Here is a 72089-nt window from a genome sequence, read left to right on the forward strand (position 1 = left end):
TGAGTAAGAGTCAACCCAGCTGAAGACCGTGAAACCTCCAGACCAAGGAAAAATGCAGAGCACCTAAATCCTTGACAGCAAAGTCACCACTGAGTGTAGTCACAAGACGATCAGGAGCAGCATCGGAGGAACTGGTAAGAATGATGTCATCAACATAAACCAGGAGATACATCGTAACGTCAGGACGCTGTAGAAGAAATAGTGGCGTGTCAGCAGTGGAGGGAGTAAACCCAAGAGCCCGAAGGACAGATCCAAGGCGAGCATGCCACGCACGAGGAGCCTATTTGAGTCCATACAACGCCTTAATCAGACGACAGAGATGATGAGGATGGGCAGGATCAACAAAACCAGGCGGCTGACGCATATAAACCTCCTTCTCCAGAATTCCATGTAGGAAGGCGTTCTGCACATCGAGCTAACGAAGAAACCATCCGCGAGTAACAGCAAGCGACAGCAGCAAACGAATGGTAGCAGGCTTGATGACTGGACTGAACGTGTCTTCATAATCAAGACCATACCTCCGTTTGAAACCCTTGGCGACTAGCTTGCCTTGTAGCGTTCGATAGAACCATCAGCATGTCTCTTGACTTTAAAACCCACTTGAAATCAGTGACATTGACGCCAGACACTGAAGGAACAAGTTGCCAAGTGTCATTCTTTTGTAGAGCCTGAAACTCCTGTTTCATTGCAGCACGCCAGTGAGGAATACTCAGTGCAGCCTGAAAGTGACGAGGCTCTACAGTGGGATCGGCAGCAGTATGAACCATACACGCAGCAAGCCAGGCAACAGTCCCATCCTTGCGTTCCTTCGGACGAAAAATACGGGATTGGCTCTGTGTGCAAGGACGAAGGTTGACAGCAGGCTGCACTGGCAACACCGATGCAGCATCTGACGGTGACGAGGCCGACGCCAGAGAAACTGGCGACATTGAGCCAGGCGAGTCCAGCCTATGGGAGGCCGAGACAGGGCTGACTGGCTCACTGGAGGCCGAGACGGGGTTGGCCAACGCAGGCAACTGCGCCCCTGGGCCAGTCGAGGCAACAGCCGGCCCAGGCGACAGGACCGGCAGGTCGGGCAATGCCGGCACCAGACCGGGCGAGCGTCGAGCTGGGCAAGGCCGGCGTCGGGCCGGGTGAGGCCGGCTCCCGCGGGCCAGCTTCCATGGGCGAGGCGGTGGCGGGTTGGCAGGTGCCACCCGACATGCATGGCGCATGCACATCCCGATCGGCCTGTTCATCAAGGAGCTCAAGGCGAGCGTCACGTCCAATACCTGCAGCATGATTAGGAAGCAACGTAGGGGCATATGCAACATCCACAAATTGATCAGGCGAAGGTATAGACACGGGCACTGGTGGTGTGGGAATGGTAGAGTTAGTCGGAAGTGTACGAAAAGGGAACACATTTCATCAAACACAACGTCACGAGAGATGTAGACGCGATATGTTGGAACATGTAGGCATTTGTACCCTTTGTGAAAGAAACTATACCCGAGAAAAACACACTTCTTAGACCGAAACTCTAGCTTACGCTTGTTATACGGACATAGGTGAGACCAACACGCACACCCGAACACTTTGAAGAATGTGTAGTCTGGAGTTTAATTGAGTAAGAGTTCAAGCGGGATTTGCATTTTCAGAAGTCGTGAGGGAAGCCTATTTATCAGAAAACAGACTGTGGAGAAAGCATCACTTCAAAACCGAAAAGGAACGGATGCATGAGCTAGCAAGATTAGGCCAGTTTCAACAAGATGACGATGCTTACGTTCGGCAGTTACATTCTGCTGATGTGTATGAGGACATGATACACGATGTGAAATCCCAAGTTTGTTAAAAAAAACAAGTTGAGGTTGTGGTATTCATCCCCCCTCCCCCAGTCGGATTGAACATGGATGATTTTTTGCTTAAGGAGACGCTCAACGTGTGCTTGAAACTGAATGAAAATATCGAACACATCAAACTTGCGCTTAATAAGATATAGCCAAGTAAACCAACTATAAGCATCAATAAAACTGACATAATAGTTGTGACCACTAACGGACGTCTGGGCATGACCCCATACATCAGAAAACACAAGCTCAAGAGGATGTTTCACAACATGACTAGACTCTAAAAACGGGAGTTGATGACTCTTGCCCTGCTGACATGCATCACAGATAGTTTCAGCAGTTTTATTGGACACAACTGGTAGTTCATGACGATGCAACACATGATGAACTATAGGAGCCGCAGGATGACCAAGGCGCGCATGCCAGTGTGTAGGCGACACACGAACACCGCTGAACGCCTGAGGATAAGACTGCATGGAAGGTGTGCGTGGCACATCAAGTGCATATAGGCCATGGCAAAGACGACCGCTAAGCAGAACGGCTCTCGTGTCCCGATCCTTGATAAAGAAACGAAAAGGGTGAAACTCGGCAAGGATATTATTATCACGAGTAAGTTGAGGAATGGACAACAAACTACGCGTAGCAGAGGGAACACGAAGGACATTGGAAAGATGCAGTTTGCGAAAACTGTGTGTAAGGAGAGAGGCCTGACCAACATGGGAGATGCGCATACCTGCTCCACTGGCGGTGTGCACCTGATCATGACCACGATATGGCTCCTGAGTAGAGAGATTGCCCATCTCGTCGGTGAGGTGATTGGTAGCTCCGGTGTCCATATACCACGTAGGATCGATGGAGTAGGACGGAGTGCGGCCATGGTCATGACTCATCACCGTGGCGGCGACCTGCTTATCATTCCCTTTGCCATTGTTGTCCAGGCCCAAAAAGTCTTGCTTGTAGCGACGATGACAGCGAGAGGCAATGTGGCACTCAAGGCCACACAGCTGGCAGGCCTGCTGAGCACCGCAACAAGGACAACAAGCAACGGGCCGGCTACCACCCGTGATGGTCGGCGCATTTCCCCGCGAGGCCGGCTGTGAGGAGGGCGCCGGTTTGCCACCCGATGGTGACGACTTTGGAGGTTTGCCGCGAGTCGCGGATTGGCAGAGGCGAAACCCAGGGAGACACGGCGCACCTTGATGCGTTGTTCACGACCAAGGAGTCATGCATAAAGCTCACGAGGTGGGAGCGGATCATCGTGGCCATGGATGTTCTCAATGAGATTGTCATAGTCATCATCAAGCCCGTTAAGCACGTAGGTGGTGAACTCCTCATCCTGCAGCGGCTGGCCAACGGAGGCCAACGTGTCGGCGAGACCGGTCATCTTGTTGAAGTAGTCCGTGATGCTGAGGTCACCAAGCTTAGTCTCACCAAGCTCGGTGCGTATAGAATGAGCACGCGCTTGAGACTGGGAGGCGAAGCTGGTGTGAAGCGCGGCCCACGCCTCCCGGGACGTAGCGGCGAAGATGACCATCGAGGAGACGCTCAGAGTGAGCGAAGACTGGATGGCGGGGAGGATGGCCTGATCCTGGGCCACCCATGTGTGATATGCCGGATGATTAGGGGGCGGACACGGGATGGATCCGTCAACATAGCCCTCCAAGTAGCGGCTCCACAGAAGAGGCAGCACCTGAGCACGCCAGGACAAGTAGTTGTCCGGCGCGAGCTTCACGGGTAGCAGGTGCGAGAAGTAAAACGGGTCCGTCTCGGGATGAGCAGCAACCGCCGAGTACGGCGAGTAGAAGCCGGGAGGACCCGCGGCTGGGGTGCCGTAGGCCGCAGCCCCGTAGGGTTGCTGCGGCGAAGGGGCCGCGGACCCGGTCGGTGCGGGGTAGGGTTGGCGCGGCAGCGCCTCATAGGGTTGCAGTGGCGGCGCCGAGTAGGACTGCTGCTGGGGCAGCGCCGAGTAGGGCTACGCCGGCGGCGGCCCGTAGGGATGCCGCGAGGGCGCCGCGTAGGGTTGATGAGGGGGCGGCGCTCCGTAGGACGCTACCGGCCATGAAGACGACGGCGGCGGCAGTGAGCCATGGGCCACCAAAGAGGCGCCGTACGAGGTAGGGGCGACGCCGTAAGGCGGCAATGCCATAGGATGGCGGCGCAGCAACACCGTAGGGCGGCAACGCCATAGGACGGCGGCGCACCAACGCCGTAGGGCGGTGGCGCGGCGATCTCGGTCGAGGCAGGATCCCCCGAGGCGCCCGATCCAATCGGGGACCCTGGCGGCGGCAGGGCTCCATAGGCCGCCGCGAGGGGTCGGGAGGCGAGGAACGGCGACGTAGGGCCGAGGACTGGCACAACAGCGGCGACGAAGGTCGGCGCGACGGCGCCGGCGGCGGGAGCAGCGAAAGACATCGTAACCTAAACTGATACCATGTAAAAACATATGATTTGGGAAGCATCCACACTGAATCATTGCCCGCCGGCCATGCATGCACTACTGGCTTTGCAACCTGTAGATTCTTCAAACCATCGAGCTCTGAAATGCAATGGGAGACGAAGTCGTGAGTAGATTTTTTTTCTTTTTTTTTTTGCAGGGTAGCCGTGAGTAGATATTGGGCTTTGAAAGATACGGCCCTCATGAGTAGCTTTTCGGCGGCTTTCCCGTACCGAACGAACCAGGACGGACGGACCGTCATAGTGTCCGTTTTTGTATTTGGGTCGACACATGCAGGTAATGCTGGGCCGACATAAATTTTTTACGTGGATTTAATAAAAACACATCCAAACTTAATATAATTATTAAACATTAAAACCGGTCAACCGCCGGCCAAAGTCCACATAAACATTACAAAACATAATTAAAAAATAGTGCGGCGGGTTGACATCGGCATACGGCAGCGGCTGCCGGTACTGCCAGTGCCACCGCGCCTGGTGCATCGATATGTTCAGTCGCTCCCTCACGGGGCGTGCGGGGCGGCGGCGGAGGAGCCGGTGCCAAGGGTGACCTTTCCTTTGCCCTTGCCGCTAAAGAAGCCCATGGCACTAGGGTTTGACTGTCGCCGGCACGCGGTGCCAGATTTGGATACATAATGTATATACGGACATACCACCCATCCAGATCCTTGTAAAGTAGCACCCTCTGCATTTATCTTCTTTATAAGTTTCTCAATAGAACCGAAATCCTCATCAATGGCCCAACCAAGTTTGCCATGAGGTGGCTCACCACCACCCTCCTCTAAAGTATCAAACATTTTAACTGTTTCAAATGGTGGAAGTCTTAACACACACACACACACACACACACAGAGAGAGACCAGGGCCGTGGTTGAGCAAAAGGGTATCGGTTAGATACTTACGCTAATAGGCTTGAGGTTCTTCCAGAAGATTGAATGGTTAACATGACCTGCAACATGGTAAATCGCCTACAGGGGCGGAGCCAGGATTTGGACATGAGGGAGCGGAAAACCAAAGCCATGTCTTTTTAAAAAAAATCACCTTGTGCTTCGTCTATCATTATGCGTAACTTTATTAGTATAATTGTTCTTCTCTAATTTGTGTCTGGACTCCTTGAGAATGTAACTTACAAATTTCTTGTTGCATGATATGGTAGGTATACTTTGCATTTTTGGTGCATTTCGAAGACAACATCATTTATTTGCTTTAATGGAGTAGCAACTCCAGCGCTTCAAGAGTATTAACAAGGCAACAACTTCAGCGATTCTAGAAAAATACCTTTGTTTGTAGATCGTGTACATTCGTATATGGATATTCTCTCATGTATTGTTGATAAGCACCCACCAGAATATAAAATCTTTGTGCTTCTTTTTCGTATCACGAGGGAGTTCCAAATTTGTTGGCGCTTACAGTGTCCCTTTCATCAGTATTGTTATCTACAATAGACTGTTCTATGACTTCTACCGATGCCACAACCCCCTAATCATCAGTATTGTTATTTGAAATAGGTTGCTTCTCAGGTGGATTTACATTTTCGACACCAGTAATGTTGGAGGTACCCTTTGACCATGGGCGTGTTCGGATCTTCTCCCTCTCCACCGATTGAAAAAGCTGGAGTTCACCATATTTACAACATACTGCCACCGCTAAAGATATTGGTTCACTGGTCACACTCGAAAAGTAGAACCTATCGCTACAGGAGCGACCCCCCTTGCCTTGTTGTGCACTTATTGGCCCTAATTGGGTTGCTTCTAGCTGGCCCATTCTGCACCGAACAAGGCCACAACCCTCCTAGTAAGGCTGTAGCGCTGGAGAAGCTGCCGAATGCATCTGAGATATGTGAAGTTTTGTCACGCTGGAGGACATCCGAACACGCCCTATGGTTCTCATTTATTATATGTCCACAACATTAGAACAAAGGATGCAATAAAATTGTTTTGCAAGGCAAACACGATGATACCATCTGTACACCTTCAATCCATGTACATCAAAGATCATGCAAAGTCAAGTGTGCCCTACATTTTTTGAAGGTGGGAGTGACTAACATTCATATAGTTATCAATTCATCTTGGTTTGGCCGCGCTTCCTTATAAAGCACAAAAAGAAAAAGTTCCACACAGTGGCATCGAAAGCAATTTCTTCTTAGTTTGTCTAGCATTGCTGCCTACAATAGGAAGTCCTTATATTGTTAGCTACCATGACTACCAAGTTAACTAGATTCACCATCAAGTTGCCTACCATAACTAGCAATAGTAGATAAGAGAGGATCAACTGTAGAAGACTTCATAGTATTATAGGCAATTTAGAAACAACGACATTCAAACAAGAATAGTAGGCAACTTAAAAACACCGGCGAGCAAGTTAGAAGAATGTCGAGCAAATTTTACTAGAACAAAAAAATTTAGTGAAGTTGGCTATTTTTAACACTAAAGTTGCCTCCAGTAGAACGAAAAATACTTATGAAGGTGATGTGATATCATCTACCTCTCGAAGTTGTTCACTATAATACCGTGAGTTGCTTATTGTTGCCGATCATACCTAGCAAGACAACAGAGCATCGACGGCAGGCGACTTCATTGTATTATAGGCAATTTAGAAACAATGACATACGAGCATGAATGGTAGGCAACTTAGAAGTAGTGGTGAGAAAATTAGGAGGATGTTACACAAAAATAGTTAGGACCTGAAATGTAGTGAAGTTGCCTCTAGTAAAAGAAAAGTTGCTTATGAAGGTGATGTGATGTGAGTTACCTACCTCTTTTTCGAAATGTGTTCACTATTATAGTATTACTAATATATGCAACTTAGCAACCATGGTGACCACTTATAACACTACGGCACACAACTAATTAGAAGGCTACTAGGCGAATTCACTAATATACATGGTGGAATGAAGTTGCTTATTTGTAGTGCCAAAGTTGCTCTAAAAAAGTTTGTCGAAACATACACATATGAGGTCTAGCTTTGAAGAACTCGGCGCGAGAAACCCAACAGTGAAAACGAATCTGAATGCCGATACTCGAATAAAAAAGTTATAGCTTTTTAAATTTTATGAAACACAAATAAATGCACGCACTTTTCTTTTCTTGACTGATTAGTGCAAAATAGGGAGCATTTGATGAGATGAGGACCAAATACTTTCCTTTTCCGTAGTGTAATGATGACACGGGGTGCCAATTACCATTTATGGCTTGCACTCAGAATGCCCAATTAATACAGCTGCACTAATAAGTATTTGGGTTGTTTGTTTGGTTTGCAGAGTTGACCTACCTACCATACTGAACTGTCATCTCTCACAATTCTTTTTTTGCATGGTAATACGTGTCTCATTCACATCATAATGAACAAAGTACAAGTCACGTAAGAACAGACATAACAAAGCTGAAAAGGTAGCAGAGTTGACCTACCTACCATACTGAAGTGTCACCTCTCACAACTTGTTTTGTTTCGGAAACACACTGGATACATCGGCGAGTAGTTGTGTCTTTGTACAATACGTACGAGGTACTTCCTCCATTTTTTTAGTCTGCATATACGATTTGGTCAAAGTCAAATTTTGTAAAATTTGACTAGCTTTATAGAAAAAGATATCAACATTCACACTATGAAATCAAAGTTATTGAATGCATTATGGAATTAATTTTTATTACATATAACTTTTGTATTATAGATGTTGATATTTTTTCTATAAAGTTGGTCAAATTTTATAAAATTTGATTTTGACTAAACCTTATATGCAAACTAAAAAAACGAAGGGAGTACAGCACGCGCGACTCTCTGGTTTATTAACACATCTCGACCTGACACGAACTCAGCCGGGAAACGAGCTAGCAGGATTTGCATGTCTGGATCTGTCCTAGCTAGGGGAATAAAATGGTGGATCCATCTTTCTTCGTGACTTCGACTACAGGAACAAGTCAGCAAAAAGCTCCATGTTTTTTTCCGTTTGAAGAGCCATACGTGTAGACACAGACTTATTCCACTCCGTGACAGCATTACGTGGTGCTGCTCCCGTTCCGACTTTGAGTCGGATTAGAGATCTCGGTTATCCACTTCTGCACTTCATGCCATGCATGAGATCGAGGTCCAAGTACGTACGTACAGTAGTATTATCCTGTAGGAACATTTTACGTACTCCTGTTCCAACTTTTGAGGATTAATTATACTCTCTCACACGTCATGGGCCACTCCTCCTCTCTCGTCCCGTCACGCCGTACTAGCCAGTAGCACAGTACACCTACACCTACAAGCTCGGGACCTCACCTCGCCCATGCCCACGCGCCGGCCTACCCTTCTCCATCCGTGTATATATACGCGATTGCTCATCGCTCTCCTCCATTCCATCCCATCCTGACCAAACCTCGCCTCTGAAATCAATGCGTCAAAGAATGCGGTGCAGAGGAGCAACTACCCTCCTCCTCGTCTTCTTCCTCTTCGCCGCCGGCGTCTTGTTGGCCGTCGACGGGTCGAGATCAGGCATCGTCGACTTCGCCGGCAACAGGTGGCCGTCGATGGGCTCTGGAGGCTACGGGCTGCCGCGCGCGAGGCTCATCCCGCCCTCCGCCCCGTCCGAGGGGCACAACTCCGTCGGCCCGGACGAGCAGCAGCTGGCGGTCGAGAAGCCCTGAGACTATGAGAGGGTGGTCAGCTGCATGCTGCTGGCTGTCTAGCTCTGCCGTCAAGGTTACTCACTTGTACGCTCACGTGCCTGATGGTCATTAGAGGTTGTCGCGAAATGCATATGCTTGTTCCTTTTGCTCGACATTTTCCTCTTCTCTTTGTGTACATTCCACGGTTTACCACTGTCAGATCTTACATACATACGCCGCCTCGGTTTGGCATGACAGTTAAGCTAGGAATCGTCAACTAACTAATGAAAAGAGCTTTCATTCGCGTTGCGTGTCCTTGGTTAAATAATTTGCATATTTATCCATCATTAACTTGAGTAAACTCAGTCTCATTTGGAAATTGAAAGTGATGGACTGTGCCCGTCAAAAAGAAATGCTGGACTGTCAGCTCTCAGTGTGTGCGCGCGCGCGCGCGCGCGCGCGCGCCAGTGTGCATGCGTGCAGCAAATAAAGTTTGGCAGAGCGAGCGAATCTTCGGCCGCCTGTCATTTACCGCATTATTGCTGCACATATATGTAGCTACAGTGCCCTGACTTCCGCCGTCTTCTTTACCTACTCCAAACACAAGTGTAGTCACGTACTCTCAGAAAAGCTCATGTACATTTTTTTTTTCACATAAAATTGTACGTAGTCCTACGCTACGTGAAAGAACAAGCCGATTAAGCACGTACGTACTGAAGGTTTGCCTGCAAGGAGGTGGTGATGCTAATAATTGGCGAGCAAAAAAAGCAGGTGGCGACCGATGATGGATGCGATGGCACAGTGAAACAGTAGTATCGATCTAACTACTGATGATGCTGCTACATATAGAGCACTGTAGCATGCATCAGTCGGGCAGGTCATGGGCGCCGGCCGTTTGCATGCTTGCTTCACCAGGGAACTCAAGTCGTACTACGTGCTATACAAACATTACTATGGGAAAGAATGGAGAGATCGTCGACGAACACGATGCGCGTGTCGTGATGTACTGTAGAGTACAACTCACTGACGAGAGAGATCGGGGATGGATGGATGCGTGGTCGATGAGTGTGAGTGGTCCGCACGTACGTACGTACGTGTGGGAAAAGAAAAGACTTGTCACACGGTACGCACGTACATGTGGGAAAAGAGAAGCGCACGTTCGGGTGTGATCCAATTGTAGCGCGCCCAAGATTTGACTTCATTTCCTCTCAAAACAAAGATTTGACTTCATTTTCGTACCAAGCCCGACTTTTGCAGCAAAGTTCTTTCTCAACTCGCAGCAATCTCTCTCAACAAAAAAAACTCGCAGCAATCTGGAACCCCACGGTGTAATGTTCCGGACAACGAATATTTCAGTTTTCGAAAACCATGGGTTTTCTCGTTCTGGTTCAGAAAACAAAAAAAGTCCAAACCTCTTCCGCAAAACACCATCTGTTTCTAAATGTATGACGTTTTGGCAATTGAAATTTTGCTGCTAAAACATCTTACATTTACAAACAGAAGTACTAATAAAAAGATCCACTGTACTCCCTTCGTACCGGTGCATTAGACACATTACGAAAACCAAGTAATTTTGAAACACTTAGATGCGATGCATTAACTTCCACCTTGTTTTTTGTTTCTTGACATGAATAAAAGAATCAACCAATAAAAGATGTGAAGCGTGTATACTTTCAATGACTTGAGACTACCTAGCACGGCATGCAGTGGTCAGTTCATTGCATGTATTGGTATTAATTAGCAAATAAACATTAAGTTCTCTCGTTTTCCATGCACCTTGGTCGCTGTGAACAACCTAAGATGACTTTATGCACCGGTACGGAAGGAATATTAGAGATACATACTATAGTTTTATGAAACTACTTATAATTTATTGATATCAACCACATCAGATTGTTTAGAATAGTGGCTTCTAAATAAAACCACAATATTTCTCTAATATCCTATTTAGAAAAACCAAGTTGTCCTAAATGACTTATATACACAAATCTAGTAGGCGCGACGCTTTTTTTACCTTCTAGTAAGGCGACCAGGTCAAAAGCCTTCTTTATCTCAATCTCTGTTGGCGAGCTTGGGGATTTGTCTCTCCTCCATTCGTCACTCTGGTGATGGAGGGGACAATCCAAGTGCCGGTCCATCGGCTGGCTCGGTGGGTAAATAAACCTCGGAGTGTCGCGTTCGGGCGTGAGTAGTACCACACTGAACATTTGAGTTTATTTTTCTCACACCGGCCTAGGTTTGTTCGACGCAGGAAAAAGCCCTATGGCGCAATGCCAAGGTGGTCAGGTTTATTTTAAATTTATGGTTTTTCGATTAAGGCATTTTTTTCTTCTAAAGAGACATCTAAAGGCATCTTATATCCTAATTCTTTTCATTGATTAACGGCACGCAGCCAAAATCAGTCTCAAACCGGTCCTCCAAGTTTGTTTCTTGTCCGGTTTTAAAAGTTCAAGGTTTTTTATATTTCAGTGTTGTATATTATATTCTGATGGCAGTTCAAGGTTGTAATATGAACCTCCCTCTTTCTAGGTGGACTTAAGGAAAGGAAAAAGATCGAGCTGACGTGAACCGACGCGCCTCCGGATCATTGCAACCTTTTCCAAATGGATCATCACAAAAAAATGAGGGTGACATCACAATATTTATTGAACAGTGTGTTGGAAATATGCCCTAGAGGCAATAATAAATTAGTTATTACTATATTTCCTAGTTCATGATAATCGTTTATTATCCATGCTAGAATTATATTGATAGGAAACTCAGATACATGTGTGGATACATAGACAACACCATGTCCCTAGTAAGCCTCTAGTTGACTAGCTCGTTGATCAATAGATGATTACGGTTTCCTGACCATGGACATTGGATGTCGTTGATAACGGGATCACATCATTGAGAGAATGATGTGATGGACAAGACCCAATCCTAAGCCTAGCACAAAGATCGTGTAGTTCGTATGCTAAAGCTTTTCTAATGTCAAGTATCATTTCCTTAGACCATGAGATTGTGCAACTCCCGGATACCGTAGGAATACTTTGGGTGTGCCAAACGTCACAACGTAATTGGGTGGCTATAAAGGTACACTACAGGTATATCCGAAAGTGTCTGTTGGGTTGGCACGAATCGAGACTGGGATTTGTCACTCCGTGTGACGGAGAGGTATCTCTGGCCCCACTCAGTAGGACATCATCATAATGTGCACAATGTGATCAAGGAGTTGATCACGGGATGATGTGTTACGGAACGAGTAAAGAGACTTGCCGGTAACGAGATTGAACAAGGTATCGGGATACCGACAATCGAATCTCGGGCAAGTACAATACCGCTAGACAAAGGGAATTGAATACGGGATTGATCGAATCCTCGACATCGTGGTTCATCCGATGAGATCATCGTGGAACATGTGGGAACCAACATGGGTATCCAGATCCCGCTGTTGGTTATTGACCGGAGATCGTCTCGGTCATGTCTGCATGGTTCCCGAACCCGTAGGGTCTACACACTTAAGGTTCGATGACGCTAGGGTTATAAAGGAAGTTTGTATGTGGTTACCGAATATTGTTTGGAGTCCCGGATGAGATCCCGGACGTCACGAGGAGTTCCGGAATGGTCCGAAGGTAAAGATTTATATATGAGAAGTCCTGTTTTGGTTACCGGAAAAGTTTCGGGTTTTATCGGTAACGTACCGGGACCACCGGAAGGGTCCCGGGGGTCCATCAAGTGGGGCCACCAGCCCCGGAGGCTTGCATGGGCCAAGAGTGGGAAGGGACCAGCCCCTGAGTGGGCTGGTGCGCCTCCCACAAGGCCCAAGGTGCAGCTAGGAGGAGAAGGGGGAAACCCTAGGCGCAGATGGGCCTAAGGCCCACCCTAGGGCGCGCCCCCTTCTCCCCCTCTTGGCCGCCCCCCTCCATCCCATCTAGGGCTGCCGCCCCCCTAGGGGTAGGAACCCTAGAGGGGGCGCACCCTCCTCCCCTTCTCCTATAAATAGTGGGGGTTTTGGGCTGCCCAAGACACACGATTTGATCTCTCCCTGGCGCAGCCCTACCTCTCTCCTCCTCGTCTCTTGCGGTGCTTGGCGAAGCTCTGCTGGAGTACCACGCTCCTCCACCACCACCACGCCGTTGTGCTGCTGCTAGATGGAGTCTTCCTCAACCTCTCCCTCTCTCCTTGCTGGATCAAGGCATGGGAGACGTCACCGGGCTGTACGTGTGTTGAACGCGGAGGTGCCGTCCGTTCGGCACTAGGATCTCCGGTGATTTGGATCACGACGAGTACGACTCCTTCAACCCCGTTCTCTTGAACGCTTTCGCATAGCGATCTACAAGGGTATGTAGATGCACTCTCCTTCCCCTCGTTGCTGGTTTCTCCATAGATAGATCTTGGTGGCACGTAGGAAAATTTTGAATTTCTGCTATGTTCCCCAACACAGTGATGTCCGTGGACAGTGCATCGGCCCGGTAATACCTTAGCACTTTATTTCCTTTTCCATACTTACTTATAACCTGAAATCTAAAAAGTGCTTACGCACTATTTAGGCGAATCGAGCGGCCGGCTCTTGTCCGCATATTACGCTGGCTCCGTCACTTATTGAATGCATGCATGGGCATATTTTGTCTCTTAGTGCATGTGATTGATGGCATTAACTGCGATCAGACTTATACTATATGTGAATGGAAAAAACAGATCAACGTGTATTTATTTCAGATTTTCAATTTTTTAAAAACCCATATCTTTTAAACTACGCATCGAAATTCAGATCTGTCTTCACCATTGGATTCCTCGTGACGAGATCTTTGAAACTAGATCCCGCATGGGCATGTTTCGACGAATTTTTTTCGATGCCAACTTTCATGTTATATTGTGCAACTTTAGTATTGTATTGTGCAACTTTAGTATTACATCGTGCAACTTTTTTCAAAACCAATTTTTGGATTTCATGAGGTTGCAATGTAGCAACCATGACAACTTTAATGTGCAACTAGTCTATTATCCCGACCAACTATCAAGTAGTCGTTGTGCAACCCTCCTCCCTACTCGTGGATGCGTCGTTTTCACTGTCGGTGCACCCTACTCCCACCTCCCCTGCAAGCGATTTGTGCAACTTAGTCTATTGTTCAAGCCAACTGCCTATTAGTCAATGTGCAACTCCTTCCCCTTCCTATTTGTGGACACGTATTTTCAATTGGCGGGGATAACAAACAGAGTTGCACATACTCTGCTAGGTAGTTGGCCAGAGCAACATACAAAGTTGCACATCTCACAAGCAAGGACAGTTGAATGGCAAACAATTGACATTCATGAGGATTGTGAAAAGTTACATATACATAGAGTGCGAGTTGTGAATCTCACTAGTAGGGGTGGTTTGGACCGTGTGCTAGAAGGGAAACTACACATCCATGGGGTATAGGATAAAGTTACAAATCACTGTTAGACAGTTGGCCGTGGCAGTATCCGAAGTTGCACAACCACTAATAGAAAGTTGGCGGAGGCAGTAAATAGTGAAAGCACATCCACGGGCAAGCGGAAAGTTGCACGTCAATTACTAGGCAGTTGGCCCGAGCAACGGACGAAATTGCTCATCTCACTGGAAGGGGTAGTTTGAGAGGGTGGAGGTGACATTAGTGAAAACTGCACATCCACGGGGTAGGCGGGAAGTTGCACATCCACGGTCTGCTAGTTGCACATTGACTACTAGGCAGTTGCACAAAACGAGGTACTAAATTGCACAAAAAAATTTCATCAAAACATACCCATGCGGGATCTAGTTTCGAAGAGCACGTCGTAAGGGTTCCAACGGTGAAAGCGGATCTTAATTTCGATGTTTGGTTCTAAAGTTATGGCTTTTAAAATGAAAAGAAACTCTAAATTATTGTGTTCACACCTAGTTGCTTTTCAATCTGTAATTAAAAACATGCTGCATGCCCTTTCTACCTTATTTACAATAGGAAATAATCTTTCCTTTTTTGTTTGATGAGGATATAAACTTGCTAAAAGTGGCAGCCGCTGCAGAGCGCTAGCGAGCGCCCTGCCGCTCGCTAGACGCGTCCTACTTATAAACGCCTGCTAATTGATCTCAAAAAAAAATATAAACGCCTGCTAATGACAGCGCGCGAGAAAGCTAGGCCGACAGAGTTCGTTTGAAAATTATCACCCAAATCAGGACAGTAGCAAGATTAGATTAATACTGGCATACTGCACACCCAAATCAGTAGAAGTATGCTTGGTGTGCTTAATCCATGCATGATAACTTCACCACAAGATCAAAAGTTCGGCAGATTATTTCATAAAGCTCATCCATCCATACCAATACGTGCACACAAGGACAGCAACAGCACTAGCGAATGAGTTTATTAGCCACAGCAGGCACAGTAACAAGTACCAAAATGGACAGGCACTGTAGTGCGCATTAGACAGTAGTCCACCTCTATGCAATGTACAGACGATCCCGGCAGTGGAATAGTGCCCACTTTTATTACTGCATATACAAACTCAAGAGCGAGCAAAGTACCGTCTGTCTACTCATCAGACAAATCACGCAAGCACTTTTTCATACTCTTCTCCGGCATATTTCCAGTTCACCACCTTCCAGATGTTGGTCAGGTAGTCCGGCCTCACGTTCTTGTACTGCAATCACAAATAACAATATACGCTTAGCACTGGCAAAGAGATCTTTCAATTTCCATTCATCTCAATAAAAATATAAAAATAAAATCAAAACAGTTCAATTTATTAGACCGGCAGAATAATACTATAGTGGCTGCTACGCCCCCCGTGCATTAAACATTTTTGGCACATACTCCCTCCGTCCGGAGATACTTGTCATCAAAATGGATAAAAGGGGATGTATCTAGACATATTTTAGTTCTAGATACATCTCTTTTTAGTCATTTTGATGACAAGTATTTTCGGACGGAGGGAGTATGTTCAACACAATGGTTGATATGCTGAGTTGATGATTATGCTTTGATTCTTTCCCGTTCAGGCTGCATACATCTAAATCTACCACAACAGGACCATTGCAAAGTTAACCTTCATATACAACCATATTTCTTGCAACCTTTTTGACATATAACCATGGAGCACACTGATATCACTCCTGTTATACTCGTGTTTTCTTTTAACAAGAGGGACATGAGCTCTACTAGTCTTGCTTTCAGCAAGGACCTTGTAAAAATGCAGGTATACCATAGGGAATACTGTGACTCCTACGGTACTGGGAATTAGCATGTCCAAAATGGCTGGATAGTTTTCAGGCAATAGCTTTGTCACAGAAACACTACTAATGCGGGACAATGGAAAATAATAAGAGAAAAGACCAAGTGGGCCAAGTGAAATCTTATCAACTATGGTTATATGAGGCAGATTCTGAAAAAAGAAGGATGGCAACATCACCAACATTACAGCTCAATAGAGCAAATAGAATAGCCTTCGGTTAGAAAATGAGATTACCTGCAGGTAGTACGCATGCTCCCAGACATCAATTCCCAACAAAGGATACAGGTTTGACCCTTTGGTCACAAGAGGGTCCTGCAAGGTCCAATAAGTAAGTTGTATGCACATGAAAATTACCTCAAAAGTTGAAGCATGAAAAGGAAAAAAAAAACTACTGGCAACCCCAGGCACCACACGGGGGGATTATTCGCAGTGCCATAACTCCATACACAAAGTTTCGACATGGTAATAAAAACTTCTTAAGTTGATCAAAGTAGGATGCAAAACAAACTATAAATGCCTTCGTGGAGATTGTGAGGGTTGCAATTTCACATAGCTCAGCTAAAAATAAATTGGTCTCTTCAAGACACTACGTGCAGAATTAAAGGAAAAAACAAAACGACAGGCATGTAAATGTTTATAAGTCAATGTATAAGATTTGCTTTAATGTCAACTATTAATCAAACTGAAGCTTGATATCCTTTTTATCTCATAAAGAACTCTACGGCCTTGCAGCAGGTGACTACTGAATTCCAGAACACAACCCCTGTTTGTCATATCTGTTTTTTTCTACCCTGTTTGTCACATCAACAGCCCCAGAAATTAGTTCCCATGGCATGTGTACTGCTTTTACTGAATATCCTACTACTTATGATATTTCACTAGTGACCATTTCTCCATCAATTAAAAACCAACAAAAGTGAGGATGACATATGAGGCCTGGGGTTACATCGCAGTGACAACTCGGTGATCTTCACAACGGTACAGAGCACTGAGAAATATCGCCCTTTCAGAAATATGGTTATCTTTAACTGCATGCTTAGTTGCTTAAGAATGGATTAATTACTGATTCTTCCAACAAGCATTGGCACTTTGGCAGCATAACGGGGAAATGGTAGAAATGAATTGAATTGTAAATTAGTGTGAAGACTGTATAAACTGTCCTTTAGGAACACTACGAATCTATGATCCAAGTAAGGATGAGAACTTTCACCTGATTAGGAGTAGTTTCAACTGAAAGCTTTTTGGCCTCTTTATCCAAAGCTAGCCACTGCATAACAAACATGTGAATATTAACAAAGCACCTTCACCAGATAAAATACTGTGTAATGCGGACGAGACAGTGCATAAATTACATACCACCCATCCAGATCCTTGTAAAGCAGCACCCTCTGCATTCATCTTCTTTATAAGTTTCTCAATAGAACCAAAATCCTCATCAATGGCCCAGCCAAGTTTGCCATGAGGTGGCTCACCACCACCCTCCTGTAAAGCACCAAACATTTTAACTGTTTGAAATGGTGGAGGTCTTAACAGAAAAAAAAAAGAGAACGAGGGCAGGGCTGTGGTTGAGCAAAAGGGTATCGGTTAGATACTTACGCTAATAGGCTTGAGGTTCTTCCAGAAGATTGAATGGTTAACATGACCTGCAACATGGTAAAAAATCGCCTACATTAATAAATGATAGGCTTAGACGAATGTCATATTTACAATATCAAGCCAATGAATTTATTCCAGGTCGTCATTTTTGTAGAGGTTCAGCATCACATCCTTACGAATTCTCTAGTCGCACAGTTTCTTGGTATTGTTAACAATTTTAATAGTTAGGACATAATAAAATGAAGTGAGAAGCCAGGTCGAATGCATACGAGTATCGATGGAATTATTAGCAGAAGCATAAAATTATGCATCTCATTTGTCACATGGTAGTATCCTTAATTCCTACCCCCTCCGTTCCATATTACTTGTCGCTGATTTAGTACAAAGTTGTAATACTAAATCAGCGACAAGTAATATGGAACGGAGGGAGTACTTTAATGTGCAGATATGAGCAGGGAATAGAATCCAATAACACTCTATTTTTGTGTCTCAGTAGCTAACGATGCACGCACAAAAACTATAGTTTGGCATGGTTCCATCAGAAGTAAAAAAAGGTATCGTCAAAGGTATCAATCAAACCACGAAGCGCCACAAGCACCTAATCCCCAAATATAGAAGTTCAACTAGTTTCAAATCCCTAGATTTTTTTTAATAAAATTGAAAGGAAACCTCCAGGGCAATACTCAAGGTTGAATAGGTTGTGACATGGTCGATTTTGCGAAAGAAGCAATGAAGCAATGGGCATGTCAAGCAATTCTTTCAAACTACAAAACCAAGTGGAGCAAAACACAAAATATCAGCAGACCTTGGATTCATACTTTTATAACATTGACACTTATACTGTTTGTCCGCATCAAGCACCAGTATCAGTAATTCAAAAAAAAAATTGAAGCTCAGCATGTCCTAAAATTCAGCACAGTTCACAACATCAGTGCTAGGAATATCTCAATGAACCAACCAATATACACATGAACATCCACTACAATGACCCCTTCAACAGCTGCAACTTGCAACCAAGTCACAATTATGATTATGGATGAAACACAAAAAAATGTATTACCAGACATCCCCACCTCAATTATGCATATAGCTAATGATACTAACAAGTACTTGCAATTAAGGATCCATATGGCAACGAATCCATAAAAGCAGTTGTGCCAAAAAAATCAATAAAAGCACAACCAAGTTAACACCAATAAACCAAATAATAACCCAAAACTCCTAATACGCACAGAATGCACAAGTCATGAAATTTTGCACTCAGGAGCAACCACTTCAGATATCACGAAGCAGCACTATCTATATCTAATCAAAGAAAGGCGTAAACAATGTTTCCAAATTAGTGGTTTTTTGACCAGCCAAACACGAATTAACATAAAACCAAGACTTATAAGAAAAAACCCACCATCTAAAACCCTAGAAATGATAGGATCCTAAAAGCACCAACCAATACTACACTCGGGAGCATAACACTCTTCATCATAGATCAGTATTAATAAACAAACGCAATAACTCCACATCAACTCATAAAAAAAAAATCCGACATCGGCGTCACCACCATACTAGCGATCAGAGCATCTAGACGAACCACAGGAGAAGCGCAGCAGGGGGTCTTACTGCCACCATAACTGGCGTGATGCTTCTTGGGGTGCAGGTGCATGATCTCCCAGGAGATGGACAGCTCCAGCGTGCCCTACCTTAGTCTCGGTTTCAAAATAATAATGACAGCTCGAATGACAAAACCATTTTTTGTCCAAATTTGATAGATTTCGTTCTTAGTTAACTGCCCGGAAAGGCACATGAAACCATGTGACAAGGATAACTGCTACTAAGAACTGTAGTATTCTGCTTGGTTATCGCCCAACAGAACTACAGACCACCACAAGGTTCAGATATGCTGCTGGGGAGCAGCTAGAGGAAAATCCCACAGAATCGCTGAGATAGGATGAGTTGAGCGAGGTTTCAGAAAGACAGAAATTAATTGCGAAAATAAATGACGGTACGTCACTGTTGCGGCCGAGGCCGCCACGATGTTGCCCTTATCTCTTTGATTTTTTTCGCTTTTCACTCTGCAGATACTCGTCTGGTACTCGATACCGCACTAATCCCCGCATCAATTCCTCCGGCCCTGTACTAGCAATCGATCAAAGGAGCATCCGAACGAATCTCAGGGAGCATCCAGATGAGAAGCACTGGGAAAGGGCCTTACCGCCGCCGTTGAATTTGATGGCGCTCTGGAGGTGGACGACGGCGGACGCGTCCCCCTTGCTGACGGCGGCGTCGAGCTGCTCGAGCGCCTTGTTGTAGTTGGCGACGTAGGTGGCGTGGTGCTTCTGGTGGTGCAGGCGCATGATCTCGCCGGAGACGGCCGGCTCCAGCGCACCGAAGTCGTAGGGGAGGTCGGGGAGCGTGAACGTCGCCACGCCCCTGGCGGCGGCCAGCGGCCGCGCGCCGCCGAGCGCCAGGCCTAGGGTTTTCTTCGCGGCCAATGTGCGGAGCGCCATGGCTGGTAGTGTGTTTGGTCTTTGGTGTGTGTGGAGGATTTGGGGGATGGGAAGGGCGGATCTAGATGCCGCGGCGATATGCGGTGCGGTGCGGTAGGTGCTGGCCAGACCTGGCCATATGGGCCGGCCCGGCCCGGCATGGCGCGGGCCAGCTATAAAAAAGGGTCCGGCAAGACAAGGCTTTTGAGAACAAACACGGCCTGGCACAGCTGTGGAAATCTAATTAGGCTCCTCTGATTTTTCTCAAAAAAAAAAATTATAGGCTCCTCTGATTCAAAAGAATTCTATAAGGATTGAAATTCTTATGAGTTTTTCTTATCTTGGTCCTTTATTCATAAGATTGGATCCCATGGAACTTTTTTCGTACTGAATCTTTTGTACTACATTTCATAGGAAATCTAACATCCACTCCAACCACAATTTCTTTGTTTTACCTGTGGCATCAAACACTCCTTACTGATCATACATGATTCAAGTGGGCCTGCCACTTCAATTTTATACTTTTCTTATTGTCGCGTTTTCAGAATCCCGCGAATCAAAGAGGCCATTAAAATGTACCTCTTGCAAAGGACACTCTCATATACTGTAACAAGTGGTGTACTGCATGTGCCTTACTTGTCGCTATCTGGAAGTTTTGCTCTTTTTTTCGCAGGTTCAGTTTTTTTTCTTTCAAAACATCGTCTCTCTTGAACCGTGCATATAAATCATGAACTGTTTTTTATCATTGAACTTATCGCGTTGAGATCTGGAACTACGAACCATGTTAATAGGTTTTGACAAACATTTTTTTTCTCAAAACGGAAAAAAAGGAAATTCCAAAAAAAAGGAAAAAATTGGAAAACGATGAAAACCAAGGCTGTGTTTGGTTGCAAAGTATTTTTGAAGTATTTCAAGAATACTACAGTATTTTAAAATACTATGGTTTTAAATACTTTGAGGTGTTTGGCTCTAGTTAAAATTGTAGTATTATAAACTGCAGTATCCACAAAACTGTAGTATTTTTGCAGTATTAAAAAAAAGGTTGGGACCTCTTTTTAAAAAACTGAGAAACACAACAATGGCCTCGTCTTTGTGGTGGCCTATGACAACGATGTATACTTTGATTGCCAAACATGCCATTGTTTCCACAATACTTTAAAAAAATGTTGTTTTCATAAACTAAAGTATTCATTGTCGTTGGTATAAAAAACTGCAGTATCAAAATACTAAGGTTTTACAAAAACATTGCTTCCAAACAGAGCCCAAAAGGATAAATGGAACCTAGAAGCACAATTGTGCTTTTTACTTTTGGGGGTAAGGGAGGACACTTCTTGCGGAAGTATAGGTTGTGCTTTTCCATTTTTGGAAAGCACGGTTGTGGTTTTTCCTTTTTTCAGGAAGCACATCAATGCTTCCCTTCTCTTTTCACAGAATTACAACTATACCTTTTTTTCTTTTTAGGGAAGCACAGTTATTCTTCTCGCATAAGCACATGTTGTGTTTCTCATGAAAAAAAACACTGCTTCCCGAAGAAAGGGGAAAAATCTGGCAAAACCAAGAGAAAACAGAAGCAAAAGCCTCAATATAAAAAAATCAAATAAAACCCAAAAACATGTGCAAAAATGAAATCCCGAGGGTGCACCCGTCGTGCGACACATGGTGGTGGCTCGACGCACCACTGACACGCTATGAGGCCCAAGAAAGTGACCGATGCACGAGCCCTCGAAGGGGTAACAATTCATGTTGTTTTGGTCTTTTGGTGTGTGTGCGTGTGCGTGTGCGTGTGCGTGTGAAGGATTTCGGGAATGGGAAGGGCGAATCTGAGATGCCGTGGCGATGCGGATTAGGGTAGGTAGACGATGCTTCCAGACCTGGCCATATGGACCAGAGGCCGACCCAGCTATAAAAGGATCTGGCATGGGACGGAACCTACACTTGTCTAAAATTTCTCAAAAGAAAACGACACGACATGCCACAGCTGTAGGAGATTTTTTTTGTGAGGCCTAGAATAAAACATCCCCTTTCCCCGGCAAAAATTATCTAGCAGTTATTTTTCATGTTTGTGGTGCTTTCTATATTTGTTTCATCTGTTTTTTGTGTTTCTTCATCAGTTCTCTTAGTTTTTCTTTCACCATGTTTCTGCTTTCTTTAATACACATTCTATATTTTTTGTATAGATGCGAAACATTTTTTGATACACGTTGAACATTTCTCAAATACATGATGCACATTTTTTACAAATACATCTTTGTATAGGTGGCCAAACGGGCCGGGATAGCTGGGCCGGCCCGGTAGCACCGTCGGCACGGCACAGGCCAGGCACGGCACGGCCCGATTATCTTTTTCTATTTTTTATGTATCATAATGTGGCCCAACAGGTAAAAATAGGCTAAAAAAACGTCCAGTGCGCAAACTAGGTGGCAGATTAGCGGGCCTAGCGTGCCTGTGGGCCGGCCCGATTAGCATGTGGGCCGTGCCTGGGCTGCAGGCTGCAGCACGCGGGCTGGCACGGCACGGCCCGTATAATAATCATGCCTCGGCGGGCCGGGCCAGGCCAGGCACGATTAAGATGGGCCGTGCCGTGCCAGGCCGGGCCGGCCCCTTTGGCCAGCTATACATCTTTGTGAGCATTTTTTGAATGTGTGTTAGCCATTTTTCAAATAAATGTTGATTTTTTTAACACTGTATAAACTTAAAAAAACACGGACATATTTTCTGAAACACTAGATTTTTTAAAATACGACGTACATTTCTTTTGAACTACACAAACATTTTTTCAAAACTGGTGATTTTTTTAATTCCACTAATATATTTTAAAAGTTGGCGAACATTCTTTTAACACTGCATAAACAATTTTTTTTAAACTGTCACAAACATGTTTTTGGAAACACGTGAACATTTTTAAAAAGTTGCGGAAAGAATTTTTAACAGTGCCTAGAAATTTTAAATATAAGTATACATATTTCAGGAAATTTCAATATGTAAGTAATAAATATATAAAGGAACAATATAAAAAATCTAAAGGATGCGACCCGGCCGAGCTACCCCGACGGAGACGGAGCTCCACCTGATGGTAACTCATTTCCTACCTGTCGCTGTACTTGTGAACGACGGCGATGCTGCTGCTGCATGCTGAAATCCCGAATATTTATGCCAGTCTTGTGTTAATTTCTCTGCATGCCGTGCAGGTCAAAGTTTCTGGATTGGCATGGCACATATTTCTTCATGAGAGACTGCGACGGTCTCCGGGCGGTGGCTGCAAGCAAATCGGCACAGCCCAGTTTGGTCGTGCTTGACGCAATCAGGCAACACAGCCACGACTTTGTCCTGTGATATTCATTTGACCATTTCTTGGCATTCAATTCCCCACGGAGACCAGCAGCAAGCAATGCTGAATAATCATCTCCCACACCTCTTGGTTTTGTGTCACTTACCTTTCCTATTATTTTATGTCCGGCGAACTGGATATAGAACGCGTGCGTGCTTATGTGACAAGCCACACATCAGGAATACCAAAACTTGGGCCCTGTTTTGGCTTTCTACCTCACATGCCAAAACTTAGTGGATCTATAATTATCAGGAATACCAAAACTTAGTAGATCTATAATTATCTTGGGCAAGCCACACATGCAGAAAACATGCAGAATTGCAAACCCAGCCAAATAGAAGGCACCAAAAAGTCCAACCAATGTTCCTACTTTCTAGTAGTTTTTACCTCTTGGGGAAAACAATCCAAACCATCTTCGTACATACTACCCCCTTCCTTTGGTCATCGCAAGCAAAGAAGGCCTAATGGGCATGATATACGTCCCAGTTTTTATCCTCATGTTCTTGATTTGCTTCTGCAACTCCGAAGATAGCCTAACACCCACAAAACCACTCTCCCCTGGCGACAGGCTCATCTCAGACGGTGGCATCTTTGCTCTTGGCTTCTTCTCCCCGAAAAACTCAAGTGCAAACTCATACATAGGCATATGGTACAACAACATCCCGGAGCGAACATACGTGTGGGTGGCAAACCGCGACAGCCCAATCTCTAGCAGTTCCTCTGGTAAGTTTGTTTTGACCAAAAGCTCTGATCTTGTCTTGTTAGACTCCAAAGGAAGCACTCTTTGGACAACCACAAACAAAATCACCACTGAAGCCGCCGGAAGTGCTGCTATACTGCTGGACTCTGGGAACTTAGTCATCAGGTTGCCAAATGGCACTGATATATGGCAGAGTTTCCATCACCCAACCGACACCATTCTCCCGAATATGAGTTTACCGCTTGGTAACAACAACCTCTTCATGCACCTCGTCGCCTGGAGAGCCTTTGATGACCCATCTACGAGTGACTACTCTTTGGGTGGTGACTCGAGCCTCCAGATCCTCGTTTGGAATAGGACGAGGCCATACTGGCGCAGAGCTGCATTAGATGGTGTATTGGTCTCCGCCATGCATGTATCAGAGGAATTCAGGTCCCATCATGTTGCAAACAACTTTCAACAGAGGGGGCGAGTTCTACTTTACGTACACTGTCTCTGACGGCTCGCCAAGGACGCGCATGATCCTGCACTACACGGGTATGGTAAAATTCCTGGCGTGGAACAGCAACTCATTATCTTGGGAGGTTTTCTTTGAGCGGCCCGGTTCTAGCTGTGATCGCTATGCCTCATGCCGCCCGTTCGGTTATTGCGATGCCACACAGACGGTTGCAACATGCAAGTGCCTCGATGGATATGAACCTGGTGGTCTTAACTTTTCCCTAGGATGTCAGAGAAAGAAGGAGATGCATTGTGGTCAAGGAGATAGGTTCATTACCTTGCTTAACATGAAGACACCCGACAAGTTCTTGTTCATCAGGAATAGAAGCTTTGACCAATGCGCAGAAGAATGCAGCCGCAACTGCTCATGCACCGCATATGCTTACGCTAACCTGAGTAGTCTCAGTATGACTGTAGATCAGTCGAGGTGCTTAGTTTGGATGGGGGAGCTTGTTGACACGGAGAAGCGTGGTGATGGTCGTGGGGAGAATCTGTACCTCCGGATTCCCAGCTCATCTGGTATTTGCTCATTTCCCATCTTATTGCTTATACTGTGTGATAGATTGCCTATTAACTTAAGATTGTGTGTGGCTAATAAAATCATACCAATAAAGCCCAGTACAATTAAAGACGTGGCAGTTACAGTTATGTTCAGTTGAAACATTCTTCCTAATAAAATTATACCACTAAGACACATGACGAGATTCACTGTTGGATGATCATAGGACTTGGACTAACATATTTTGTTCTCACATGCGTATGTTCACTACTACCAGCTGTGCTCGTCCTACCTTGCATGAAAATCAGTCATCTTTTCAGATTCTACTTCTCTATAATCCTGTCATTTGGCAGTCTTCATCTTGTTTTTCAATTTTACCATTTTCTTTCTCTTTTGCACCCCTCACCTTTCCACCTAAACCAATAGTTGGCCTGGATATACACAGTGCTTCAATCTACTTTTTGTACAGTAAGTATTTTATCTATTGTCTTTTGCAGTCAGTAAGAAGACTGGTGCGCTGAAGATTGCACTCCCAGTCATGGCAAGTCTACTGATACTTGTGTGCGTTTGTCTTGTCTGGATACGCAAGTCAAGAGGTTGAACAAGATTCGATTATGTATCCAAGTGCATGTCATGTTAATGCATTAGTGCTTATCATAACTCGTATTAACTACTGACAGGCAAGCACCAAACCAAGGGACCCATGAATTTTGCAATGATAGAACAACTGGACAACTCTGATGGACTATACGATGAGAATTCAAAAATTTTGTGGATCAGCTTCAAAGATATTGTCCCTGCTACAGATGGTTTCTCTGACTCCAATGTGCTTGGCAGAGGAGGCTTTGGCGTAGTATACAAGGTAATATAAATGTCACCTTAACGATTACAGTAGTGAAAGGCATTCTTTCATTGTTAATATGAATTATGTAACCACGTAGGGCACACTGGAAGGTGGCAAGGAAGTTGCTGTTAAAAGGCTTACCAAGTGTTCTGATCATGGAATGGGGCATTTTAGAAATGAAGTAGTTCTTATTGCAAAACTGCAGCACAGAAACTTAGTTAGACTTCTTGGTTACTGCATCCATGGAGCTGAGAAGCTTCTTAGTTACGAATACTTGCCCAACAAAAGCTTAGACTACTTCCTATTTGGTATGTCCTAATCATGTATAATGATTCTTACGGTGAGCAAATGAGCATGCCTGATTTTAAGACTTAACATATTGTCGGCATACAGATGATGCTAAAAGATTTATGCTTGATTGGCCAACAAGGTTTAGCATAATCAAAGGGGTAGCTAGAGGACTTGTGTACCTCCACCATGATTCTAGAATGACGATAATTCACAGAGATCTCAAAGCAAGCAATATCTTGTTGGATGCGGAGATGAGACCCAAAATATCAGATTTTGGCATGGCAAGGATCTTTGGTGACAACCAGCAACAAGCAAATACTAGGCATTTTGTTGGGACATAGTGAGTATTAATTCCTGCACTGGACTAAACATGCTTAAAAACTCTTTATGTGCTTCAACTAATTAATTCTTGTACACTTACTTGTGGAACTATTCAAACAACGGCTACATGTCACCCGAATATGCGATGGAAGGCATTTTTTCGGTCAAGTCCGACACATATAGCTATGGGGTCTTGCTACTGGAGATCGTAAGTGGGTTGAAGATGAGCTCACCTCAACATTTCCCAAACCTTATAGATTATGTAAGTACTACCAAATGCTTTGAATTTAGCCTGCTCATGTACTCTTATATTTTGATATAGAGGGAGTACAACATAGCGAGTGTAGGTACTAACTTATTATCGACCATGTTTCAGGCATGGAACTTACTGAAAGAAGGAAACTCGAAGGATTTCCTAGATATTGTGCTGCTGAACAGCTACTCGCTGCATCAAGTGTCGTTGTGCATCCATATCGCATTATCGTGCGTTCAGGGCAGCCCGAGTGGCAGGCCGCTCATGTCGCTAGTAGTCTCTATGCCGGAAAACGAGGCCATGCCACTCACGATGCCAAGGCAGCCTTCGTATTTCGTTGGAAGGAGACATGAAGCGGAAGAAGCGAGGGAGGGCTCTGTTAACAGCGCGGGCCTGACGACGCTAGTAGGACGCTAGATGCTCTGCCTAGCATCAGCTATGCTTCTCTGCAATGTGGTGACCTGAGTGCCCTGGAACATCAAAGGAAGCAGATTACCGTTGACTGCCAAGTGGGTTTTAGTAACCAGCTGCAGGTGGTGCTCCAACGGTCGGTTTAAAATTAGGGTCAATTCCATTTTTCCCCCTAATCTTTCCCCAGTCTCAGCTTTACCCCTAAAAAAAGCATGTGCTCAACTTTGCCCCTCTTTCGTCTGGTGCCACTTCAGAAATACCCCTCCGCGCCGTTTCCGTCCAGTCAAAGTGGTTTGACCGTTTTAGGGACAATTTTGGGACAAGTTTGCCCCTACTTACATGTGGGGGGCTGACTGAACAGTTATCTCTCTCGGTTTTCTTCTTCCTCTCGACGCTAAGAACAAAGTGTAGGAGGAGGCGGCTGCTTAGGCGATTTCGACAGCTCGGTGCTGGAGAGCTAGGAAAGGATGATGGCGTCCATGTTCTCGACGGCTCAGTGCTTGGCGACTTTAGCCGCGGAGGACGAGGTTAGTAAAGTCTGCATATTTGGGGATTTCAGATCTAGGGTTTGTGCGGATTTGGGATTTTTAGCCATGTGCATCCGATTTTGTTTGTAGGTGGATGGTTGCGGCATTGTGCAGTTTAGTTCAGAGCATTTCATTCCCAATCCCATCTTCTGTGGCCTTGAGGAGCGCTCGAAGCGTAGATGCCCAGGGCATGGGCTAGTTTCGGCTCGCCGTGTAGCTTGGGGAGGAGCAAGCACTGGTAGACGTTTTTTGGGTTGTCCAGTTGATGTAAGTGCTATATTTCCCTCAATTTGATATATTTTTTGTCGAATTGATGCTAAGGTTTCAGTTTGACATTATTTTTGAACTATGCTTTTGCAGCTTCCCGATGAATGTGATTGGGTTGTATGGATTGACCCCCCTCCTACTGACTATGTTGGGCTTGCTTTTGAGGATTTACATGCTACCCTTGAACACAGTTGGATCAAAGCAAGCAATATGGAGAGGAGGGTTGTGGATCTTACCACTAAAAACAAGAAGTTGAAGCAAAAGTTGAAGAAAAAGAATGAGCTGATGGAAACAATGTGCTTTGTCATTGTTCTTGGCATAAGCATTGTGGCTAGTCTTGTTTCTGTGTGGTCAAATTAGGCTATTGAAGTGTTTGTTGATGTAGGTTATGTTGTTATGTTCTGGAGCCTTTATGTAATGGAGCCTTTATATAATGGTGTGAACTATGAAATTGTAGTAGATGTTCTGGAGCCTTTATGTTATGTTCTGGAGCCTTTATGTTCTGGAGCCTTTATGAAATGTCCCTTTATATAATGGTTATGTTGTTAATGTGGTTTAAATCCTGTATGAATGCACATTGGGGTACTTTTGGCTAGTGATGTTTCCATGTGGTAAATATGAGCACAAATATATATCAATCCAGGGGCAAATATGAGCACACAAATATAGCACAAGGGCAAATATGAGCACACGAGTGTAGCACATGGACAAATAGGAGCACAGAAGTGTAGCACAGTGACAAATATGAGCATAGAAGTGTAGCATAGGGCAAATATGAGCACATTACACAGGAGTTCACAACAGTTTGACAACATGCAAAGCAACACACATCAGTTAACACATTACATCTAACATAGCAGTTCATCACTCTAGTTGAACAGAACCAACATTAAGCTGATCACACTAGTTTGGCCCTCTTGCTCCTAGTGTTGGCAGCAGGATTTGCAGCTTTGCTCCTTGTGCTGACAGCAGAGTTGCCGCCTTTCGCCTTCTTCTGTGGTGATCCCCACCTAGTTCCTCTCTCAGCAGCTCTTTTAGTACATTTCTTTGGACTGAGAAGCATTAAACAATCAAGATGAGTACGAAATAATGAAGTTACACAAAGAATGCATGAACATGTAGTAGAAAACATACCTGACAAGTGCTATTGGAGAGCTTGGAGCTGGTGCAGAGCTTGGAGCAGTTGGTGGAGAGCTTGGAGCTGGTGGAGAGCTTGGAGTAGTTGGTAGAGAGGTTGTAGCAGATGGTGGAGAGCTTGGAGCAATTGCAAGAGCATTTTCTGGAGCATTTTCTGCACCCCAATGCTTATCTTCTCCAAATGCAAGATCAATTGACTCTTTGCAATGGGTGCCTCTGTGACCAAGTCTGCCACATCTACTGCATTTCTTTTGCCTTCCTCCAAGACCTTTTCCTTCTGCCTGTTCCCTTATCCTAGTTTTCCTTGGTCTTCCAGGTGGTCTATTTTGCACTCGTGCACACAGTTTAAACCCAGTATCAACAATGTCCCACTGCTGCTTCCCCTCCTTTGTAGGCAAATTCTCTGCATAAGTAAGATTGAATCTATGCACAGAGTAAAATTCATGCACATACTGATCAATCTCACTTGCTGGACCTCTGAGTGAAGTAATGAAGTATAATGCATGAATGCAAGGTTGTCTAGTGATTTGCCATTTTCTGCAGCTACAAGTTTGTGCTTGCAGATCAACAGGATACCTCCACTGCCTCTTCTCTTTATCAATTGTAGTCACCTCTGCCTCATGAGTACTTCTCTTAACAATGCTCATATCTAAGGTCTTTGATTTTGCCATTAACTGTTTCATCACTTTGGGGACTATGATATGCCCTCCATAAGTGCCAGCAGAAATGCTTTGCCTTAGATCAAATTTCTCCATTAAGACTTGCCTAATTTTGTCTAGCAGGTCTACAATGTGTAGTCCTTTCCATTTTCTGATTTTGGAATTGAAAGACTCTGCAAGGTTATTGTTCACATAATCTAACTTGCACTTCTCATTGAACAGTGCCCTGGCCCATATCTTGCTGTGATGTTCATCCAGATAATCTTTTACATCTGGCTTGCTATACAACTGCCTGAGATGGTAATTGTGTTTCTTTAAGCTAAATGTTAGGGAACAGGGCCACAAGTTCTCATCAAAAAATTTCCCTTTAAACTTCTTGGTGAAGTTTGCAGCTAAGTGCCTCATGCATTCTCTATGCTCTACTCCAGGGAAAACATCATCTACAGCTGCCTCTAATCCTTTACAGGCATCAGTGTGTATGACTAGACCATCTGGGTGGCCTATCAGGTTTTTCAAGTGGTCAAAGAACCATGTCCAACTCTCCAGGTTCTCTACCTCTAGCACACCATATGCAACTGGAAATATCCAGTTGTTTGCATCTACAGCACAGGCACTGACTAGTTGTCCTTTGAACCTACCATTGAGTGCAGTGGCATCTACCGCCAGATATGGCCTACAACCTTCTAAAAAACCCTTCCAGCATGCCTTAAATGACACAAACACTCTCCTAAAGCACTCTTTGGACCTTCTCTGACCATTCTTTTCAAACTGAACAATGTGCCTATCAATGTGAACTACACTACCAGGTGATGCTTTCTCTACCTCAGCCTTGAATGTGTACAATAATTGAAAACTGGCAGTCCACTTACCATAGATGTTGTCAATGGCCATCTACTTACCATAAAATACTCTCATGTATGGCAGCTGCAATCCATACTTCTTCTTCAAGTCAATTTGAAGTTGTGTGACCCTTATATTGGAGTTTCTTTCACCCAGTTCTTAACTGCATCTGCAATCCATCTGCACTTTGCTAATCTCAACCTTTGTCTTCTTGTCACACTTGGGCATGTGTGAGGATTTCTGTTTACTTTGACCTACAGTTAAATATTGTAACAAGGATCAGAATCATAAACAACATAACAATCATAAAGAACATGCACAGTTAACTGTTAGTGTACCTGAAATAGTTTGGTATTTTTCAGAAAGGATGCATGCATCCTCCACTTACACCTTTTATATGCACAATGTATTGTTAGCCTACCAGGCTCACTCTTGTCAATTTTGAATTCACTCTGAGTCTTGATTGCATAAGTGGCTAATGCATTTCTGCACTCTACAACATCAGAGAATATAGTTCCTTCTGCAAGAGAAGGATCATCTCTGTTAAAATGCACATCTGGCCTGGCCTCATCAGAACTCCCAGAATAACCCATGTCATTGTCCTCCTCTCTCTCATCTGAATATGTCTCAGCAAACTCTGGAGGGGAAATGTAATCATCTTGTTGAGCTGCTTCCTTCCCCTTTGGCTTCTTCCCTATTACAAATCCAGGATGCATTAATTCATCCTCATCATCTGTTGGTACATCATTAGGTTGTTCCTCTTCTATGATTGGATCAGCATCTGGTTGCTTGCTACTGCTAGGACCTGGTTCATGCACAACACTAGTTTCTGAATTTCTTCTTCCACCTGAACTACCTCTGCCACCTGAATTCCTTCTTGCACCTGAACTACCTCTGCCACCTGAATTCTCTCTTGCACCTGAACTACCTCTGCCACCTGAACTCCCTCTTCCTCTTGTTTGACTGCACCTAGCTTGAGAACTGTGAGCTTGAGATCTAGTTCCTCTCCTCTCAGTCTCTCCTCTAAGCCTTTGTATCACATTAATTTCTAAATCTACTGTCTTAGTTTCAGCATTGGTTGCAAACATAATTCCCAATTCATCATCAGACTGCACTGGCACCCAATTAGTATTTCCCATGTCCCAATACCTAAATTCTACAGCATCATAGAGGCCACATGGATATTTATCTGAGATTGCAGATCTAAACTTCACAAATGTTGATGTGCAATCAACTACAAGACGAAAATTAAACCCTGTGCCAGATCCTTTTGTACCAGAAGTGCCTAACACGGCGGTTTCCATCCTACAGTTGAGATAGAAAGCTCTAGCTGGATCCATCCTACGGTAAATGTTGAGAAAAATTAGAGGAAGGCAAAGACAGTGAGCATAGCAATTGTGCGAGTAACCTAATGGAGACACTTACCCCATTGGAACAGTTGGTGTGGTCGCCGCTGTGGTCTGAGAGCTCTCAGCTCTGCCGCTGCCGGCGCCGCTTCCACGAACGGCAGCCATCCGTGAAATCCCTCGGTGAAGAGGAGCGGCGGGTCAGATCCAGCCGCTGCGCATCTCAATCCCCACGCTATCCCTCCACGGTGGCCGACGGCGAACCAAATCGTGGGCGGGCTAGGGTTAGGGTTCAAGTCACCAGAGAGAAGAGAAGAGATGAGAGGAGAGGATATCTGTGAGTGAGTGACTCTGTCCGAAGGGCCCCACATGTAAGTACCAGGGGTAAATTGTCCGAAATGTGTCTCCTACACGGTCAAACCACTTTGAGTGGACGGTAAGGGTACGGAGGGGTATTTCTGAAGTGGCACCAGACGGAAGAGGGGCAAAGTTGAGCACTTGTTTCTTTTAGGGGTAAAGATGAGGGTGGGGCAAGATTAGGGGAAAAAATGTAAATGTCCCTTAAAATTACTGGTGTGCTAGCTTTGATTCTTTGACTGTTAAACTTGTCAAATGGTGCTCAAATGCAACTGAGGCTGAACTTTCAGCTTGTTTAGAAGGACTCATCAGGTTTGGTGCTTGAGTGGCACAGGCACCCAGCCTTGCTGGAAACTGATCGCTCTGCTGATGTCCAAGCCATTCTCTTGCACGCTGAAAATCCCTCAGAAAAAGGTCAAAAGGGAGGGAAAGGAGGTTGCGCATTCGTTAGCTATCCGAATATATATCATATGAAAAATATTTCATGATGAATCTAATGGTATTGATTTGGTATTGTAAATGCTGATATTTTTTCTGTAAACTTGGTCAATGTTGACAAAGTTTGGCTTTGAAGAAAAAGCTCACATGCAACTATAATTTGGCAAGGAGGGAGTAGAGAAGAGTTGAGTAGGGCGGTCATGCATAATTCTGCTCCATCCCGCGTGTCAGAAATAGTTGTGTGAGATTGTAATAAGCTGATAACGTTGTTACCTGAGTGGTCTAAATCCCCCGTTCAGATTGAAGATATTCATGCCTTCGGCTTATGTACCATGTGCAGATTGTAGTAGATTTTATTTTTTAAAATTACAAATTTCAGTTTTTCTGTAGGGAAAATTGCAAACTTAGCAATGCAACTGCATAATGCAGCAAACTTCAAAAAAGCAGAAAAGTCAGTTGGAAGCAGAGAAGGGCATACAATGGGGCCAGATTAGAGCCCATCGAGATCTAGCGGAGCGACATGGGGGATGAGAGCTAGCCCACAAAAGTTCGAACTCACGATCTCCCTTTCTAGAACTAGCGTCGCAAACCGACGGAACCGGTGAGCTACCGTGTTAAATTTGAGATGCGAACCTTTAAGCACCATACTCTGTTGAATCTGTTTTTAGAGGACATATAAAATATTTTGTAGTATCCGTTGAACATTTTCTTAAAATGAGCTGAATATTTTGAATAATACACAATGAACTTATTTTAATATACGACGAACATTTTTGAGAAAATATGAAGATATACGCTGAACAATTTTCGGACACGTAGTGAACATTTGTGAAATTACGCTGAACAATTTACGAATACACACTGAACATTGTGTAATATACACTGAACAAAATTAAGAAACATAGTGAACATTTGTATATTCGTAGAAAAACCAAAACCAAAATAGAAAAATCCAAAATATACATATTGAACATTTTTTTATGATTTTTATCAGGTTTTTTTCTTTCTCATTTTCCTTTTTTCACTTTTCTCTTTTTGATGTTATTTTGTTTTTCTTTGTTTCTTTATCAGTATTCACTATTTTTCATTCTTTTTGCACTTGTTTCTTTGGTTTTCCTTTTTGTTTCCTTTTTCTTTGTGTCCATTGTTTCTTTTATGTTGTTCATTGTTTTTTCATTCTATCTTTTTCGTATGTGCCAAGAACATTTTTAATACATGTTTATCATTTTTCAAATACAATTTTGAGGTTTTTAATACATGGTCAACATTTTTTTTATACACATTTTTAACATTTGAAATGCTTGAACAGCAATTATCACATAAATGATTATTTTTTTAATACATAATCAACATTTTCTCTATACACATTTTGATATTTTCAAATGCTTAATTAACATTATTTGAAATACAAGATTAATTTTTTTAATACATGGTCAACATTTTTTCTATACACATTTAACATATTTCAAATTCTTAATTAAAACAATTTAAATACTTCTTACCATTTTTAAAATGCTTTATTAATTTTCCTAAATACATGTATATTTTTTGGACACTTTTCTTATATATGAGAAACATTATCTTCACACACATTAAACATATTTCAAATGTTTGTTTAACAATTTTTAATACATGTCAACATTTTCTTGATACACATTTAAAAATATTCAAATGCTTGATTAACATATTTTAAATACAAATTAACATTTTTTATGGTCAACATTTTCTTTTGTGCCATTTTAAAATTTTCAAATGCTTGATTAACAATTTTCGAATACAAGTTTGACATTTTTAGTACATGGTCAACATTTTTTATATACACATTTAACATTTTTGAATGCTTGATTAGAAAATTTTAGATAGTTGTTTAATATTCTTTCAAATGCTTGATTAATATTTTTTAAATAGATGATCAACTTTTTTCACACATATTAGATACATGAGAAACATTTTCTGTATACACATTTCACATCTTTCAAATGCTTGGTTAATATTTTTCAAATGTTTTATGTGAAGTGTTTTTTATAATATTTTTATTTATAACATTTAGAAGTAAAAAAGAAAGAAAAAAAAGATGTCGTGGCCTCTCGGGAACCCGGGCCGGCCCATTTACGGAGGCGCCTGACGCGAGGGCACGCTATGTCTCGCTTCGCGCACTCCCCACACATCCTGCCCCCGCTGACCGCTGATTATGTCGCCGCGGGCGATGGCTAAGTGTGCTAATCACGCCCCCGCCGCCTTATCATCGCAGTCTTCCCAGGAGAATCAGTCCGACACTTCATCGCGTCATCGTGCCCATCCTTGGATGATTTTCCTTGCCCCCCAGCCACGCGTCGTCGCTAGCAGCGATGGGCAGCCGACATTTTCTTTCATAACTCGTAAGCCGAGTGTAGCCCAAGTAATCGCTCGCGTTGGTTGACACACACCCCCTACGCTTCTAGAGCTCCACCTGACTGTATATTCCATTTCATATGTGCTTCAGTAAGACTACTACTTGTACATGATGTCACTGCAAGCAAACAGGGAGGCGATTTTGCAAAAAAAAGAAAAAAAACTGGAGCTCTCGCGCTCGTCTAGGCGATCTAGTGGTGACTGAGAATGAGAGTGGGTGAGAGGGCGACGCTAGTGCCGGTGGCCCCGCTAGAGGGGGCGACGCATGTATGGATGCAGGCATCCAGAGGAGTCTCTTCAGCGTGGGGGATTGGCTCGAATTCAAGGCAAGATCAAGGCGTATCCTATCGGTGGCGGCAGGTCGAGGGAGTTGCGTGGAGAGGTCAAAGGAGAGGGTGAGGAAGATCTTGAGAAATTTGATAGGTGAGATTTTTTGTTCTCCCGAGGAAGGGGAAGAAGCAATCAGAGAGATTTCTACTCTGTTTCCTTAGAGGTGGGATTCGAAATCAGTTTCTGAGGATGGAAAGGGGGGATCCAGGCTGCCCCTGGTTGAGTTGGAAACTGATACGTCCATTTTGTATCATGCTTTTATGTTGATATTTATTGCATTATGGGCTGTTATTACACATTATGGTACAATTGTTATGCATTTTCTCTCTTATTTTATAAGGTTTACACAAAGATGGAGAATGCCGACAGCTGGAATTCTGGACAGGAAAGGAGCAAATCTGAGAGACCTATTCTGCACAACTCCAAAAGTCCTGAAAATTTACGGAGAATTATTTTGGAATATATAAGAATTATTGGGCGAAGAAAATACTAGAGAGGACCCACCAGGTGGCCACAAGCCTGGGGGCGCGCCCCTAGGGCTTGGCCCTCCCTGGCAGGTCCCAGGTGTCCATCTTCTGCTATATGAAGGGTTTTTACCTGAAAAAATCATAAGGAAGCTTTCGGGACGAAGCGCCACCGTCTCGAGGCGGAACTGGGCAGAAGCAATCTAATACTCCGGCAGAGCTATTCTGCCAGGGAAACTTCCCTCCCGGAGGGGGAAATCGAAGCCATCATCATCACCAATGACCCTCTCATCGAGAGGAGGGCAATCTCCATCAACATCTTCACAAGCATCATCTCCTCTTGAAACCCTAGTTCATCTCTTGTATTCAATCTTTGTCTCAAAACCTCAAATTGGTACGTGTGGGTTGCTAGTAGTGTTGATTACTCCTTGTAGTTGATGCTAGTTGGTTTATTCGGTGGAAGATCATATGTTCAGATCCTTAATGATATTCAATACCCCTCTGATCTTGAACATAAATATGCTTTGTGAGTAGTTACATTTCTTCCTGAGGACATGAGAGAAGTCTTGTTATAAGTAATCATGTGAATTTGGTATTCGTTCGATATTTTGATGAGATGTATGTTGTCTTTTCTCTAGTGGTGTTATGTGAATATCGACTACATGACACTTCACCATGATTTAGACCCAGGGGAAGGCATTGGGAAGTAATAAATAGATGATGGGTTGCTAGAGTGACAGAAGCTTAAATCCTAGTTTATGCGTTGCCTTATAAAGGGCTGATTTGGATCCACATGTTTCATGCCATGGTTAGATTTATCTTAATTCTTCTTTCATAGTTGCGGATGCTTGCGAGAGGGGTTAATCATAAGTGGGAGGTTTGTCCAAGTAAGGACAGCACCCAAGCACCGGTCCACCCACATATTAAATTATCAAAGTAACGATCACGAATCATATGAGCATGATGAAAACTAACTTGACAATAATTCCTATGTGTCCTCCGGAGCGCTTTACTTTATATAAGAGTCCGTCCAGACTTATCCTTTGCTACAAAAAGGATTGGGTCAGCTTGCTGCACCTTTGTTACACTTGTTACTTGTTACCCGTTACGAATTATCTTATCACAAAACTACTTGTTACCGATAATTTCAGTGCTTGCAGAAAATACCTTACCGAAAACCGCTTGTCATTTCCTTCTGCTCCTCGTTGGGTTCAACACTCTTACTTATCGAAAGGACGATAGATCTCCTATAGTTGTGGTTCATCAAGACTCTTTTCTGGCGCCGTTGCCGGGGAGTGAAGCGCCTTTGGTAATGAAACATTTATATTACGTGTTGAAATTTACTGTCACTTGTCACTATGGAAAATCATCTTTTGATGGGTTTGTTCGGGGTATCTTCACCCCGACGGGAAGATCAAAGAGTTTTCCCTCAACCTACTGAACCTACTGAAAATATTTATTATGAAATTCTTTCGTGTATGATAGAGAAACTGCTAGCTAATCCTTATGCGGGAGATGGAACATTACGTCCTGATATGCATCTAATCTATGTGGATGAAATTTATGGATTATTTAAGCTTGCAGGTTTGCCCGAGGATGAAGTCAAGGAGAAGGTCTTCCCTTTATCTTTGAAGGAGAAGGAATTGACATGGTATAGGCTATGCGATGATATTGGGACTTGGAATTACAACCGACTGAAATTGGAATTTCATAAGAAGTTTTATCCTATGTATCTGGTTCATCATGATCGGATTTACACACACACACACACACACACACACACACACACACACACACACACACACACACACATATATATATATATATATATATATATATATATATATATATATATATATATATATATATTAGAAAGTATCGCTCAAGCTTGGGGGAGGCTTAAGTCAATGTTATATTCATGCCCCAATCATGATCTCTCAAGAGAAATTATTATTTAGAACTTTTATGCTCGACTTTCTTGTAATGATCAATCCATGCTCGATACTTCTTGTACTGGTTCTTTTATGAAAAAGACTATTGAATTCAAATGGGATCTCTTGGAAAGAATTTAACACAACTCTAAAGATTGGGAGCTCGACGAAGGTAAGGAGTCAGGTATAAACCTTAAGTTTGATTGTGTTAAATCTTTTATGGATACTGATGCTTTTCGTGAATTTAGCACTAAGTATGGACTTGACTCTGAGATAGTAGCTTCTTTCTGTGAATTATTTGCTACTCATGTTGATCTCTCTAAGGAGAAGTGGTTTAAATATCATCCTCCCATTGAAGTAAAAACAGTAGAACCCATTAAAGCTGAAGAGGAAACTATTACTTGTAATGTTGATCCTGTTATTCCTATTGCTTATATTGAGAAACCACCTTTCCTTGTTAGGATAAAGGAGCATGCTAAAACTTCAACTGTGGTTCGTAAGAGTTATACTAGAACACCTACACCCCCGAACAAATTAAAGTTGAACCTAGTATTGCTATGGTTAAAGATCTCTTGGTCGATAATATTGATGGACATGTTATTTATTTCGGTGATGAAGCTGCTAGATTTGCTAAACCCGATGATAAAGATAAACATAGACCTGTTGTTGGCATGCTTGTTTTTTCTGTTAAAATAAGAGATCATTGTTACCATGGCTTATGTGATTTGGGTGCTAGTGTCAGTGCAATTCCCTTTACTTTATACCAAGAAATTGTGAATGATATTGCACCAGTTGGCATCCAGTTCATCAGAATTTAGTTGATTTATTCATTTCACATGGTAATAGTTACATGTTCATGAGCCTATATGCTAGCTTGTTTGGCATCATCAGATAATTCTACATTAGTATCAAGTAATGATTGTTTATCCAGAGTTTGCAGTGCATGAGATGTTGTTATGATGTTGTATTATTCATGGTAAATATGACACTTGCAACAAATGCATGACATTATTCTCTTGGTGTACTACAAATCTATAGCTAATGAAAAAAAAGATTGTTATACTAAATATTGTACTCCCGACGGTGGCTTGTCTATTGGTACTCACGTGCATATACCTTGGATGCAAGTCACGAGGTAGAAAAACTCTGTATTCACCTTTTCCCTCAATAACCAATATCGACAAATTCATTTAAAATTATCCTGTCAGGTAAACGCTAAAGGAAAGGTCAGAACACACATATGCTAAAGCACTTGAATGGTTACAAACTTGGGAACAAAGATACCGAACTTCCATCTGTTGGCTTTGAAGAAATTCTCACTGCAACAAACAACTTTTCTAATTACAACATGCTTGGAAAAGGTGGTTTCAGAAAAGTGTACAAGGTAATAAATAGTTTTGGCTTGGAGATTTCTAAAGAAGAATATTTTTGTTGTTCTCTTATTAAACTAAAAAAAATGATGTGCGCATGTAGGGATTATTGGAAGATGGCATGTAAGTTGCTGTCAAAAGGCATATAGTATGGGTTCTGGGCAAGGGATTGAGGAGTTTAAGAATGAAGTAGTTCCGATTGCCAAATTGTAGCACTGGAACTTAGTTAGGTTTCTTGGTTACTGCATTCATGAAGATGAGAAGTTACTCATTTACGAATACTTACCTAACCGGAGTTTGGATGCCTTCCTTTTTGGTTTGTTCTGACTTATGTACTTACGTTCAAGTCTCGCAAAATATTTGTACATTAACTAAAAGATTTTTTATATTATGGCTGACAATATATCTCATTTTGCACGACTTTTGGAATATGCTACAAAAAACATATGCTTAATTGGCTGAGTCGGTTCATGGTCATTAAAGTGATATCCAGAGGGCTTCTTTATCTCCACCAAGATTCAAGATTAACAATAGTTCATCGAGATCTCAAAGCAAGCAACATCTTGTTGGATGCGCAAATGAGTCCTAAAATATCTGAGTTTGGTATGGCAAGGATCTTTGGAGGAAAAGAGCAACAATCAAACACTAAACGGGTTATTGGGACATAGTAAGTAATCTTTGCGCCAGCTATGTGCAGTGTGGTATTTTCTTAAATCTAATTCATTTACCTTGGAATCATTTAATAGTGGTTACATGTCTCCTGAATATGCGATGGAAGGCTGCTTTTTTGTCAAGTCTGACACCTACAGCTTTGGGATTTTGCTGTTAGAGATTGTAAGCGGGTTAAGGATTAGCTCACTCCATCTCACAATGGGCTTTCCAAAACTTATAGCATATGTAAGTATTACTGAAATGTTCTAATTTTCAACGGCTTAAACACTCATGATAATTTGACCAGAAATTGATTTCACTTTTTCAGGCATGGAGCTTATGGGTTGATGGAAATGCAAGTGAATTGGTGGACGGTCAGTTGTGGAGAGTTGTCCACTTGATGAAGTTCTATGATGTGTTCACATAGGGCTCCTGTGTGTTCAAGACCATCCAAATGCTAGGTCACCCATGTCATCCATTGTGTTCATGTTAGAGAACAAAACAACTCTGCTTCTTGCCCCCAGGAAACCTACATATTTCACACTACGGAGCCATGAAGCTGAAGACTGGAGAAAATATATGGGAAGTTCTGAGAATAACATGAGCATCACAACACTCGAGGGACGTCAAATGTTTAGTTCCGCTATTCATTGTTTCATAAATTGCTCACAAATCTGCAGTTGGGCCGTGTTTGCATACACAAACAAGTGCACAATTGAATAAATTGTTCTCAACTCGCTGGTCATGTTTGTAAATACAGTCTCCTTGATATGTGTACTAGTTTGAGCATTCTCATCTATCAAAGTGAAGGAAGCTACCTTAACATGCATGTATCGCGAACTTTTATGTGTTTGTTTTCCCTATATAGAGTTTCTTGTTCAATGTTTCCTCTGTCGGTTGAGTCAGTTAAAGTAGTATGCTGAAAGCTTGGTTTTATGGTGGACATTTTGAATAACCCAAGAAGCATATACTCCCTCCCTTTGGATTTTTACTCGTACTCACAAATGAGTGGCGGTGAACACATTTTTTTTGTGGACAGATGTAATATTCTTCTGTTATGTTTGAAATGTTTTCGTAGAAATTTTGAAGGATTTAAATTCATAGGGGTTTTTCCTATGAGGTCCTTAGTTTGAATGATGCAACCAAAAATATTTTTTAGGGGCAAATGTTTTAGTAGGGCGTTTTGGATCTCGGCCTCCATGGAGGCTGAATTTTTGGAAAAAAATAAATTTCAAAATTTTCGGTTTCAAAAAAATATGTGCAAGTAAACAAGGATTTGATGTGTATGTGAGTAAAATTACAGGATGAAGAATAGTAACATGCGTTAAAAAGCCCCAGACTTATTTTTTTAGCACAACCCTAATTTCAACGTATTTCGTCTTGAAAATTTTGCACTTGTGCTGCCTTCATCTATATCTATATTTTTTCAGAATTTTTTGAAATGTAAAAATATGAATTTTCATGAATTTTAAATTTTCCATTTGGAGGTCTGCATGAAGCTCGGCCTCCAAAAGAAATTTTCGCAAACATTTCCTTTATTTAGGCTAGCAGATGTGTTTTTTTAGGGCTGGCAAATGCAAGAGAGCGGATATGCTGCCCGTTTCTCTACTTTTTTAGGTGACCCCGTTTCGCTACTGAAGGCACATGAAAGAATAGTAGCTACTCAAGGCGTTGTCAAAAAATCATTATTGGTAATGTTCATGCGGGTTTAAGAGTGACAACATCATTGCCCCACTTCAATTGCAACCTCTTTACTGAAGTTTTTGGAGTATTTCTTCGAGCAGAGATTGACGCCGTGAAGAAGGTGTTTTCAAGAGAGTTCATTGTAATTCTTAGTCATATGAGTTACTTTGTATATTCTTGGATCTTATGTTCAAATCAATGTACATGTACTTGTTATGAGTATGAATAAAATTACGGTGTTTCTCAAAAAGAAATGTAGCTTTTGGGCCCGGTGACAAACAGGAGAACGCAAGAACGCAAGCGCGGAGAGAATAACAAATGCACGACCGCACGAGACCACTTCCGCCATCTAGTTCCAGTCCTGTGGTTATCGAACTCGGAGTCGCTTTCCTCGCTGCTGTTGGTGCTCCCCATCTGCTGCCGAGGCTTCTTCTCCCCGTCATGCCACCTTCACTGATATGCGTCTCCGCCGTCTCCCCATCTTTAGGCCTCGAGCCCCGTTCAACATCGCTGGTGTTCGTTCCCACCAGAGATCTAAGGTCGAAAACCAAGTTAGTCCCCAATCCGGAGTGTTGCCGCCAGCTGCCCCGATGGAGCTCCACCCGATGGTAACTTATTTCTTACCATACCCCTTTTCGTTTTGTTGTATAGGAGTGAAGTGTGAACCCTTGTTTGTTTCTGTAGAACACCGGTTAAATCCTGCGAGATCCACCGAAGACACACCTCCACATGCCCTTTAATGATGCTAGATGCACTGTCAGGATAGGTGCTAGGCGAGAAGAGCCTTATTCCATCTTCGCCTCCTATTTCTAAACAGGACACAAACCTTAAACATGCACAAAAAGACACCTAAAACATGGAACATGACCCTCCCATTCGCAAGGGCCGAAATCCACCACGCCTCCATGACCTAAGGCCACAGGAGATGAGATGGACCTGCGGCGCCGCCGGTAGGACCCTAGTCGCCCTTCAACTCGCGACAACACTGGCGAACGGGTAACACATTTTTTTTGGAAAACATTCACATATGAACATATTTAGGTGCAACTATATTGTGCAGATACTACATATTTTGACAGGACAATTTTTTCACTCAATAATCCGTGTCAAGACGATACCACCTAACATATGTATCACGTGTTCAAGAAACAAAGAAATATGTATAGCAAGATGCACATAGCTCACAAACATACTTATTTTTTAAACACATATTAAATTTTTTAGGGGTCTTACACTTTTTTCAGAAGTCCATATTATTTCCTTTTTTTGAGGATCCATATTATTTCCTTAAATGGTCTAAAAGGTGTGTAGCTTTTAGGCCCATGAAAAGATGAAGAAAAAAAATTTAGGTTTTTTTAGAATTAGAAAAACAGTAGTTACGGCTGGGGTAGAGAACCGGGGCGGGCCGAAAGCCCTGCGTTGAAGTAGCACGCGAGCAGAGGGGAAAAAACATCACGAGGCGAGTGAATTACAATAAACATCGACACTTCAGGCTAGGTTTGCAGGAACCACACATATACGAAATTGTGCCAAAAAACACTAATTTTTTTAATATTTTTTTGCAAAAACATTGGTTGCTCGTTTGGACCGTTTTAAGTGCGATTATGACTGGGGGCGCATCCGTCGACGTGGCATCAAAGTTCACACGGCAACACCGTTAGACGGCGTTACACGCCGCTGGCGCACCGGTTCGAGCCGGACCGCTTAGTCTTCGAGCCGTTCCCTTCCCGGTCCGCTCCTCTCCCTCTCTTTTCCTCCCCGCACTCTCTCCTCTCAGTCATAGCGACAGCTGGCGGTGCAGGCGGTGACTGTGGCGGGTCTGCCGGCGTTGGAGATGATGGTCCATCGATGGGAGATATATGCGGGAGCTCAAACCCTAGCTGGCCGTCGGATATGAGCAGCCCCAGCCACAGCCCCCAGCACTGTCTCGAATATGTGGCGGCAAGATCTTGGGCCAAGGAAGTAAAGGAGAATCCGACGGAGAGCCACCGGATTGCCTCGTCATTCGGCGGCGTCTAGTGAGTTTCCTCTTCCCTCTTCCCTCTTCCTGTAGACCGATTCTAGGTTTAGGGTTAGGTTTTTTGGCATTGTTAATTGGTGCTCTCTTAATTGTGATTTAGTTGTGGTTGATTTGTAGTTAACAGAGTAGCTAGTTGACAAAGTAGTTAACAGAGTAGCTAGTTGATGATGTAGTCAGCAGAGTAGTTAGCAGGGTATTGTACTTGGAGAGATCAGTTTGCATTGGTTTGATAGTGAAGTTGACTAGTTTTCAGAACCTGACATTGGTTTTCAGAAGGTGTTTGTGGTTTTCTGAGTGTACTGTACTGTATTGTAGCAATCATAGTGTTGATTACTCTGTTTTAGTGCTCTGTTCTAGGAATTATGCATTTTTTACAGTACATTGGTGCTCTGTTTTAGTGCTATGTTAATTAAGCTATTTTAATTATTTGAGTGTAGTTTGAACGATGATGTTTGGGAAGTTAGAATGCACTTTCATGACAGAGACAACTTGGAGAGATCAGTTTGCATTTCAGACATAACATATTATAATTTGGTTGCCCTAATAGAGTGAGAGGGATATGGGCTTAATGATTTCATGTATTTTGTGAGGGATCCTGGTGTGGGGATTACATGAATGGATGAAATTTGTTATGATGATAAGGTGGATGAAATGCTTGACCATATTGCTAACAATGATCAGAATGTAGTGAACTTTACAATGGTTAGGGGCACTGATTCAAGACCTGCAGATTTGAACTCAGGCTATCTGGTTGAGGAGCAGGTTCCTTTGAGCCATATAGGAGAGAACCCTGTGTATGTAGTAAATTCCTTCTGGTGTTCTCTTAAGATCACCACCAAAAAGTATAATACAGAGTCAGCCAGAGCCATTGCAGTTCTACACCACACAGCAGAGCACAAACCATGATCTGGATACAGATGCTGCCATGGATCAATGCAATGCATCAGATCAGGATGAACTGGAGACATTAATGGAGTTGAAGAGGAGAACAAAGATTGCCATATTTAGGAAACATAAGATTGGAGCTGAGCATGTAAATAAGGTTAAGCAGAAGCTACCAATTCTTCTAACTGAAAATGATTCAGATCTGGATGCAGATGAGGACTATCTTCAGAGGCTTAATGAGATGAGGAAGCAAAGAGAGGATCCACTCATTCATTTTGATTGAGACACTGATGTGGATGAAGTGTATGAGGAAGATGAGGAAGGGCAGCATGTGGAGGTGGAGCAAGAGGAGCAGGTGCACCAAGAGGAGCAGGTGGAGCAAGATGAGCAGGTGGAGCAGCAAGAGGTGCCTACAAAGAAGAAGAAAGCTAGAAAAGGGCCAACAGCGAGGTCACATTCTAGCTTGGAGCAGAGATTTGACGATGTTTGGGCACCATCATCAGATGAGGAGGCAGATCTTGATGTTTTGAAGCAGGAATATGATGATGGAGCTGAGGAAGTACAATTTGTTCTGCCCAATGAAAGGAAGAGCAGATCATAACTAATAAGTACCATATTACATGATAGTGCTTAATGCTAAATAGGTACATTACATAACCATAATTCAGATATTACTAGATCATTCATCTAATAGTAGTCATTACATAACCATAATTATAGTACTCATCATCCCATAACCATGCTGGTAGTACTAATAAGCAACATATTACATTATATTGCTCATTCATCTAAGATGGCCTTGATCCCATTCAGCTTCAGCTTGGTCTGCTCCACAACCTTCTCAAGCTCATTAATGTGGGCCCGCAACTTAATATTCTCTTCAGCAAGCTTCAACTTCATGTTCCTAATGACATTGGCTTGAGCAATTGTCAGGTTCTTGAGCATGTCATACTTCTTCTGCAGCTTGTTCTCATCAGGTTTGTTCTGCATCTGACCTCTCTCCATCTGAGCCCTCTGATCCTGGGCATCCAAGAGGCCGTTGACATCTTCAACCAAACTCTCATAACTTGTCTGCAACTTGATCTTCTGTTGTGTCAGATTGTGAACAACAAATGAGCTTTCCAGATTGTCCTCAATCTTGCTCCTCCCGCACTCTTCATACTTATCCCACAACTTGGTCAATGCATTCTCCAGTGTAGCTGGCCAAAATGGATCAACCCATTCAACTAGCCCACATTTTCTTCCCTCCTGTAATATTAGTGTTAAACAGGTATCAAGTAACACAATGCTATAAATTAACAAATGGTGTAAAGTGCTCACTAATCCACATGCTACAAAGTAACAAACAAGTATAAAGTAACATAATGAGTTAAAAAACAGGTATGAGCTAGCTATATGACACAATGAGTTAAACAATTACAATGTAGTGCTCACTAATCCACATGCTATAAAGTAACAAGTCTCAATCAGTGCTCCCAACCCTATGCACATACTGGCATATAAACAATGACCTCACTAACCCACCACTATCATAGAAAATGCATAACTAATTAACAACCTAACTAACATGCCAGATCTGCTGACAACACTCTGCACATGCTCACATATAAACAATGACCTCACTGAGCAACTAGCACACCAGATCTGCTAACTATAAAATCAGTACTAAATAATGACCAGATTAGCATCAATTTGGCACATACCTTCACAACACAAGCAAGGAACCTCCTGCTAGTATGGATGCCCTGGAAAGCAACACACCTCTCTGCTGGCACGGAGTGTTCATTGCACAAAACATCAGGTTCAGTGCCCTCGAAATCGGAGTCATCCATGGTCTCAGGGATGTGGAGGTGCAAAGGAAAGGCAACAAAATTTCAGATCAAGCTCAACAGAAAAATCCCCAATTTGCAACCCTGACCATAGCTTGAGCTCGAGCAACTCACCTTGATGATGCCCTTGTCTGAAGCTGAGTCGGCATACTGGTGAGAGTTCTCGCTGCTGTCGTCATCAGACCAAGACACCATGGCGACGCGGCGGCGACGGCGGTCGGAGATGTGGGAGGGGGTGGCGGCGGCGAACGAGCGGGAGCAAAGAGAGGGAGAAGGACAAGAGAGAGTGAAGGCTGGGGGGTGGGCTTGCACCTCTTCGGGGGTGTTTGACTCGCCCGGCTCGAACCGGTGCGCCAGCGGCATGTAACACCGTCTAACGGCGTTGCCGTGTGAACATTGCTGCCACATCGACGGATGAGGGCCCCCCTGTCATAAACGCACTTAAAATGGTCCAAACGAGCAACCAGTGTTTTTTGCAAAATATTATGAAAAAATTAGTGCTTTTTGGCACAATTTCGTATATGTGTGGTTCCTACAAACCTAGCCTGAAGTGTTGATGTTTTTTACAATTCACTCTCATGAGGCCGAGTAGGCCGCCGCTGCTGAGTGCTGACCGCCACTAGCATGCGTCTCCTCCCGCCCCTCATCTTCTGCTGCCCTCCTCTCCCGGGGATCCGGCCGTAGCATGCTACAGGCACCTCATCTTGTCACTGCGTTCACCCTCCCCAGCTCCCCACTTTCCCTACCAGGCTGCCACCTCCAGCTATGACGCCCCGTGCCGCGTTCAACGTCCCCGGCATTTGCCGCACCAGAGACCTGCGGTCAAAACTCGAAAGCCAAGTCAGTCCCCAACCCGGCGCATCACCGCGAGCTACCCCGACGGAGCTCCACCTGATGGTAACTTATTTCTTGGCGTACTTTTTTGTGAGAATTTCTTAGCATACTTGCTGTTAACCCTTGCCTCTCGCCCCGGCAGTGCTCGCCAATTTCAGTTTTGTTGTAGACTTGTAGTTGTGAACCCTTGCTTGTTGATTGTGGCTGTACTTGTGAACCCTTGCTTAACGGCAAGGGTGCTGGATGGTGAAATTTGAATATCTCTGGCAGTAGATTTGACTGGTTGCCGTGCAAGCCCAAGTCCTCGGATCCACATGGCGCAGATTTTCTTTGTGACGACAGTGACCGACGCCCGGCGATGGCTACAAATCGGGACATGCGGCAGCTGGGTTTCTCTGCACTTGATTCAGTCAGGCAACACTGCCCCGGATGTAGCTTGTGAGATATTTCTAGTTTCTTGATTTCAATACGCCGCGGAGACCTCGCGGTCTTGTGTCACTTGCCTTTCCCCTATCAATATAGGCTGGACTTTGTGTGGACAACCGGATACAAAACTGGTGCCAATGTGACAAGCCACATCAGGAATACCAAAACTCTGAGACAGTACTTCAGCTCCTACCTCACACATTTGATCCATCCAAGCAAACAGTCTAAGGCATGTTCGTAGTAGTTCATACTATATCTCCTTACTTTCCTCTTCACAAGCATGTGCAGAAGGCCCAATGGGCATGACTCTGCTCCCTGTTTTCGCCCTCCTATTACTGATTTGTTTCTACAACTCCGATGATCGCCTAACACCTGAAAAGCCACTCTCCGTTAGCAACAGGCTCGTCTCAAATGGTGGCATCTTTGCTCTTGGCTTCTTCTCCCTGCAAAACTCAACTGCAAACTCATATGTCGGCATATGGTACCACAACATCCCCGAGCGAACATATGTCTGGGTCGCAAACCACGACAACCCTATCACTGGCAGCTCCTCTGGTAAGTTTGTTCTGACCAACAGCTATGATCTTGTCTTGTTAGACTCCAAAGGAAGCACTCTTTGGACAACCACGAACAACATCACCACTGAAGCCCCCGGAGCTGCTGCCATGCCGCTGGACTCTGGGAACTTGGTCATCAGGTTGCCGAATGGCACAGATATATGGCAGAGCTTCCATCACCCAACCGACACCATTCTCCCGAATATGAGTTTACAGCTAAGCAACAACAACAACCTCTCCACGCACCTGGTTGCCTGGAAGGGCCCTGATGACCCATCAACGAGTGACTACTCCTTGTGTGGTGACTCGAGCCTCCAGATCCTCATTTGGAATAGGACGAGGCCATACTAGCACAGGGTTGCGCTGGACGGCGTATTGGTCTTCGCCATGTATCAGAGCAAATCAGGTCCCATAATGTCCCAAACAATTGTCAACAGAGATGGTGAGTTCTACTTGACGTACACAGTCTCTAATGGCTCAGCGAGCATGCGCATGGTGCTGCACCACACGAGCATGGTGAAATTCCTGGCGTGGAATAGCAACTCATTATCTTGGGAGGTTTTCTTTGAGCGCCCTGGTTATAGCTGTGATCGCTATGCCTCATGCGGCCCATTTGGCTACTGTGATGCCACAGAGGCGGTTGCGACGTGCAAGTGCCTTGATGGATTTGAACCTGTTGGTCCTGACTTTTCCCTAGGATACCAGAGAAATAAGGAGATGCGTTGTGGCCAAGGAGATAGTTTCATTACCTTGCTTAACATGAAGACGCCCGACAAGTTCTTGTACATCAGGAATAGAAGCTTTGACCAATGCGCAGAAGAATGCAGCTGCAACTGCTCATGCACCGCATATTCTTATGCTAACCTGAGTAATCTCGGTGTGACTGTAGACCAGTCGAGGTGCTTAGTTTGGATGGGAGAGCTTGTTGACATAGAGAAGCGTGGTGATGGTCTTGGGGAGAATTTGTACCTCCGGATTCCCAGCTCGTCTGGTATTTGCTCATGTTGCCCACCTTGTTGCTTATACTCTGTGTTGGATTGGCTACTAAGTACTAACATAAGATTATGTATGTGGCTTATAAAAGTATACCACTAAGTTTACTAAGGTGGCCACTATACATTTAAAGTATGTGGTAGTTACAGTTATTTTCAGTTCAGACTTTCTTCCAGATTTCTGTCCTCCTATTACAGTGCGAGGTCACATAACGAAATTTACCGTTGGATGAAGATCATAGGACTTAAGAATAATATATTTTGTTCTTGCATATATTATCAGTCAAACTAATACCTGGTCTGTCCACTACTACCAGCTATGTTCTTCCTACCTTGCATCAAAAGCAGTCATGCTTTTCATATTCTACTTCTCTATAATCCTATCATTCGGCATCGCCTCTAACACATGGGGGAAACCCTAACCGCGCTGATGTCACAACCTTCTTCTTGTAGACGTTGTTGGGCCTCCAAGTGCAGAGGTTTGTAGGACAGTAGCAAATTTCCCTCAAGTGGATGACCTAAGGTTTATCAATCCGTAGGAGGCGTAGGATGAAGATGGTCTCTCTCAAGCACTAGTTCGGCGAAGAGATGGTGATACAAGTGGTATATGGATAGTAGATATGGGTATTTGTAATCTGAAATTATAAAAACAACAAGGTAACTAATGATAAAAGTGAGCGTAAACGGTATTGCAATGCTAGGAAACAAGGCCTAGGGTTCATACTTTCACTAGTGTAAGTCCTCTCAACAATACTAACATAATTGGATCATAAAACTATCCCTCAACATGCAACAAAGAGTCACTCCAAAGTCACTAATAGCGGAGAACGAACGAAGAGATTATGGTAGGGTACGAAACCACCTCAAAGTTATTCTTTCCAATCAATCCGTTGGGCTATTCCTATAAGTGTCACAAACAGCCCTAGAGTTCGTACTAGAATAACACCTTAAGACACAAATCAACCAAAACCCTAATGTCAACTAGATACTCCAATGTCACCTCAAGTATCCGTGGGTATGATTATACGATATGCGTCACACAATCTCAGATTCATCTATTCAACCAACACAAAGGACCTCAAAGAGTGCCCCAAAGTTCTACCGGAGAATCACGACGAAAACGTGTGCCAACCCCTATGCATAGGTTCATGGGCGGAACCCGCAAGTTGGTCACCAAAACATACATCAAGTGAATCATGTGATATCCCATTGTCACCACAAATATCCACGGGAAGACATACATCAAATGTTCTCAAATCTTTAAAGACTCAATCCGATAAGATAACTTCAAAGGGGAAACTCAATTCATTACAAGAGAGTAGAGGGGGGAGAAAACATCATAGGATCCAACTATAATAGCAAAGCTCGCGATACATCAAGATCGTATCACCTCAAGAACAGGAGAGAGAGAGAGAGATCAAACACATAGCTACTGGTACATACCCTCAGCCCCGAGGGAGAACTACTCCCTCCTCGTCATGGAGAGCACCGGGATGATGAAGATGGCCACCGGAGAGGGATTGCCCCTCCGACAGGGCGCCGAAATGGGTCTAGATTGGTTTTTGGTGGCTATGGAGGCTTCTGGCAGCGGAACTCCAGATCTATTGTCTGTTCTGGAAGTTTTAGGGTACGATGATATATATGGGTGCAGGAAGTACGTCGGAGGAGCCAAAGGGGCCCCACGAGGCAGGGGGGCGCGCCCCAGGGGAGTGGGTGCGCCCCCACCCTCGTGGGCAGCCCGTGTCTCCCCTGACGTGCACTCCAAGTTCCATAGGTTGCTTTCCTTCCAAAAATAACTTCTCCAGTTGATTTCGTTCCGTTTCGACTCCGTTTGATATTCCTTTTCTTCGAAACACTGAAATAGGCATAAAACAGCAAATCTGGGCTGGGCCTTCGGTTAATAGGTTAGTCCCAAAAATAATATAAAAGTGGAAAATAAATCCCAATATTGCCTAAAACAGTAGATAATGTAGCATGGAGCAATCAAAAATTATAGATACGTTGGAGACGTATCAAGCATCCCCAAGCTTAATTCCTGCTCGTCCTCGAGTAGGTAAATGATAAAAAGATAATTTTTGAGGTGGAATGCTAGTTGGCATAATTTCAATGTAATTCTTCTTACTTGTGATATGAATATTCAGATCCGAAAGATTCAAGACTAAAGTTCATATTGACATAAAAATAATAATACTTCAAGCATACTAACTAAGCAATTATGTCTCTTCAAAATAACATGGCCAAAGAAAGTTATCCCTACAAAATCATATAGTCTGGCTATGCTCCATCTTCACCACACAACATATTTAAATCATGCAAAACCCCGATGACAAGCGAAGCAATTGTTTCATACTTTTGATGTTCTCAAACTTTTTCAATCTTCACGCAATACATGAGCGTGAGCCATGGACATAGCACTATAGTTGGAATAGAATGGTGGTTGTGGAGAAGACAAAAAGGAAAAGATAGTCTCACATCAACTAGGTGTATCAACGGGCTATGTAGATGCCCATCAATAGATATCAATGTGAGTGAGTAGGGATTGCCATGCAACGGATGCGCTAGAGCTATAAATGTATGAAAGCTCAACAAAAGAAACTAGTGGGTGTGCATCCAACTCGCTTGCTCATGAAGACCTAGGGCATTTTGAGGAAGCCCATCATTGGAATATACAAGCCAAGTTCTATAATGAAAGATTCCCACTAGTATATGAAAGTGACAACATAGGAGACTCTCTATCATGAAGATCATGGTGCTACTTTGAAGCACAAGTGTGGTAAAAGGATAGTAGCATTGCCCCTTCTCTCTTTTTCTCTCATTTTTTTATTTTTTTATTTGGGCCTTCTTTTTTTATGGCCTATTTTTTTATTTGGGCTTCTTTGGCCTCTTTTTTTTTAATTTATTTATTTTCGTCCGGAGTCTCATCCCGACTTGTGGGGTAATCATAGTCTCCATCATCCTTTCCTCACTGGGACAATGCTCTAATAATGATGATCATTACACTTTTATTTACTTACAACTCAAGAATTACAACTCGATACTTAGAACAAGATATGACTCTATATGAATGCCTCCGGCGGTGTACCGAGATGTGCAATGACTCATGAGTGACATGTATGAAAGAATTATGGATGGTAGCTTTGCCACAAATACGATGTCAACTACATGATCAAGCAAAGCAATATGACAATGATGAAGCGTGTCCTAATAAACGGAACTATGGAAAGTTGCATGGCAATATATCTCGGAATGGCTATGGAAATGCCATAATAGGTAGGTATGGTGGCTGTTTTGAGGAAGGTATATGGTGGGTGTATGGTACCTGCGAAAGTTGCGCGGTACTAGAGAGGCTAGCAAAGGTGGAAGGGTGAGAGTGCGTATAATCCATGGAATCAACATTACTCATAAAGAACTCACATACTTATTGCAAAAATCTAGAAGTTATCAAAGCAAAGTATTACGCGCATGCTCCTAGGGGGATAGATTGGTAGGAAAAAACCATCGCTCGTCCCCGACCGCCACTCATAAGGAAGACAATCAATAAATAAATCATGCTCCGACTTCATCGCATAACGGTTCACCATACGTGCATGCTACGGGAATCACAAACTTCAACACAAGTATTTCTCAAATTCACAACTATTCAACTAGCATGACTCTAATATCACCATCTCCATATTTCAAAACAATCATCAAGTATCAAACTTCTCTTAGTATTCAACACACTCATAAGAGAATTTTATTATTCTTGAATACCTAGCACATTAGGATTTTAAGAAAATTACCATGCTATTTAAGACTCTGAAAATAATCTAAGTGAGGCATGAGAGTTCATCTATTTCTTCAAAATAAAACTACGACCATGCTCTAAAAGATATAAGTGAAGCACTAGAGCAAATGACAAACTACTCCGAAAGATATAAGTGAAGATCAATGAGTAGTCGAATAATTATGCAACTATGTGAAGAGTCTCTAACATTTAATAATTTCAGATCTTGGTACTCTATTCAAACAGCAAGCAAAGCAAAATAAAATGACATCTAAGAATAGCAAACATCATGTGAAGAAGAAAAAACTTAGGATCAACCGATACTAACCGATAATTGTTGAAGAAGAAAGGTGGGATGCCAACCGGGGCATCCCCAAGCTTAGATGCTTGAGACTTCTTATTCCATAGTCCATCTAATCCTTACCCAAAACTTGAAAACTTCACAACACAAAACTTAACAGAAAACTCGTAAGCTCCGTTAGTATAAGAAAATAAATCACCACTTCAAGGTATTGTAATGAACTCATTATTTATTTATATTGGTGTTAAACCTACTGTATTCCAACTTCTCCATGGTTTATAAACTATTTTACTAGCCATAGATTCATTAGAATAAGCAAACAACACACGAAAAACAGAATCTGTCAAAATCAGAACAGTCTGTAGTAATCTGAATCAAACGTATACTTCTGGAACTCATAAAATTCTCAAATAAATTGCTAGACCTGAGGAATTTATATATTAATCATCTTCAAAAATAATTAGCTAAATATCACTCTCCAAATAAAAATGGCAGCAATTCTCGTGAGCGCTAAAGTTTCTGTTTTTTACAGCATGATCGCAAAGACTTTCCCCAAGTCTTCCCAAAGGTTCTACTTGGCACAAACACTAATTAAAAGTATAAAACCACATCTAAACAGAGGCTATATAAATTATTTATTACTAAACAGGAACAAAAAGCAAGTAATAAAAATAAAGTTGGGTTGCCTCCCAACAAGCGCAATCGTTTAACGCCCCTAGCTAGGCATGATGAATTCAATGATGCTCACATAAAGGATAAGAATTGAAACATAAAGAGAGCATCATGAAGAATATTACTAGCACATTTAAGTCTAACATGCTTCCTATGCATAGGGATTTTGTGAGCAAAAATCTTGTGGGAACAAGAATCAACTTTCATAGGAAGGTAAAACAAGCATAACTTCAAAATTTTAAGCACATAGAGAGGAAACTTGATATTATTGCAATTCCTACAAGCATATATTCCTCCCTCATAATAATTTTCAGTAGCATCATGAATGAATTCAACAATATAACCAGCACCTAAAGCATTCTTTTCATGATCTACAAGCATTGAAACTTCATTACTCTCCACATAAGCAAAATTCTTCTTATTCAGAATAGTGGGGGCATCACAAGAGACTCGAATACTATAAATTGTCTCCACATTAAAAGAGTAATGTTTAGAGAAGGGGTAATCATAATCATGACAAGTTTAATAAATATAATCACTACTTTTTATAGCATAAGTATCATCACAATAATCATCATAGGTAGGAGGCATGCTATTATCATTATAAATTTGCGTATCAAAACTTGGGAGACTAAAAATATCATCTTCATTAAGCGTAGCATCCCCAATCTTAGGAAAAACATTAATTGCAGCAAATATATTCTCAAATATGTCATCCTCATCAAACATAGCTTCCCCAAGCTTGGGCCTTTTCATATCATAAGCATAATCACTCTCATCATTAATAGTATAGATAGCACCGATAGTATAGAAATTATTACATTCTTCCAAGCAAGTACCAAAAAGATTTTCAAGATCATAAGAAGTATCATTATCTTCCCAATCATAATCATCACAACAAGCAATAGGCATAATGAGATCATCATCAAGTGTATCATCTTCATTTTCATGAGGCACATCAATAATAGGAGCAACTTTATTTGGAAGAGATACCTTTTTACCTCTCTTCCTTTTTCTTTTCTTCTTCTTTGCCACATCATGTGTGGGTTCAATCCTCTTTTTGGAGATCCTTATTAATAAGATTGGTTGGATAGAAAGCTCCTCCTCGTTACCTGATTCATCATAAGAAATAATAGCAGGATATTGGGAAGTCTCTTCCCTTTCATTAGTATTCTCTTCATACTCTATTTGTTTTCTTTTTTATGTAGTTGGCAATATAAGGATTTTCAATACAATTCACCGCAAATACATATAAATTTCCTCTAGATCAAAATCAAGAACTCTATCAAGATTAAACTTTGGAATACCCTCAGTTATACATTTCATTTCTTCATAACCCAAAAGAAGGCTAAGCTCTTTATGATGCTCAAGGGTAATAAAATTATCACAATGTTTGGACATGACTTGATAATGAAACAAATAGCATTGGAGCTTTAAATGACCATGTTCATTGCAAAGTTCACAAGGGGCACGAAAAATATTGAATCTTTCAGCACATTCTTCTAGCTCTTCTTGCAACAATTTAGTTTCTAAGTACTTATGCTTCTTGCAATATCTATCTTCTCTATTTGGTGTGTACTTACAAACCCAATGCACTCCACAAAAATTGACATGTTTATAGGAGACATTTTCATCATAACTAGTGCAATCATCATTAGAGTCATGGATATTCAAAGAATTCGTACTAACAACATTGCAATCATGCTCATCATTCAAATATTTAGTGCCAAACATTTTAAAGATCTCTTCTTCTAGCACTTGAGCACAATTATCATTTCCATCAAACTCACGAAAGATATTAAAAAGGTGAAGCGTATGAGACAAACTCAATTCCATTTTTTATAGTTTTCTTTTATAAACTAAACTAGTGATAAAACAAGAAACTAAAAGACTCGATTGGAAGATCTAAAGATATACCTTCAAGCGCTAACCTCCCCGGCAACGGCGCCAGAAAAGAGCTTGATGTCTACTACACAACCTTCTTCTTGTAGACGTTATTGGGCCTCCAAGTGCAGAGGTTTGTAGGACAGTAGCAAATTTCCCTCAAGTGGATGACCTAAGGTTTATCAATCCGTAGGAGGCGTAGGATGAAGATGGTCTCTCTCAAGCAACCCTGCAACCAAATAACAAAGAGTCCCTTGTGTCCCCAACACACCCAATACAATGGTAGATTGTATAGATGCACTAGTTCGGCGAAGAGATGGTGATACAAGTGGTATATGGATAGTAGATATGGGTATTTGTAATCTGAAATTATAAAAACAGCAAGGTAACTAATGATAAAAGTGAGCGTAAACGGTATTGCAATGCTAGGAAACAAGGCCTAGGGTTCATACTTTCACTAGTGTAAGTCCTCTCAACAATACTAACATAATTGGATCATAAAACTATCCCTCAACATGCAACAAAGAGTCACTCCAAAGTCACTAATAGCGGAGAACAAACGAAGAGATTATGGTAGGGTACGAAACCACCTCAAAGTTATTCTTTCCAATCAATCCGTTGGGCTATTCCTATAAGTGTCACAAACAGCCCTAGAGTTCGTACTAAAATAACACCTTAAGACACAAATCAACCAAAACCCTAATGTCACCTAGATACTCCAATGTCACCTCAAGTATCCGTGGGTATGATTATACGATATGCGTCACACAATCTCAGATTCATCTATTCAACCAACACAAAGGACCTCAAAGAGTGCCCCAAAGTTCTACCGGAGAATCACGACGAAAATGTGTGCCAACCCCTATGCATAGGTTCATGGGCGGAACCCGCAAGTTGTTCACCAAAACATACATCAAGTGAATCACGTGATATCCCATTGTCACCACAGATATCCACGGCAAGACATACATCAAGTGTTCTCAAATCTTTAAAGACTCAATCCGATAAGATAACTTCAAAGGGGAAACTCAATTCATCACAAGAGAGTAGAGGGGGGAGAAAACATCATAGGATCCAACTATAATAGCAAAGCTCGCGATACATCAAGATCGTATCACCTCAAGAACATGAGAGAGAGAGAGATCAAACACATAGCTACTGGTACATACCCTCAGCCCTGAGGGAGAACTACTCCCTCCTCATCATGGAGAGCACCGGGATGATGAAGATGGCCACCGGAGAGGGATTGCCCCCTCCGGCAGGGTGTCGGAACAGGTCTAGATTGGTTTTTGGTGGCTACGGAGGCTTCTGACGGCGGAACTCCCGATCTATTGTCTGTTTTGGAAGTTTTAGGGTACGACGATATATATGGGTGTAGGAAGTACGTCGGAGGAGCCACGGGGGCCCCACGAGGTAGGGGGCGCACCCCCACCCTCGTGGGCAGCCCGTATCTCCCCTGACGTGCACTCCAAGTTCCCTGGGTTGCTTTCCTTCCAAAAATAACTTCTCCAGTTGAGTTCGTTCCGTTTCGACTCCGTTTGATATTCCTTTTCTTCGAAACACTGAAATAGGCATAAAACAACAAATCTGGGCTGGGCGTCCGGTTAATAGGTTAGTCCCAAATATAATATAAAAGTGGAAAATAAAGCCCAATGTTGCCTAAAATAGTAGATAATATAGCATGGAGCAATCAAAAATTATAGATACGTTGGAGACGTATCACGCGCCGCCAGCCGCCCCTTCCCGCTCCTCCGCCGCTTCCCCACTGCCGGAGGGGACACCGATGAAGCCCACGTGGTCCCCAGGGAAGGTGGCAGCGGTGCGTCCTCGTCGTTCTCGCGCAGATCTCACGGCGGCCGGTGGCGCGCGGCGGTGTTCCGGCGCCTGCTGCCCGTGGGGCGGCGTCCCTCACGGCGGCGGGGCTGGCCCTGAACGGCGCTTGGTGGTGGCCACGTGGCGGCGCGGAGGTGGGCCGGATGTGGGCTTCCGGTCCGCGTCCTCCTCGTGGCAGCGCTTGCCGTTGCCCTCGGCCATGAGGCGTGGTCCGGGACGGGCCGAGCGCTGGTGGTGCTGGCCAGGACGCACGCTGGCAGCACCCTACTTTATCTCACGTCGTCTTGCTGGCCAATGGTGGTGGTCATCTTCTTCACCAGAGGCTTGGTGATCGGATCTCGAGATCCATCATCTAGTCCCGGCTGCGAGTTGGGGAGACATGGTTGCCGATGAAAACCGAGCCGTTGGCAGGCGATGGCGGCATTCTACGCCGTTACCTTGATGGAGGCATCGTCGTGTAACTACTGTTGACCAACTCGTGCTGCTCTGTGGAACACCCTAGGATCTGGTGTTCTAGACCGGACGATGGCGGCACTACGGTGTCGTTTCTCTCTTGGGAGCATCGTTTCTGGAGCAGTGCTGGAAGTCAGAGGCACGAGGTGGAGCGGCTTCGTCTTGCACGTAGCTTCGGTGGAGATGTTAAGTCATGCCTGACTGACAGGTGCTACGATTTGTCATGCCTGGTCGGCAGGTGCTACGCACGACAGTTCTTCCAAAGACTTCAAGCTGTGTCGCTTGTTGGTACTTGGCAGCATGGTGCTGAGGTGTATCAGTGGCAACCGCGACGTGCACAACTGTTTGCGCGCAGGGAGGAGGTGCCGTTGGGCGCCGTGGTGGCGTCGACGATAGCTACACCGAGCAAGGTTGATGCATCAGTACAGATCTGAAGATGGAGCGGTGGCAGTTGGCGGCGGCGGCCTTTGAGAGCGCGCCGGACCGGCGAGACCCATGCCCGGCAGGCGTCCTGGATGGGTCCTCATGTCTTAGATGTTAGGTTTGGCTGCGATGTCTGTTTGGTATTAGGCCAGGCTATCTGCACCCCTTCATCAACTGGATAGGTGTAGCTACAATTTGTTGCTTAGATGGCGGCTTTAATCTTACTGTGGTATTACTTTGTAAGGTCTTGTGAGAATAATTAATAAAGTGGTCGTATGCATCGCCCAGATGCAGAGGCCGGGGTCATCCTCCTTTTCTAAAAAAATCATTTGGCATCGCCTTCATAAGTGTTTGTTAATTTTATTAATGTTACCATTTCACCTATAAACATTCACATGCTCGTGAGCCTTTTTCCGCGTGTTTGGTGGCAGCAGGCAATTTTGCACTAGATACAACTTGCCTCCCAACACTTATTTTTTGTTGTAGATTACTCCATGTTTTGTGAGAAGATACAATATATATTTTATTTTTTTAACGATATATATATATATATATATATATATATATATATATATATATATGTTTTTGCTCTGTCTCTTTTGTTCCCCTTTCTCTTCAATCTACCCTTGTAAAGTGTAGTATCTGTTGTCTTTGCAGTCAGTAAGAAGACTGGTGCACTGAAGATTGCACTCCCAGTCATGGCAAGTCTACTGATACTTGGTGTGCATTTGTCTTGTCTGGATACGCAAGTCGAGAGGTTGAACAAGATTCGATTATATATCCAAGTTAATGCCATCTTAATGCATTAGTGATTAACATACTGGTATTAATTCCTGGCAAGCAAGGACCAAACCAAGGCACCCATGATTTATGCGGTGCCGGAACAACTGGGCAGTTCTGATGTACTATACGATCATAATTCAGAATTTCTATGGATTAGCTTCAATGAAATCATCCCTGCTACAGATGGTTTCTCTGACTCCAATGTGCTAGGAAAAGGAGGCTTTGGCATAGTATACAAGGGAACATGAATTTCACTTGGACGATTATAGTATTGAAAGGCATTCCTTCATTATTAATCTGAGTTATGCAACCACGTAGGGCACACTGGAAGGTGGCAAGGAAGTTGCTGTTAAAAGGCTTACCAAGTGTTCTGATCATGGAATGGGGCATTTTAGAAATGAAGTAGTTCTTATTGCAAAACTGCAGCACAGAAACTTAGTTAGACTTCTTGGTTACTGCATCCATGGAGCTGAGAACCTTCTTATTTACGAATACTTGCCCAACAAAAGCTTAGACTACTTCCTATTTGGTATGTCCTAATCATGTATAATGATTCTTACGGTGAGCAAATGAGCATGCCTGATTTTAAGACTTAACATATTGTCGGCATACAGATGATGCTAAAAGATTTATGCTTGATTGGCCAACAAGGTTTAGCATAATCAAAGGGGTAGCTAGAGGACTTGTGTACCTCCACCATGATTCTAGAATGACGATAATTCACAGAGATCTCAAAGCAAGCAATATCTTGTTGGATGCGGAAATGAGACCCAAAATATCAGATTTTGGCATGGCAAGGATCTTTGGTGACAACCAGCAACAAGCAAATACTAGGCATTTTGTTGGGACATAGCGAGTATTAATTCCTGCACTGGACTAAACATGCTTAAAAACTCTTTATGTGCTTCAACTAATTAATTCTTGTACACTTACTTGTGGAACTATTCAAACAACGGCTACATGTCACCCGAATATGCGATGGAAGGCATTTTTTGGTCAAGTCCGACACATATAGCTATGGGGTCTTGCTACTGGAGATCGTAAGTGGGTTGAAGATGAGCTCACCTCAACATCTTATAAGGGATTTCCCAAACCTTATAGATTATGTAAGTACTACCAAATGCTTTGAATTTGGCCTGCTCATGTACTCTTATATTTTGATATAGAGGGAGTACAACATAGCGAGTGTAGGTACTAACTTATTATCGACCATGTTTCAGGCATGGAACTTACTGAAAGAAGGAAACTCGAAGGATTTCCTAGATACTGTGCTGCTGAACAGCTGCTCGCTGCATCAAGTGTCGTTGTGCATCCATATCGCATTATCGTGCGTTCAGGGCAGCCCGAGTGGCAGGCCGCTCATGTCGCTAGTAGTCTCTATGCCGGAAAACGAGGCCATGCCACTCACGATGCCAAGGCAGCCTTCGTATTTCGTTGGAAGGAGACATGAAGCGGAAGAAGCGAGGGAGGGCTCTATTAACAGCGCGGGCCTGACGACGCTAGTAGGACGCTAGATGCTCTGCCTAGCATCAGCTATGCTTCTCTGCAATGTGGTGACCTGAGTGCCCTGGAACATCAAAGGAAGCAGATTACCGTTGACTGCCAAGTGGGTTTCAGTAACCAGCTGCAGGTGGTGCTCCAACGGTCGGTTTAAAATTAGGGTCAATTCCATTTTCCCCCTAATCTTGCCCCAGTCTCAGCTTTACCCCTAAAAAAAGCATGTGCTCAACTTTGCCCCTCTTTCATCTGGTGCCACTTCAGAAATACCCCTCCACGCCGTTTCCGTCCAGTCAAAGTGGTTTGACCGTTTTAGGGACAATTTTGGGACAAGTTTGCCCCTACTTACATGTGGGGGCTGACCGAACAGTTATCTCTCTCGATTTTCTTCTTCCTCTCGACGCTAAGAACAAAGTGTAGGAGGAGGCGGCTGCTCAAGCGATTTCGACAGCTCGGTGCTGGAGAGCTAGGAAAGGAAGATGGCGTCCATGTTCTCGATGGCTCAGTGCTTGGCGACTTCAGCCGCGGAGGACGAGGTTAGTAAAGTCTGCATATTTGGGGATTTCAGATCTAGGGTTTGTGCGGATTTGGGATTTTTTAGCCATGTGCATCCGATTTTGTTTGTAGGTGGATGGTTGTGGCATTGTGCAGTTTAGTTCAGAGCATTTCATTCCCAATCCCATCTTCTGTGGCCTTGAGGAGCGCTCGAAGCGTAGATGCCCAGGGCATGGGCTAGTTCCGGCTCGCCGTGTAGCTTGGGGAGGAGCAAGCACTGGTAGACGTTTTTTGGGTTGTCCAGTTAATGTAAGTGCTATATTTCCCTCAATTTGATATATTTTTTGTCGAATTGATGCTAAGGTTTCAGTTTGACATTATTTTTGAACTATGCTTTTGTAGCTTCCCGATGAATGTGATTGGGTTGTATGGATTGACCCCCCTCCTACTGACTATGTTGGGCTTGCTTTTGAGGATTTACATGCTACCCTTGAACACAGTTGGATCAAAGCAAGCAATCTGGAGAGGAGGGTTGTGGATCTTACCACTAAAAACAAGAAGTTGAAGCAAAAGTTGAAGAAAAAGAATGAGCTAATGGAAACAATGTGCTTTGTCATTGTTCTTGGCATAAGCATTGTGGCTAGTCTTGTTTCTGTGTGGTCAAATTAGGCTATTGAAGTGTTTGTTGATGTAGGTTATGTTGTTATGTTCTGGAGCCTTTATGTAATGGAGCCTTTATATAATGGTGTGAACTATGAAATTGTAGAAGATGTTCTGGAGCCTTTATGTTATGTTCTGGAGCCTTTATGTTCTGGAGCCTTTATGAAATGTCCCTTTATATAATGGTTATGTTGTTAATGTGGTTTAAATCCTGTATGAATGCACATTGGGGTACTTTTGGCTAGTGATGTTTCCATGTGGTAAATATGAGCACAAATATATATCAATCCAGGGGCAAATATGAGCACACAAATATAGCACAAGGGCAAATATGAGCACACGAGTGTAGCACATGGACAAATAGGAGCACAGAAGTGTAGCACAGTGACAAATATGAGCATAGAAGTGTAGCACAGGGCAAATATGAGCACATTACACAGGAGTTCACAACAGTTTGACAACATGCAAAGCAACACACATCAGTTAACACATTACATCTAACATAGCAGTTCATCACTCTAGTTGAACAGAACCAACATTTAGCTGATCACACTAGTTTGGCCCTCTTGCTCCTAGTGTTGGCAGTAGGATTTGCAGCTTTGCTCCTTGTGCTGACAGCAGAGTTGCCGCCTTTCGCCTTCTTCTGTGGTGATCCCCACCTAGTTCCTCTCTCAGCAGCTCTTTTAGTACATTTCTTTGGACTGAGAAGCATTAAACAATCAAGATGAGTACGAAATAATGAAGTTACACAAAGAATGCATGAACATGTAGTAGAAAACATACCCGACAAGTGCTATTGGAGAGCTTGGAGCTGGTGCAGAGCTTGGAGCAGTTGGTGGAGAGCTTGTTGCTGGTGGAGAGCTTGGAATAGTTGGTAGAGAGGTTGTAGCAGATGGTGGAGAGCTTGGAGCAATTGCAAGAGCATTTTCTGGAGCATTTTCTGCACCCCAATGCTCATCTTCTCCAAATGCAAGATCAATTGACTCTTTGCAATGGGTGCCTCTGTGACCAAGTCTGCCACATCTACTGCATTTCTTTTGCCTTCCTCCAAGACCTTTTCCTTCTGCCTGTTCCCTTATCCTAGTTTTCCTTGGTCTTCCAGGTGGTCTATTTTGCACTGGTGCACACAGTTTAAACCCAGTATCAACAATGCCCCACTGCTGCTTCCCCTCCATTGCAGGCAAATTCTCTGCATAAGTAAGATTGAATCTATGCACAGAGTAAAATTCATGCACATACTGATCAATCTCACTTGCTGGACCTCTGAGTGAAGTAATGAAGTATAATGCATGAATGCAAGGTTGTCCAGTGATTTGCCATTTTCTGCAGCTACAAGTTTGTGCTTGCAGATCAACAGGATACCTCCACTCCCTCTTCTCTTTATCAATTGCAGTCACCTCTTCCTCATGAGTACTTCTCTTAACAATGCTCATATCTAAGGTCTTTGATTTTGCCATTAACTGTTTCATCACTTTGGGGACTATGATATGCCCTCCATAAGTGCCAACAGAAATGCTTTGCCTTAGATCAAATTTCTCCATTAAGACTTGCCTAATTTTGTCTAGCAGGTCTACAATGTGTAGTCCTTTCCATTTTCTGATTTTGGAATTGAAAGACTCTGCAAGGTTATTGTTCACATAATCTAACTTGCGCTTCTCATTGAACAGTGCCCTGGCCCATATCTTGCTGTGATGTTCATCCAGATAATCTTTTACATCTGGCTTGCTATACAACTGCCTGAGATGGTAATTGTGTTTCTTTAAGCTAAATGTTAGGGAATAGGGCCACAAGTTCTCATCAAAAAATTTCCCTTTAAACTTCTTGGTGAAGTTTGCAGCTAAGTGCCTCATGCATTCTCTATGCTCTACTGCAGGGAAAACGTCATCTACAGCTGCCTCTAATCCTTTACAGGCATCCGTGTGTATGACTAGACCATCTGGGTGGCCTATCAGGTTTTTCAAGTGGTCAAAGAACCATGTCCAACTCTCCAGGTTCTCTACCTCTAGCACACCATATGCAACTGGAAATATCCAGTTGTTTGCATCTACAGCACAGGCACTGACTAGTTGTCCTTTGAACCTACCATTGAGTGCAGTGACATCTATCGCCAGATATGGCCTACAACCTTCTAAAAAACCCTTCCAGCATGCCTTAAATGACACAAACACTCTCCTAAAGCACTCTTTGGACCTGCTCTAACCATTCTTTTCAAACTGAACAGTGTGCCTATCAATGTGAACTACACTACCAGGTGATGCTTTCTCTACCTCAGCCTTGAATGTGTACAATAATTGAAAACTGTCAGTCCACTTACCATAGATGTTGTCAATGGCCATCTGCTTACCATAAAATACTCTCATGTATGGCAGCTGCAATCCATACTTCTTCTTCAAGTCAATTTGAAGTTGTGTGACCCTTATATTGGAGTTTTCTTTCACCCAGTTCTTAACTGCATCTGCAATCCATCTGCACTTTGCTGATCTCAACCTTTGTCTTCTTGTCACACTTGGGCATGTGTGAGGATTTCTGTTTACTTTGACCTGCAGTTAAACATTATAACAAGGATCAGAATCATAAACAACATAGCAATCATAAGGAACATGCACAGTTAACTGTTAGTGTACCTGAAATAGTTTGGTATTTTTCAGAAAGGATGCATGCATCCTCCACTTACACCTTTTATATGCACAATGTATTGTTAGCCTACCAGGCTCACTCTTGTCAATTTTGAATTCACTCTGAGTCTTGATTGCATAAGTGGCTAATGCATTTCTGCACTCTACAACATTAGAGAATATAGTTCCTTCTGCAAGAGAAGGATCATCTCTGTTAAAATGCACATCTGGCCTGGCCTCATCAGAACTCTCTCATCTGAATATGTCTCAGCAAACTCTGGAGGGGAAATGTAATCATCTTGTTGAGCTGCTTCCTTCCCCTTTGGCTTCTTCCCTATTACAAATCCAAGATGCATTAATTCATCCTCATCATCTGTTGGTACATCATCAGGTTGTTCCTCTTCTATGATTGGATCAGCATCTGGTTGCTTGCTACTGCTAGGACCTGGTTCATGCACAACACTAGTTTCTGAATTTCTTCTTCCACCTGAACTACCTCTGCCACCTGAATTCCTTCTTGCACCTGAACTACCTCTGCCACCTGAATTCTCTCTTGCACCTGAACTACCTCTGCCACCTGAACTCCCTCTTCCTCTTGTTTGACTGCACCTAGCTTGAGAACTATGAGCTTGAGATCTAGTTCCTCTCCTCTCAGTCTCTCCTCTAAGCCTTTGTATCACATTAATTTCTAAATCTATTGTCTTAGTTTCAGCATTGGTTGCAAACATAATTCCCAATTCATCATCAGACTACACTGGCACCCAATTAGTATTTCCCATGTCCCAATACCTAAATTCTACAGCATCATAGAGGCCCCATGGATATTTATCTGAGATTGCAGATCTAAACTTCACAAATGTTGATGTGCAATCAACTACAAGACGAAAATTAAACCCTGTGCCAGACCCTTTTGTACCAGAAGTGCCTAACACGGCGGTTTCTATCCTACAGTTGAGATAGAAAGCTCTAGCTGGATCCATCCTACGGTAAATGTTGAGAAAAATTAGAGGAAGGCAAAGACAGTGAGCATAGCAATTGTGCGAGTAACCTAATGGAGACACTTACCCCGTTGGAACAGTTGGTGTGGTCGCCGCTGTGGTCTGAGAGCTCTCAGCTCTGCCGCTGCCGGCGCCACTTCCACGAACGGCAGCTATCCGCGAAATCCCTCGGTGAAGAGGAGCGGTGGGTCAGATCCAGCCGCCCGCATCTCAATCCCCATGCTATCCCTCCACGGCGGCCGACGGCGAACCAAATCGTGGGCGGGCTAGGGTTAGGGTTCAAGTCGCCAGAGAGAAGAGAAGAGATGAGAGGAGAGGATATCTCTGAGTGAGTGACTCTGTCCGAAGGGCCCCACATGTAAGTACCAGGGGTAAATTGTCCGAAATGTGTCTCCTACACGGTCAAACCACTTTGACTGGACGGTAAGGGTACGGAGGGGTATTTCTGAAGTGGCACCAGACGGAAGAGGGGAAAAGTTGAGCACTTGTTTCTTTTAGGGGTAAAGATGAGGGTGGGGCAAGATTAGGAAAAAAAATGTAAATGTCCCTTAAAATTACTGGTGTGCTAGCTTTGATTCTTTGACTGTTAAACTTGTCAAATGGTGCTCAAATGCAACTGAGGCTGAACTTTCAGCTTGTTTAGAAGGACTCATCAGGTTTGGTGCTTGAGTGGCACAGGCACCCAGCCTTGCTGGAAACCGATCGCTCTGCTGATGTCCAAGCCATTCTCTTGCACGCTGAAAATCCCTCAGAAAAAGGTCAAAAGGGAGGGAAAGGAGGTTGCGCATTCGTTAGCTATCCGAATATATATCATATGAAAAATATTTCATGATGAATCTAATGGTATTGATTTGGTATTGTAAATGCTAATATTTTTTCTATAAACTTGGTCAATGTTGACAAAGTTTGGCTTTGAAGAAAAAGCTCACATGCAACTATAATTTGGCAAGGAGGGAGTAGAGAAGAGTTGAGTAGGGCGGTCATGCATAATTCTGCTCCATCCCGCGTGTCAGAAATAGTTGTGTGAGATTGTAATAAGCTGATAACGTTGTTACCTGAGTGGTCTAAATCCCCCGTTCAGATTGAAGATATTCATGCCTTCGGCTTATGTACCATGTGCAGATTGTAGTAGATTTTATTTTTTAAAATTACAAATTTCAGTTTTTCTGTAGGGAAAATTGCAAACTTAGCAATGCAACTGCATAATGCAGCAAATTTCAAAAAAGCAGAAAACTCAGTTGGAAGCAGAGAAGGGCATACAATGGGGCCAGATTAGAGCCCATCGAGATCTAGCTCTTTTGATACCACCATGAATTTTTTTAGATTTTACTATTCATGGTGGTAGCATACGAGCTAAAACTCGGATGGGCACTTTCAAACACTTTTTTCATGAATGCAAATGACACTGACATATAGGTGATGTTTTTCCGAACATTTTGGTATCTTATTTGCATTTTCTGATTTAGTATGAATTAGTTATGAAGTTTTCAAACTGACGGTCAAACGGCCAAAGGGCAAAATCATAAGAGGAGCGAAGTGACTTGGACAGAAGCAGTGACTTTTGGAGATTAGGGGTAAAACAGCCGAGTGGGACACAACTAGGGGCATAAATCTAATTATCCCTTAAATAAACTATTTATGTGCTTCAACTAATTATATTTTTTGTACTTCCTTCCGAAACTGTTCAAACAACGGTTACATGTTGCCCGAATATGCGATGGAAGGCATTTTCTCTGTCAAGTCCGACACATACAGCTATGGGGCCTTGCTACTGGAGATTGTAAGTGGGTTGAAGGTCAACTCACCTCCCCATCTTATGAGGGACTTCCCAAACCTCGTAGATTACGTAAGTGCTAGCAAACCAATTGCTTCAAATTTGGCCAACTCAATTACAGTACAACAAATATATTCACTGATCATCCTCGACCATGTTTCAGGCATGGAACTTACTGGAAGAAGGAAAATCAGGGGATTTCATGGACACGGTGCTTCTAAAGAGTTGTTCACTTCATCAAGTGTCGTTGTGCACCCACATAGCATTATTGTGTGTTCAGGACAGCTCGGGTGCCAGGCCACTCATGTCGGTAGTCGTGTCTATGCTGGACAACGAGGCCATGCCAGTCATGACTCCAAAGCAAACTCTGTATTTCATTGGAAGGAGACATGAAGCAGAAGAAGCGACGGAGGACTCCGTTAACAGCGCGGGCCTGACAACGCTAGTAGGACGGTAGATGCCTAGCATCAGCTATGCTTCTCTGCAATTTGGTGACCTGGGTGCCCTGGAACATTGAAGGGAAGCAGATTATGATCTTCTGGCAAGTGGGTTTCAGTGACCTGCTACAGGTGGAGAGGCCTCTTTCACTTTGGTTTAAAGTTAGTGTTGATTCTAGCTTTGATCCATTGACTTCTAAATCTGGTGTTGATGCTATAAATTTGGGAGAGCACCGGTGGCTCTGTTCTTGCTGCTTGGAATCAACTGCAGGGGTGCTCAAAATGTTTGGTGGTGTTTGTTGTCTCCGATCAAGGTGTTCTCCTTGAGCACAGGAGTTTGTGGTTGTTGCGTGTTGGGGACGGTTGATGAGTCGACCGTGTGGTCGTAGAGTTTCACGATTTGTGAGTAGCCCGCATGTGGCTTGTTTGCATCGGTTTTTGTCTGGTTTTCCATTAATTAACTGGGAAATTCTCTTCTTTATTAATCCATGAGGCAAATCTTTGTCTCCATTTCAAACAAACAAAAAATGCAACTGAAGCTGAACTGTCAGCTTGTTTAGGACTTGTAATAGGATAGGTGTTTAGTTTCCTATCTTCTTTTTTGCCTGCCGGTTGTGGCTATCCTGTTCCTTTATATTTTTGCTCTATGTGAGCTTTTTTTCCTTTTGAGACCTGAAGACTTTGTTGAACCTTTTGCTTATTAATAATATGGCCATATGCATTGTTCTGATGCAGAGGCCGGAGGATAACCTCCTTTTCTAAAAAGAAAACAAGAACCAAACCTTGGTTGAAACTCATTACTCTGCTGCTGCTAATGTCCAACCTATTATCTTGCACGCTGAAGATCGCTCAAGTTACATGAGGATTTGTAAAGAAAATAAAGCAATCATGGCCGTTTTGCCTGACATCAAAGTTAAAAAGGCCAGAAGGTTTAGAAATAAGTGAATGAACAACTCGATCAAACTAAAACATATTTGAACAATGACTGTAAGAAATACAAATATGTTTCCACTGGATAAATATAACAGTCACATTGTAAATATAACTATTTTGGGATTTGTTTTATATCTGTGATGATGAGAAATCAGTCACAGGCTGATGAAGCTAGGGATGACTCTTTGCTAAGGTCGTCTTTCAGAAGAGGTTTTGAGCCTAACCTAATGTGTAGATGGTGAGTTGTTACTTGTGGTTCGGTTCAAGCTTTAATCAAGTCTATCATGGGATTTGAATGTTTAATGCATCAGGCTCTCGCTATATTAGCTTTTTAAATCATACTCTGTTAGGAAGAAAAAAGTGCATGAAAATAGTAACTGAGTGTGCACAAAAACTCTTACAACCACGAGAAATAATAAGTGTGAATTCATAAGGAGCAAAACACATATAGACAATTGTTCGGATGCGATTTAGGTTCTTTGCCATTTAGTTACTTGGGCATACCGGTTCACCCTCGCAAGCTTTCTAATAAAGAGTGGAAATGCATCGAAGATCGAATTGAAAAGAAGCTTAGCTGTTGGAAGGGCAAGTTGATATCGTACGACGGTAGGCTAGTGCTTATTAACTCAGTACTTACTAGTATGCCTATGTTCCTGCTATCCTTATTTGAGGTACCCAAGGGGGTATGGAAGAGACTAGATTTCTTTCGATCTCAATTCTTCTGGCAGTCAGATGAGGCCAAGAAGAAATATCGCCTAGCACGATGGGATATAATATGCCGGCCCAAGGATCAGGGAGGGCTAGGTATTGAGAACCTGGAAATTAAGAATAAATGCCTTATGAGTAAATGGCTTTATAGGTTATGATGCGGAGCAACCTTCCATCATCCCCATGGACTCTACACCAACACATCAAGCCCCACGTGGACCTGTGACAAGAGCGAGATCACCTGCTTTGGAAACCGAGGTGAACTCCTTCCTACTTGAGTTGCATACGGATACGAATGGGACTTGGTTGCTACCTCACCAAAATATGCTATGTCTCATTAGGTACAAAGAGGAACACCACCATGAAGCTCAGGAGCACCACCAAGGAGAAGGAGGACCACCCCAAGGCCACGCGAACCAAGACGGTGTGCAATAGCAGCAACACTGGAAGTCCCAGGTGACCCCGTGCGCACGGGCCTCCGAAACCCCGTGCCCACGGATTGCCCATGAAGTTGGCGCTGGAGCACCCCGTGCGCACAGGCGTGTACCGTGCCCAAGGGACCCCCGTGCGCACGGGCCCAACTTACCCCATGCGCACGGGCCTCCTAGGATGGCCGGTTGAGATTGCCCTTCGCCCTCCTCTTCATCTCTTTCAACCCCAAGGCTATATAAGTCGTACCTAGAACCATGTTTAGGGTTAGCAAAGTATACAAGAGAGATTAGAGAGCTTTGTTCCTTGTACCCACTCCTCTAGGAGATCAAGACCTCCTAGGAGAAGATCCCTAGTGGATATGAAGCCCCCATCTTGGGAAGGATCCCCATCATAGGATCATCAAGACCTCTCTCCTCTTAGGATTGGGATGAACTAGTATCTTGTATCTTTGCTTTGTTGTTCTTGAATCATTATGACCTCTTGTATGTTCTTGGATCTAGCATATGTGTGATTGGATCTAGTCAATTTGAGTGTTTTCCCTCTCTTGTGTTCTTCATGTTCTTCGTGTTCTTGGGGATACCCCCTCCAATTTGTGAAAGATCTCCACTTAGGGTTCCATCCTATAATAGGTTATCTGTAGATACTGACGGTATGTGGGCTCAGATATTACACAACAAATATCTGCAATTGAAAACTCTTGCCCAAGTCATCGTGAGGCCGAATGATTCGCCGTTTTGGAAGGGGCTTATGAGAACGAAAGACTTGTTCTTTCGTAGGACCAAATTTATTATTGGCAATGAGATGATGATGTCTACTACACAACCTTCTTCTTGTAGACGTTGTTGGGCCTCCAAGTCCAGAGGTTTGTAGGATAGTAGAAAATTTCCCTCAAGTGGATGACCTAAGGTTTATTAATCTGTAGGAGGCGTAGGATGAAGATGGTCTCTCTCAAGCAACCCTGCAACCAAATAACAAAGAGTCTCTTGTGTCCCCAACACACCCAATACAATGGTAAATTGTATAGGTGCACTAGTTCGGCAAAGAGATGGTGACACAAGTGCAATATGGATGGTAGATAAATGTATTTGTAATCTGAAATTATAAAAACAGCAAGGTAACTAATGATAAAAGTGAGCGTAAACGGTATTGCAATGATGGTAAACAAGGCCTAGGGTTCATACTTTCACTAGTGCAAGTCCTCTCAACAATAATAGCATAATTGGATCACAAAACTATCCCTCAACATGCAACAAAGAGTCACTCCAAAGTCACTAATAGCGGAGAACAAACGAAGAGATTATGGTAGGGTACGAAACCACCTCAAAGTTATTCTTTCCAATCAATTCGTTGGGCTATTCCTATAAGTGTCACAAACAGCCCTAGAGTTCGTACTAGAATAACACCTTAAGACACAAATCAACTAAAACCCTAATGTCACCTAGATACTCCAATGTCACCTCAAGTATCCGTGGGTATGATTATACGATATGCGTCACACAATCTCAGATTCATCTATTCAACCAACACAAAGGACCTCAAAGAGTGCCCCAAAGTTCTACCGGAGAATCACGACGAAAACATGTGCCAACCCCTATGCATAGGTTCATGGGTGGAACCCGCAACTTGATCACCAAAACATACATCAAGTGAATCACGTGGTAACCCATTGTCACCACAGATACGCACGGCAAGACATACATCAAGTGTTCTCAAATCTTTAAAGACTCAGACCGATAAGATAACTTCAAAGGGGAAACTCAATTCATTACAAGAGAGTAGAGGGGGAGGAGAAACATAAGATCCAACTATAATAGCAAAGCTCGCGATACATCAAGATCGTGCTGAATCAAGAATACGAGAGAGAGAGATCAAACACATAGCTACTGGTACATACCCTCAGCCCCGAGGGAGAACTACTGCCTCCTCATCATGGAGAGCACCGGGATGATGAAGATGGCCACAGGAGAGAGATTGCCCCCTCCGGCAGGGTGCCGGAACGGGTCTAGATTGGCTTTCGGTGGCTACGGAGGCTTCTAGCGGCGGAACTCCCGATCTATCATCTCTTCGGAAGTTTTAGGGTATATGGAGATATATAGGCAGAAGAAGTACGTCAGGGGGGCCACGAGGGGCCCACGAGGGTGGAGGGCGCGCCTTGGGGGGTGGGCGCGCCCCCTGCCTCGTGG

The 72089-nt window shown here is 43.3% G+C and overlaps 1 protein-coding gene and 2 pseudogenes across 2 annotated transcripts; 2 read left to right on the forward strand and 1 right to left on the reverse strand.

The window, feature by feature from the left end:
• Positions 1 to 15126: 15126 nt before the first annotated feature.
• LOC119356968 (superoxide dismutase [Mn] 3.1, mitochondrial) lies at positions 15127 to 20258 on the reverse strand. 2 transcript variants are annotated; one of them, XM_037623954.1, is made up of 7 exons: positions 20143 to 20258; positions 19890 to 20112; positions 17681 to 17727; positions 17441 to 17566; positions 17295 to 17351; positions 16319 to 16396; positions 15127 to 15493 (listed from the first exon to the last, which is right to left on the reverse strand). In XM_037623954.1, exons 1-7 carry the CDS (start codon positions 20182 to 20184, stop codon positions 15401 to 15403), a joined length of 666 nt encoding a protein of 221 aa, XP_037479851.1. In that variant the 5' UTR covers positions 20185 to 20258; the 3' UTR covers positions 15127 to 15400. The 2 variants fall into 2 exon arrangements, with proteins under 2 accessions (XP_037479851.1, XP_037479850.1); XM_037623953.1 differs by having other exon boundaries at positions 19890 to 20229.
• Positions 20259 to 23955: 3697 nt separating this feature from the next.
• LOC119358327 lies at positions 23956 to 27314 on the forward strand (annotated as a pseudogene).
• A 20672-nt stretch (positions 27315 to 47986) lies between these two features.
• Positions 47987 to 67897, forward strand: LOC119352299 (annotated as a pseudogene).
• Positions 67898 to 72089: the final 4192 nt, after the last annotated feature.

This window comes from Triticum dicoccoides, chromosome 2A (genome assembly GCF_002162155.2).
Source record: "Triticum dicoccoides isolate Atlit2015 ecotype Zavitan chromosome 2A, WEW_v2.0, whole genome shotgun sequence".
In the NCBI taxonomy this organism is placed as follows: Eukaryota; Viridiplantae; Streptophyta; class Magnoliopsida; order Poales; family Poaceae; genus Triticum; species Triticum dicoccoides.

Coding starts and splice junctions, on each gene's coding strand:
- LOC119356968 (XM_037623953.1), bottom strand. CDS start 20,184: ATGGCGCTCCGCACATTGGCCGCGAAGAAAACCCTAGGCCTGGCGCTC. Junction 17,728..19,889: donor CATCAAATTCAACGGCGGCG/GTAAGGCCCTTT, acceptor ACCATGTTGCAG/GTCATGTTAACCATTCAATC. Junction 17,567..17,680: donor AGAACCTCAAGCCTATTAGC/GTAAGTATCTAA, acceptor GGTGCTTTACAG/GAGGGTGGTGGTGAGCCACC.